Genomic DNA, 72,089 nt, shown 5'->3' with positions numbered 1-72,089 from the left:
CAATTTTATGCACATTTATATAAAAGATATTTGCTTAGGTAGTAATCATAAGAAGATTTAATATAAAACATCTCCCCCAGAGTCTGAGGCACATTGTTCCACAAATCCATACAAGTTCATGAGAGATTAGGTTATATATGTGGAGAGTACATGTGGTCAAAATATAAACTCATAACCCTTGGTTACTGAAAGACTTTATATAGGTCTATAGATGGCATTCTTTTCTGGCTCAAGGTTAAACTCCTGGGAGCTGTTTCCTCTCTCAAGTGGATATCTTTCTGTACTTATCCATGTCCATGTTTCTATGTGTGTGTTTTCAACTACATCTTCTGAATGTGATGTCAAATTTTTTTGTCATTCTAGTTTAGGATGTCAAATAACATAGTCAATTGGTTGTTGACTGGGGTGGTGACAAGGAGAGAGTAAAGAAAGCAAGGAAGATGGAAAAGGAAAAGAAAGGAGGAAGGAAGGAGAAAAAAAATCTCTTCCAACCCAAGAAAGGTAATGATTTTATTAGAAACCTCTGAATTAGAGCTCTTCTATCACTTTAGTTATTCTTCCCTTTTAAAGGTATCAGTAGAAAAAGTATTAACATACTGAGACATATCATTTGAATTTTTTTTTCTCTGTTAAAGGATTCCACTGAAGTTATAAAATAGCCTGGAGTGAATTTATCAGGTCTTTATTGTAGTATTGCGCTCAGAGGAACTTTCTTCTGATATGACTGACTTTTGGCAAATTCTGAGGAGAACATTTAAAAGTAAATAAATGTAACCCCTAGAATCAAGATAAGGCTGATATCATAGAGTTAGCAATATCAGCATGAGTTTTTCAATTTTCAGAATTTTCATTTGGTTGAAAATCAGGTTTTTAATTGATTGAAGGCTGGACAAAAGGAAAAGATGAAAAATAGAGGAGGATCTATACACTGTCTGGGAAATATTAGTGGGATACCCACTTGTTCCCTTCTTGATTGAGATGGGTGTTAATGAGCCTCACTGGGGTTAATACCTTAACTCCCACCAGAATTACTAGCTGGATACCTTGTCCAATTGAATACTATGAGTCACAGAATTTGAGAGGTTACTATAAGGTTCTGGGGTTTTTGATATTGTTTTTCAGAATTCCTAATTCTGGCATTTGTTATTAATGTCAGTTAGACAGGCTTCCTTTAGGTTCTAAAAAAGAGTAACTTACTAGGACAGCATAGAAAGAAGAGATGGTCCAGAATATCTTTCCAAAAGACTAACATCAACTTTCCCCAACCACACATAGAGATTCTACAGGAAGAATGTGCTTAAATTTAGTGCATAATGATAGAAACTTAATTGTTAGGAAATACTTCTGGAAAAGCAGGAGATTCCTACATTTTGTTTTCTATAAGTATTGCAATACGGGATCCACCTACCGGTGGCTGTTGGAGGTCTAACTCAAGCCTGTAGAATAGTTCTCTTCATGTGAGAGGATAATGATGATGATACAAGGAGATTGAGAGGCAGTTGCTGTTCTCTGATCTCTCTTCTCTTCCCTCTTGTCTCCAATTTATTTTATTCCCAGTCCACAAGGAACATCTATGCTCCTTTGCAACTCCTTCAAGTTTATGTTTCACAGATGGAGAGATTCTTGGGAAATTGACTTGCCCCTTCATGTAGGCATGGTCCTTAACATATAAGTCCTTTCTAGAATTCTCATCTGGTACAAGTGGTAACTCTTTCTCAAGCTATTTCCTTTTTGCTTGATCCCTAGTTATCTTTCTGTACCCATCTATTTATGTATTTGTCCACATTTATCTTCAGTTGTCTTCTGGGAGCATCACGATCTATTAGCATGTTCTCTTATTTAACATTTCTAATTGGGAAGACTAACCCTCCTCCTCCCAAGAGGAATTGATATAGGAGGAGGAGGAAGAAGAGAAAAAGGAGGAGAAATGGGAGAGAGAAGAAAAAGGAAAATAGGGGAAAGGGCATAAATGGGGGAGGAAAGAGATGGAAAGCCTAGAGTAAGAAACAGAGAGTAAAAGAAACAGAGAGACTGAAAGAGAGAAAGAGAGACAGAAACACAGACATACACATATAGAAAAAATAGATATACCCAAAAAGATAAAGTCAAACGATAATGGTGTTAGAGGTAGAATGGAACATAGAAATACTTACTCCTTAAGATGGTGAAGAGGACACATACATCTTCCTAAACTCTCCTTTTTCCTCAATCTATTTTAACAAAACTCAGACTCAGAATTAGTGCTTGATTGTCAGAACCCATGAATATTGGGAGTATAACACATTACCAATCTGAAGATAATCTCAAAATTCTCCAGAAAATGTCTGTTTTGCTCATGTGCAGGGATGGAATGGGGTTAGGCCAGGCACAGACCTCAGGCAGGCAGTGAGAGCATGGCAAAACAGCTCACACTGAGCAGACCGGAGTGGGGCGGGGTGTGGTCTCTGCTGGTGGAAAATCTGTAGGGAGAACTCTACCATCGTGTGAGGTAATTTGTCCTGACAGCAAGCCAGTAGATTACAAGAAAAGTTATAAACACAAAGGGAAAAGACTATAATCCCAAAATGCTAGAGGCTCTTGGGACATGGCCACACTCACCTAACATCCAGAATGTCTCGGCATGATCCAAGTATAACCGCAGTTACTGGTCCCAGCGCAGCTGCGGTTGTTGGTCCCAGTGCAGCCCTAGTAGCTGCATTTCCACTGCTGCTGATTTCAGCACAATTGCTAATCCCAGTACAGCCAGTGGCTTTCCCATTGTCCCTTCACTGCCATTTCCTGTCACCTATAGAGGTATCTTGAAAATACTCCACTGCCCCCCATAAGCAGACCTTAGTTCCCCCCCCCCAAATGAGCAAAAAGACAAAGCGGGCTCTAACTATAGATACCTTCTATACATAAAGAGAGCAGAATTCAAACCCTGAGGAGACTAAAAACAGTTTGTCTCTAAATGCAAAAGTGGATATAATCTGGTACCCATCACACAAGTCTCTCATAGAAGAAATTAAAAAGGATCTTAAAAGAGAAGCTAGAAGACAAATAAGGGAAGGAAAGGAAAGCTGTGCAATTGTCATGTTACTTATTAAAAAATAGAGTGGATAAAGAAATCAACTCCCTGAAAAACAGAATTTGCAAATTGGAAAAGATAAACAACTCCCAGGAAAACAGAATTTGTGAATTGGAAAAGGTAAACAATTCCAAGGAAAACAGAATTTGTGAACTGGAAAAAAAAATAATTCTTTAAAAAAATAGTGAAATGGAAAAAAAACTTCCATAGAACAAAACAACTCATTTAAAAACTCAATTGGACAAATACAAAAAAGAATAAAAAAGTAAATATAGAAAATATTTCATTAAAAATCAGATTTGAACAAATGGAAATGAATGACTCGAGGAGACACCAAGAATCAGTCAAGCAAAAGCAAAAAAAAAGAAAAAAGAAAAAAGAAAAAAAAAAAGGAAAAAAAAAAAAAAAAAAAAAAAAAAAAAAAAAGGAAAAAAAAAAAAGAAAAAAGAAAGAAAAAATAGAAAAAAAGTTAAATACCTACTTGGGAAAACAACAGACCTGAAAATAGATCTATGAGAGATAATCTAAAGATTATTTGACTCCCTGAAATACATGATGAAAAAAGAGCCTACATACTATTTTTCAGGAAATCATCAAAGAGAACTGCCCAGATGTTATAGAAACAGAAGGCAAAATAGACATCAAAAGAATTCATCAATCACCTACTAAAAGAGATCCCAAAATCAAAACTCCAAGAAATATCATGGCTAAATTCCAGAACTATGAGACCAAGGAAAAAATACCACAAGCAGCCAGAAAAAAAAAACAATTCAAATAACAAGAGCCACAATAAGGATCACTCAGGATATAGCAGCATTCACATTAAAGGATTGAAGGTCCTGGAATGTGATATTCTGAAAGGCAAAAGAACATGGTATATAGCCACGATTCACAGTGGTTCTCAAACTTTTGTTTTCAGTATCTTTATCCTTTTAAAAATTATTGAGGATCTATCCAAAGAGTTTTTGTTTATTTGGATTATATTTAGAGACCTTTACTATATTGGAAATAAAAACTATTTTTTAATTTGTAGACCCTCTAAAAGTGTTTCAGAGATCCCCAGGATTCTCTAGACCATACTTTGAGAACCAACAACATACCCAGACAAACTGAGCATTTTCTTCCCAGGAAGAAGATGGACATTCAATGAAATAGGTAAATTCCATTTATTTCTGATGAAAAAAAACAGAGCTAAACAAAAAGTTTGATCTCCAAATATAAAATATAGAATTCAAGAGGAGCATAAAAAGGTGAAAAAAATAAACTCTTGAGAATTGTATTTCTGTTATGGCTATACGTAAAAAGTACATATATAATTTGGTTTTACTATTATAATATAAAAAAGGAACTAGAGGTGGAAAGGAAATTGTACCAGAAAAAGGGAAAAGTGGAAGTAAAATGACGCTAACTATGTCTCACAAAGAGGCAAAGGAAACCTATTATATCTGAGGGAATAAACAGAAGGGGATGAACATAGTGTGAATCTTACTCTCATCAGATTTGGCGCAAAGAGAAAATATTAGACATATTTGGTTTACATAGAAACTTCTCCCACCTCATTGAAAAGTGGGAGGGGAAAAGTGAAAAGGAAAGGGGTCAGCTAACTAGAAGGGAATATGGAAATAGTAAGGAAAAGGTTTAAGAAAAGGGGAGGTATTTCAAGGGAGAAGGAGGGATTCTAAAGAGGGAGGGCTGCATAAGGGGAGTGGTGCTCATAAGTCTAATACTGGGGAAGGGGATAAGGGTGAAAGGAAAGAGAAAAGCCTAATTTGTGCATAATAAAATGGCAGGAAATACAGAATTAGTAGTTTTAACCATAAATGTGAATGGGATAAACTCCCCCCAAAAGCAGACGTGGATAGCACACTGGATTAAAAACCAGAATCCTACAATATGTTGTTTACGAGAAACACAGTTGAAACTGGTCAATAGATATAGAGCAAAGGTAAAAGGCTGGAGCAGAATCTACTATGCTTTAGGTGAAGCCAAAAAAGCAGGGGTAGCTATCCTGATCTCAGATCAAGCAAAAGAAAAAAAAATCTAATTAAAACAGATAAGGAAGGGCCCTATATCTTGCTAAAGGGTAGCATAGATAATGAAACAATATCAATATTAAACACATGCACCAACCGGTATAGCATCTAAATTCCTAGAGGAGAAATTAAGAGAGCTGCAAGAAGAAATAGACGGCAAAATTGTACAATATTTCAGAGTCTGATTCTTTTTGTACAGCAAAATAATGGTTTGGTCATGTATACTTATTGTGTATCTAATTTATATTTTAATATATTTAACATCTACTGGTCATCCTGCCATCTGGGGGAGGGAGTGGGGGGGGAGTAAGAGGTGAAAAATTGGAACAAGAGGTTTGGCCATTGTTAATGCTGTAAAGTTACCCATGCATATAACTGTAAATAAAAGGCTATTAAATAAATAAATTAAAAAAAAAGAAATAGACAGCAAAATTATAATAGTGGGATATCTCAACCTTATACTCTCAGAATCAGATAAATTAAACTACAAAATAAATAAGAAAGAAGTTAAAGAGGTAAATAGAACACTAGGTTAAATATACTAGATCTTTGGAGAAAACTGAATGGAGACAGAAAAGGGTACACTTTCTTCTCAGCAGTTCATGGAACCTATACAAAAATTGACCATATATTAGTACATGAAGACCTCAAATTCAAATGTAGGAAGGCAGAAATAGTAAATGCATCTTTCTCAGATCACAAAGCAATACAAATTACATTCAATAAAAAGTCAAGGGAAAAATAGACCAAAAATGAATTAGAAACTAAATAATCTCATCCTAAAGAATGATTGGGTGAAACAGCAAAGCATGGACACAATTAATAATTTCACCCAAGAGAATGACAATAATGAGACACCATACCAAAATGTGTGGGATGCAGCCAAGGTGGTAATAAGGGGAAATTTTATATCTCTAGAGTCTTACTTCCATAAAATAGAGAAAGAGAAAATCAATGAATTAGGCTTGCAACTAAAAAAGCTAGAAAAAGAGCAAATTAAAAACTCCCAATCAAACATTAAGCTTGAAATTGTAAAAATAAAAGAAGATATCAATAAAATTGAAAGTAAAGAAGTATTGAATTAATAAATAAAACTAAGAGTTGGTTTTATGAAAAAACCAACAAAATAAATAAACCTTTGATTTTCCCCTTTCCTTTTTCTAAGAAAATTTACCAAGTTGTTAGTCTTAAAAATGAAAAAGGAGAACTCGCCACTAATGAAGAAAAAAATAGAGCAATAATTAGGAGTTACTTTGCCCAACTTTATGCCAATAAATTTGATAATTTAAATGAAATGGATGAATACTTTCAAAAATATAGGTTGCCCAGATTAACAGATGAAGAAGTAAATTGGTTAAATAGTCCTATTTTAGAAAAAGAAATTAAACAAGCTATGAATCAACTCCCTAAAAAAAGTCCCCAGGACCAGATGGATTTAAATGTAAATTCTACCAGATATTTAAAGAACAATTAACTCCAATGCTACATAAACTATTTGAAAAAATAGGGAATGAAGGAGTCCTACCAAAATCCTTCTATGACACAGACATGATACTGATACCTAAACCAGGTAGGACAAAAACAGAGAAAGAAAATTATAGACCAATCCCTAATGAATATCAACACAAAAATCTTAAATAAAATATTAGTAAAAAGATTACAGAATATCATCCACAGGAATACACCATGACCAAGTAGGATTTAAACCAGGAATGCAGGGCTGGTTCAATATTAGGAAAACTATTAGCATAATTGATTATATCAATAACCAAATTAACAAAAACTATATGACCCTCTCAATAGATGCAGAAAAAGCATTTGATAAAATCCAATACCCATTCCTATTAAAAACACTAGAGATTTAGGAATAAATGGACTTTTCCTTAAAATTGTAGAATCTATTTAAAACTATCAGTAAGTATCATATGTAATGGTGATAAACTGGAATCATTCCTATTAAAATCAGGAGTGAAACAAGATTGCCTTCTATCATCATTACTATTCAATATCATATTGGAAACACTAGCTTCAGCAATAAGAGATGAAAAAGAAATTAAAGGAATTAGAATAGATAAAGAAGACACCAAATTATCACTCTTTGCAGATGATATGATGGTATATTTAGAGAACCTCAAAAATTCCACTAAAAAGCTATTCGAAATAATCCACAATTTTATCAAAATTGCAGGATACAAAATAAATCATCAGCATTTTTATACATCACCAACAAATCCAACAGGAAGAGATACAAAGAGAAACTCCATTCCAAATAACTGTTGATAGCATAAAATATTTGGGAATCTATCTACCAAAGGAAAGTCAGAAATTATATGAGCAAAATTATAAAACACTTTCCTCACAAATAAAGTCAGATTTAAATACTTGGAAAAATATTAAGTGCTATTGGATAGACTGAGTGAATATAATAAAGATGACAATACTCCCTAAACTAATCTATTTATTTAGTGCTATACCAATCAGACTCCCAAGAAACTATTTTAATGATCTAGAAAAAAATAACAAAAAAATTCATATGGAAGAACAAAAGGTCGAGAATTTCAAGGGAATTAATGAAAAAAAAAATCAAATGAAGGTGGCCTAGCTGTACCTGATTTAAAACTATATTATAAAGCAGCAGTCACCAAAACCATTTGGTATTGGCTAAGAAATAAACTAGTTGATCATTAGAATAGGTTAAGTTCACAGAACAAAATAGTCAATAACTATAGCAATCTAGTGTTTGACAAACCCAAACACCCCAGCTTTTCAGATAAGAATTCATTATTTGACAAAAACTGCTGGGAAAATTGGAAATTAATATAGCAGAAATTAGGCATTGACCAATACTTAACACCATACACCAAAATAAGATCAAAATGGGTTCATGATCTAGGCATAAAGAATGAGATTATAAATAAATTAGAAGAACATAGGATCACTTACCTCTCAGACCTGTGGAGGAGAAAGGAATTTGTGATGAAAGAAGAACTAGAGGTTATTATTGACCACAAAATAGAAAATTTTAATTACATTAAATTAAAGCTTTTGTACAAATAAAACTAATGTGGACAGGATCAGAAGGGAAGCAATAAATTGAGAAAACATTTTTACAGCTAAATATTCTGATAAAGGCCTCATCTCTAAAATATATAAGAATCGACTCAAATTTATAAGAAATCAAATCATTCTCCAATTCTTCATATCCAAGGATATGAACAGACAGTTTTCAGATAAAGAAATTGAAATAATTTGTACCCATATGAAAAGGTGCTCCAAATCACTATTGATCAGAGAAATGCAAATTAGGACAACTCTGAGATACTACTGCACACCTGTCAGATTGCCTAAGATGACAAAATTGTAAGCAAACAATGGCAAAAAGAGTGTAAATGTTATGTTGTGGTCCATACTCATTTCCCAGTGTTCTTTCTCTGGGTGTAGCTGGTTCTGTTCATTACAGCTCAATTGTCATCTTGGGCATTTTAATCTCTTGAGGCCTCAGTTTCTTCATCTATAAAATATGGACACAGAAGTAAGTTATTTCTTTTTCTCAGTGTTTTTATTATAGTTTTTATATTAAAAAACATATATATGGATAATTTTTCAACATTGACCCTTACAAAAACTTCTCTTTCAACTTTTCCCCTCCTTCCCTACACCCCCTCCCCTAGATGGCAGGTAGCCCCACACATGTTAAATATGTTAAAGTAAAAAAAATATGTTAAAGTATATGTTAAATACAATATATGTATACATATTTATACAGTTATCTTGTTGCACAATGTTGAAAAATTATCCTACCTAAAGATTCATTGGGAAATTTTGACCTTAAGAATTATATTTGAGAATAATACTATTTTTCAAATATTTGACTTTTAGAAAACAAGACCTGATATTTGTTAAGAATTTATATTTTATAAAACATTTAATTCAGAAAAATTTTACTCTGTTTAAGGCACATTATTTCATTGGATTATCACAATTACCTCTGGAAGTAGAGAGTTTAATGCTTTTTCACATTTTATATATATAGAAATTGAGGTTCAGAGGCATAAAACCTGATATTCTAGTAGTTTGCTGCAGAGAGGCAATGGATCTCTACATCTATGCTACTATTTTACAAGCAAGTAGATCTTACCTACTTTAAAACATTTTAAGAAGTCATTTTTTTCCAAAGACAGTGAGAAGAAATATTATGCCTCTACTGAGAGTTGAATAGTAGAGATTCATGATGCTCCTATAGCTAATGATAGCATCCAGGAAATGTTCATAACTTTTTTTTAAGATTGAAAACTTTGTTAATTGGGATTGAATTTCTAGAATTTAGTCATTACATACACATGGATAGACACACATATATGTTTTGAGATTTTACAGCGTAAAGCTTAAAACTACACAACAATTTAAGACTTTGGGGCTTATATATATGTGTGTGTTTGTGTGTATGTATGTATAAATGCCTATAAATACATACATAGACACATTTTTAAAAGCTCTTAAATGCATTTAGCCATATATATGTATATGGAAACACACATACAAATACATACATAGAAAAGAGACAAACCAACAGAAAGGTAGAAGGAGAGAGGGTAAGGAAATAGAGAGAGGGAGAAGGGAGAGACAGGAGTGAGAAAGAAGAAAAAGGAAGGAGAAGGAAAGTAGACATAGAAGAGAAAAAGAAAGGAAATCCATATTGGAAGAAGTACAGTTATGATTTTAAGAACATGGGATTGACTGACATTCAAAGTATTAAAGGGAAGGAAAGATACCGACGATATGAAATGCATTTTCAACCTTATTATGACAAAAACAACAGAAATAACTGAGGGAAGATCAGTAACTTCCAAACAATCTACTTATTTGTTCAATTATACAGAATCTTTTTGAGAAACATCTATATATTAATTGAAGACATCCCTAATATAGGGAACCACAGGCTTTCACAAGTTATATTCAACAGTAGATCACATTTTTACCATTTCACAATCACTGAAATATCTAGAAAATATATGATCTCATTTGCCTTATTATTTATGGATTATAAAAAAGTGTTTGATTTAAGAGAACATATGTTCCATTATGTGATCTTTTTTATAACAAAATATCTCACATTCATAAATTAAGATTAATCAGGCTTCCTTGAGAAATGCACACAAAACAAAGGCAGGATAAGTTTTGCAAGGATGGGTACTAACTAATAAGTTAGCAGGATTAAAAAATGCTTCATGTAGGCAATGAGACTCCATGTCATATGTAAGTATGACTAGTCGTCCAACCTTCATAAATGAGAGAAATGCTGAATAGAATATGCCTTATTTACCAAATAGCTTTATTTACCAAATTAAAGGGGAGAAATCAAGGAGCACAGTGGACAGAGCATTGAATCACAGCTACAAAGCATAATCTTATTTCAGTCACTTAAATTTTTCTCTGTATCTTCAAGTATACAATGAGTATAACAGTGGCCCTTACCTCTAAAGAGCAATGAGAATCAATGAGATAATATTAGATCTTCTTTGCAAATGATAAAATACTATATAAATGCTATAATAATTATTATTTCCTAATCTCTAAAGTCTCCTCAAGCTTTACAATTCAGTGAACACAAGTTTGAAGAGCCCTCTAACCCATAACTGCTTTCTCTGTTTTCCCCCCTCACTCTTAAATTTATTGGTGGTTAGGCAGACAAAAGTGGCCCCTACAGCAAATAAAATCTAAGAGCAGTAACTCTCTGTTAATACAAAAGTGTTTTTCAAAGTTGTTTTCTTCATAGCAGAGATGACATGAAGCACTTGTCCTTATTGCCAGTGCTTGAAATCAGAGAATGAAAGGAAGTGGTTATGGTTTATCTCCAAGCACAGCAGGATGGTTTTGAATTATCTGAAAAAGCTCATGTGATATTTTGCCACCTCACTTCATCCTACTTCCTTTCAAGCACTGACTGAGAATTGTTACATCTGAATTTCTTTGGTTAATTTGATCTTGGTTTACAAATATAAATCATCCGGTCTCTTCAGTATGCCAGGGATTTCCTATACTAACATGCCCATACCAGGACTTTTGTGTGTACTATTAAGATAGTCTCCAGGAATCATATTATTTTTTTGTGTGTTCCTATGTCTAAGTTGTCTGTTACTTAGGGCCAGTCTTTTGGAGAAGGAGTCCAATGAAAACCTACTCCTGCTCAATAAATTGCACTGATTCCCTGCTATCCATTTAAAATCTCCTAGTTGTCATTTAAAGTTTTTCACAGCATCATTCTTTCATTTCTCTAGCCGTCAGAGCCCAAACTTATTAGCTATGAGGACACAATGGGATATTGAGTTTATTGGCTTGAAATGGTTGGAATGAAATCCAAGTTACTTATTCTATTTGAGAGACCAAACATTTTAAAGAAATAATCTGTCCATTTTTTTTTTTTTTAGAGACACAGTTTGGGTATCATTTTTTTAATTCAGAAAATAAATGTCATGTTTCTTTTCCAAAAGTTTCTAGCTCTTGAAATGCTTTCATTTGCATAACCAATGAGTTTGCTTTTAATTTAGTAATCTCAATGCAAAAATTCTCAATCTGATGAGAAATAATTGGAACTTAAGAAAAAAGGAATAAAAAAACTCTCATCTTCTTATTTAACTCACCATTTTTTTTACCATGAGCTAAAATCTCTGGTTGCAGATTCTTACTGGCTGTATGATCCTGAATAGGTCACTTAATGTATATTTTCTTACTATATGAAATGGGGATAATTTTAGTACCTAAATCCCAGGGTTGTTGTGAGAATAAAATGAAATATTTGAAAAGTGCTTTGTAAACCTTAAAATAGTATGTGAATATTAAACTTTTTATTATCATTATTATTAACAATAATATGATAAATATCTTCTGGTTCATTTATTTAAAAAAAGCAAGGTTTTTAGGAACAAAAAGGAGATGTGTTGGATAGAGCACTGGTCCTAGAATTAAGAGGACCTGAGTTCAAATTCAGTTTAATACTTTATATTCATTAGTTGTGTGACCTTGGACTAGTATTCAATCATAGTAGTTCTCCAAAAAAAAAAAAGATAATAAACAGAATGTTTTAAGAGACTGAGTTTATGATGTGTTAATTTTCAAGAACAGCTAAATGGCATTTTTGATAGAAGTATGGGAAATCAAATTCAGCTTCAGACACATATTAACTGTTTTATCCTGGTCAAGTCACTCAAATCCTCCTTTTCTCAGTTTCCTCATATACAAAATGAGAGTGCTAATAATAGCACCTACTCCCCAGAGTCATTTGAACATCAATTGAAATAATAATTATAAAGCCATTAGCTCAAAACTTAGCACATAGTAAGCACTATACAAATGCTAGCTATGCTATTATAATTTTGTAAAGAAGACAGATGAATATGCATGTAAAAGAGGCAACAACAGTATGTTGTTCGTGATCCTCTAATAAGCAGCAACTGTTTACATAGTGCTATAAAGTTTGCAAAGCGCTGTACATATTTCATCTGATTCTCATAATAATCCTGCAAAGCAGGTGTTATTCACTACAATTCAAAAAAGTTGTGGTAAAGGAATAAATATGTACTAGTATAACTGATTGAAACTAGCACCATTATTCTGTGAAAAGCAACCCTCTGATTTGACCCTCATTCAAAGTAAGGCTCAAGGTAATTTATTAGATTGCACAATAACCTTAATGTTATTAAGCTGGTTTCCAATTGAAGATCTCAAAAGAGTGAAATGAAAAAAAATTTTTTTTTGGTTCATAAAAATGATTGCTTTCTTGCTGGTGTCATCAGCTAGTTATATTTCAGAATAAATGTGTTGATTAAGTTAAAAATGCATAAATAGGAAATAAAATATGTAAATTTCCTTTGTTTCTCTTAAGTTAGATTTTTTTCTTTTGAAAAGAAGAAAACATCCTTCACAGAAATATGAGTTGACACTATAGTCTAATCACAGTTTATCATGTAAATGCATATTTACAGTATTTTAAAAATGTGGATTATGTAAATCATTTTAGGGACATACAAAAATATGGATTATTTACCAGCTAGAAAATTATGTATTTAGAAATATTTTGAAATGCTTATTCTTTAACTGATGGACCATAAGTATTCATTCATAGCTGGTGCAGTTGATCGCTCCAATGTATGCTGTATTTAGACAGAATATACAAGGAAAGTTCTTATGCAGAGCAATTATGAGTGTGGAATAGCAGCCAATTCAAAGTTAAACAGAACCATTGTTTCACATTTTGTTCTCAGCTTCCTTTGAAATTATCAGTTCTATTCTGGGCAACAATTTCAGGGTCTGGGTTTTTTATATTTTCCTTTAGAACATGAAAAATTGTCTTTTTAATTTTTTTTCACAATTGCCTCAAAAATTTGAGAAAGAATTAAGCAGCTGCATCCTAAATAGCCAAACCCAAGTTCAGAGCCTTTTAAGTGATGCAATATTTAGGTTGATCTTTTGTCTAAACCCTATAAATCAGGGGTTCTTTATGTCTGTAATAGACCTTTTTTGGCAGTCTGATGAACACTGCAACTTTTCAGAATGCTGTTTTTTATTCTTAAAATAAAATACATAGGATTACAAGGAGAACAAATTGTATAGGAATATAGTTATTAAAATGTTGGGGGGAAAGTTCATATAAATGCCAAGTTAAGAACCTGTGCTAAAGATACTCGTATGTGTGCTCAACCCATTTAATTTGGTTCTGTGCCTAACTAAGCCCTGCTATTTTTTAATTTTTAAAGGTAAATTTTTTCAACAGTCAATCATAACGTTCATCAAAGAAAATAAACTAAAGCTTAATTGAACAATTGAAAAATACAATTAAACATTACTGAAAAAGTACAGACATTGCTATTTTATTCAAAACCTTTTCCCTATTTACAGAGCAACATTTTGGGGCCTTCTTTTCATAGCTAAAACAAATCCCTTCCCAACTGCACTTTGTTACCCTAATTTCATAATTTTTCATGAAGTGCCTGGGGGTCAGGGAATTTAAGAACTAGTTACTTGAGGCTCACTCTTAAAAACAAAAAGTATTTTTTAGCTTCCTTGCTTATACCAACTACTATATAAAGGCCACTTAGTATAGATTGAATCAAAGGAAACCAACCAATCCCAAAGAATCAAGGGAGAAAAAGCATATATTTGATTTTTCCTAGACTAAGGTATAGTCTAAAGGCCTCAGAAAGGAATTCCTTGGAAGGCTGGTGATGAGGTATCCTGAAAATAGGAAAAAAGGATGGCCATCATTCCACCTAACCCTTACAGGAACTGTGTGATCTGCCAAGGAGCAGCACCACCACAAACAGGGAAGAAGTCCTATGCAGGTAGTCTGGGAGATCACAGAGAGATTCTCTAAATGAACCTCCCACATTATTCCCTCCTTCTAGTGAATAGAAAAGCAGGTTGGAGGAAGAGGAAGGAAGCAAAAAAAGCGTAACTGCTGCATAAAGACAATAAACATCCAGTGCATGCCTGTTTATATATTACAGCTATCACAAGCACACACATACATACACAGAGTCACTTGAATTTCAATTCAGGTGAATATAATTGATACTTATATAGTAGTTCCTTTGTGTCAACATATTGTGATAGCATTAGAAGGTTCAGAGTCTAAGTGTATTGTCATCTGCCTATTCCCTTTCCATTCTGACTTGCATTCCCTGAAACTATGAGTTTGTGCTAATAGAAAGAAGTAGGGGTTGACATATCAAATGCCAATGACAAATATATATACGTGTTATATATATATATATATATATATATATACAACCACTCATGAAACATGAGTGGTTATAAAAAGGATACAGCAATATGTATGCTAATAGCTTTTGAATGATGGTAGAATGAATTTATTTAATAATTATTTATTAAGCATAGCCTAATCTCATATTTCTATGGTTGATATTCTGGAGAAAAAGAAAAAAAACATATTTCTTGCTTTCTAGAAGCCTAAAGTTTGGTTGAGACAAGAAATATATCCATGAAAACATTAAATAAAAACAGAAGAATGTAATTAAGTGATAATAAGAGTGACAGAAATGAGATCAAAGAAGGGAGAGAGGCAAAATAACATAGAGAAGTAGGGGAGAAGGAGAAAATGGTAAAAGACTTCTGAGTGATTTGAGATAAGACAGAAGATAAGAGAAAGCTCTTGGTGAATGACTTTTTATTTTCCAGTGAAATATGAAATATGAAGTTTTTAGTTGAAAAGGTGAAGGGCTGAAGGAATCAAAAGAAATGAGAAGATGTAGAAAGGTTTGGAAAAAGCATTGTAATAAGTAAGATACTTAATTGATTAAGGAGGGATAAAAGGATTTCCTTTCTGCAGTGAATGTCCAGTTATACTCATGTAACATAACTTTATATGGAAGCTAGTCATCACGGTTTTATGATTTTCTCAAGTTCTGTTCTTATTCTAAGAATAAGAACAAAGGTGATAGATGACAGGATTATACAAGGTTGGGGCTTGGTAGAACATAAAAAAGGGGAAGAGACTTGAGACTATAGTGTCAAGTTGCACAGATTCTCCTTGGGGTCAAAATGGAGAAGGGAGGAGGCAGTAGCTAGTATAGGGATGATAATGGAAAAGAATTGAGGGATGGAATAATTAGAGATCATAGTAAGGATGGAGTATAAGCTTATTGGTTATAAGACATAGGAAACAATGGTCATTCCTAACCAAATCTAAGGGTTTTATTAAAAAAAAAATAACACAAAACCCCCAAAGATAATACAACCTCTGTTCCAAGATCTTCTAAAGAAGACTTGTTTCTACTACAGAAGGATTTAAAATTCAAAATGTTTTCTTAAGTTCAACAATTTTTTGACAAAATTTAGTTCCATTACAGACAATAAGTTTTGTTTCTCAGGAAGTCATATTGGTATTGTCTTTATGCTATATGAACTATCTGATGCTGAGATAGGATCATCAAGATCTTGGAACATAGCCAGTCCATCTGCATCCAAGTTAGGCTGGCTGCTGCTAAAGCCTGTTGAACTGGACTGGTACTTCAGATGAATAACAAGTAGTATTTTCTGAAAAATAGAAAATGTCTCCTTTGCTGTATACAAAAGATAATTGGAAACAAAATGGAAATGCTCTTTTACCCCTGTCACAAATTATAGAATCCTATGGATAGTTGTGGTCATAGTACAAAGATGAAATATAGTAAGGGAAAGTTCTAACAAGGGGATAAGTAACACTTCAATAAGTACACTCCACAAGCATAAAAATAGTGATATACGATTTACAAAGTGCTTTATAGATATTATTTAATTTTGGCCTCATAAAAACTCGTTATCCTGGTCTTATAGATGAAGGAGAAGTTAAGCAGATAACCCTCTGTCCTATAACTAGTAATTGACAAAGTAGGAAGGGACCAAGTTCATCTTAAAACAAATCTAGCTCCCCAACTAATATAGTGCATAACCATGTGAACTCTAGAAGATATATTTACTGGTAATGAGAACCATACATGTGATATCATAGTTCTGATCAAAGTGCTGATCTTAGCAATCAGCATCACGAAGCAGATGTAGTCTACAAAAATAAACTTTTATCATTTGTTTGAATTTGTTTGAAAACGTCCTCCTCTCTTGATTTCCCTTTATGTAACCCCAAAGTATTCCTACATAATAAAAGCACAAATAAAAATCCTCCAATCTTCTAAATCTTCTAAAAATAAAAGATCCTGGTATTATTGTTATTGTGGTCAGTAGTCCCTGCTCCAATACTTTTACTAAATCATTTTTTTGATTTTACTAAATCAGTTCTTTTACTAAATCATTGTTTTTTTTTTAAACTTTGGGTCTTTTAAAAATTATCAAAGAATCCCAAAAGTTTTTGTTCTGTGGGTTATATTTATCAATATATTCTGTATTGGAAATAAAAATGTCTTAGTATTCTTGTAAAAATGAGTTTAACCTCTTAGATCCCTTTGATCTCAGGGATACTTTAAGTAAAACACTTTGAATAGTTTTCTACTCAGCTATTCCATTTCCTTGTCCTCTGTTGATTACTCAGCCTTTGACTTTGGTTTTAGTGTGTTAACCTGCCTTATCTTCTAACTCTTCCATATTGTTTCTCTTTCAGTCAGTCAACTAGAATTAATTGAGCACTTAATATGTGACAGGCACTATGCTGTGTTCTGAGGATACAGAGAAAGACAATAAAACAAAACAAAAACAAAGAGCATACTCCCTGCTTTCAAGGATCTAAAAGTCTAACGGAGAGATTAGCATACAAATGACTAGGTTTAAGCAAGATATATACAGGCAAAATGTAATAAATTAATAAGGACATATTATAGAAGATGGGACTTGAAGCAATGCAGAGAATCCAGGAAATGAAGATGAAAGAATTCTAGGTATGTGGTATAACCAGCAAAATGCAAAAAAAAAAGGTCAGGAAATGGAATGTTTTATATGAGGAAGAGCAAGGAAATTGACATCATTGGATCACAGAATATATGGAAGGGTACAAGGCTGTAAAGGTAAAAAGGGGTCAGGTTATGAAGGCCTTTTCAAGTCATAAGATTGTATATTGGATGCTAAAGAGAAGTCATTAGAATTTGCTGAATAGGGTAGTGGGGTGGTCTACGTTTTAGGAAGATTAAGTCTGGGATTTGAGAGAAAGATAAAATGAAAAAGGAAAAGACTTGAAACAGGAACCAACTGGAAAGTTATTACAACAGCATTGGTATAAGGTGATAAGGGCCTGAACCACGATGGTCTCAGTGTCAGAAGAAAGAAGATGCTATACTTGTTAGGAAGGCTGAAACAACAGAACTTACTCTGTGATTAGATATGAGGAATGAGAGAGAGTGAGGAGTTAAGGATGACATAAGGTCTAGATGACTGGGAGGATGATAATAACCCTTAGAGAAATAGAGAAATTAGAAAGAGGCTGGGGAGGGGGGAAGAGAATGAACTCAGTTTTGGAGATATTTAATTTGGATGTCTACTGAAATCCAATTCAGGAGATCTAAAAGGCAGTTGTAGTTGTGAACATAGATAGGCACTATCTGAAAGTCATCTGCATGGAGAGCATAGTTGAAACTACAGGAGCTGATTAAATCAGCAAGTGAAAAAATACAAAACCAGACTGGAGACTTTGGGGACTTGTACTATTTTAAGACTATGTGGATGGAGATACACTAAAAGAGACAGAGAATGAATGATAAGAGAAGTAAGAGAAGTGAGAGAGATTGATCCCCTGAAAACCAAGAGAGTAGAGAATATTAAAATGAAGAGGGTAACTGACAGTGTCAAAGATCAAAGGCAGGACAAGAAAGACGAGGATTGAGAAAAGGCCAATAGATTTGAAAATTGAAAAATCATTAGTGACTTTGGAAAGAGTAGTCTTAATTGAAAACTGAGATCAAGATCCAGGCTCCAGTGAGTTAAAAAGAAAGTACTTAAATCAAACAAACAAAAAGCTAGTCTTTGCTACTCTAATGGAATTCTTTCAGCCCAGTCCAAGCTACTTAATCAACATTCTGACTCATTTGCAAAAAGAATGGTTATCTGAGTCAGATCCATCTGAGTACAGATGGATAATGTTTTAAGACAAAGTTGAACATTTGTCCATTTCTTGAATTAATGATAGAGAATTAGCTTGTTCATAAATATTCCTCAAATTTTAAAAATACAACATTTACAGCGAGAACATGGAAATTCCTAATTGTGTGATCTTGGGGAAAGGATTTTATCTTTCAGTCTCCCAGATTTGCAAGTTTCAGAGCAATAGCTCATCCATTAGGCAGCTGGGTAATTCAATGGGTAGAGTGTCAGATGTAAAGTCAGGAAGATGAGTCTTCCTGAGTTTAAATCTGGTTTTACACATTTACTAACTGTGTGACCCCAGGCAAAAAAATGATTTGAAGCCTTTGTCCTTATTATCAGTGCTTGAAGTCAGAGAAAAAAAAGGAAGTAGTTATGGTTTATCTCTAAGCACAACAGGATGATTTTGAATTATCTGGAAAAACTTATGTGATATTTTGCCACCTTACTTCATCTGACCTCACTTTAGAAGCACTGGCTGAGAATTGTTGGATCTAAACTTCTTTGGTTTACCCTGTTTGGCTCAGTTTTCTTATTGATAAAATGAGCTGGAGAAGAAAACCCCAAATGGGTTCATGAAGAATTGGACGTGACTAACAAAAAACTTATCTGTTATTGGTAAATATTTCCTCTGTGAGAATTTCTTACAATAGAAATTACATAACTGTTTCAACTTCTCCACCTCCAACATTATATATATATATATATATATATATATATATATATAAGATTTTAACATATGCTGTTGGTTTTTGTCCTTTGTGCTTAAAGAGGACCAAAATGACAACATTATGTTGGAATAAAGGCGTAGTGTGTTTGACTCTGACTGATCAAACCAATAAGAAAGTTCTATCACAGGCTGGGAACTAATAGTCTACATGAACATTTAAAGTGGGCCAGTCTCTAACTTTGTGCATTTCATATTTCTTTTGAGCAACTATAATTTTTGCTCATAAAGTACAACATCTTCTTTGATGTGGATATGCTATTCTGAGTGGTACTGTGCCAGTATTTCCCATAGCTCATAATTGATGCCAAAGTTCTTTAAGGAGACCTTGAGAGTGTCTGTCAAGATCAAGAGACCTTGAGAGGGTATCCATGAATATAATTATCTCTCTGTCTCTCTCTCTCTCTAGATATCTATCCACAATTAAAAGGGTCATACATATTTCACATTAATAATTTTTTCATGACATAAGTTTTTTATTTTTGTTCTCAAGAAGAACTTTAATGCTAACAATCAAACATGAATGTAACTCTTTTAATCATAAAAGGAATTATATAGAAATATAAAAGACATAATCCTGGAAGAAGGTTGCTATAAGATTTGCTCCATAGTGTAGACTTGTTAAAAGCATGTTAGATGTGAGGTTAGAAAAACTTGTTTTCCAATACTAGAATATTAACTTGGACAAGTCACTTAACTTCTTGTGTGATGTTGAACAAGTCATTTAAACTTTTCAGGCCTCCAGTTTCATCAGCTGTGCAATGAAGGAGTTGTTCTACATGGTCTCTAAAACCGTTCCTTGCTTTAGAATCTATGACCTATAACATTATTTTGTCTTTTTAAAGAAAAAAAAAGTGCTGTCTGGATAGCTTAGAACCATCCACTTATAACCAATAGCAATGTATAAATCCTTGGAGTTCTTATGACAACTTGAGCAATTATCTTGAAGGCCTTGCTCGTTCTGTTCTTTTATGACCATGTCTGCACCATGACAAGAAACAGTAACAAGGAACAAACTCTAAGCACTTTCATGTACTATAGTTATTACTGCTTCTATAAAAACACTTTTATGGTAGTATCCTTCACTTACTTTCTTTGACTTACAGATAGCAGGAGTTACATTTCTTGGAACTTGGAAAACAAAAAGGCTGTGATAGGCAAGTAGCCAGTAACCATTTAGAGTTAAAGATACTAGACTGAGAATCCAACCCATGGGGGAAGGGAGTAGATTCACTTTTGGTTTACATCTGCAACTTCCATTAACATTAATGGAAGTTAAGTGTGCACATCCAAGGCTGAAGAGAACACCAAAGGGGAATTGTCTAACTACTAACCAGGGATTTGGAGAATAGGGAAAATTTTCTGCATGGGATATAAAAGATTTGAGCCATGAAACTCCCATTTGTATTAATGAGACTATAGTATAGTAGCCAAAAAATAAAGCATTTATAGCCATCAAGGGCATGCTTTGAAGTCATCTATCCAGGGCTCATATTCTAAAAACCCAACTCTTATTAAGGACACACCTTTTAGGTGGAGGTTTTTCCATGTAAACTCATGTTTTGTCATAGAGATATTCACATTTGTCTTAGCAACAGTCATAGATTCTCTTCTTCATGCTTCTCTATGATCCATGTTTACAAAATAGTCTGAAAGATCCGGGGGGAAAAGAAGTTTTCTATATATTGTGTTATTAGTATATTTCTGGGGCTAAATACAAGTATGCTAGCCAGTCTGAAATTGGAAACATGTTCATGAACATGTAGTGAGAAGTATACATAGCAAATTGGTGACAGTGTGACAGTAACCTAGAAATGATACCAAAATTGGAAGCCATTTGAATTTGTTAAATGGACAAATTCTAAAAGATTAAAAAAAATGGAACAAGAAAATGGAATTAGGTTTTAAAGATAAGAAACACTGTAGGTCAGAATATAGAGGGGAAAAATGGTTCGGTTTTAGAAGCTAGCATATGGCAATATGCCAGATATCCAAATAATAAGCAGAAAGAGGATATATATAAGAGTCTCAAATATCTGGTTGCATTTAGCAAGTTTTTCCCCCACCCAATCCTAGTTTTTCAGGTTAAAAAATTCTTTGTGTTGTACTATATAGCCTAATCTTATTTCATTTCCTCTGTGAAGATCGTGTATTTTTAAATCGACAAGAGTCAGGAATTCAGGTTAGGGGAAAATCGTCAGTCTTTATTCTCAGTGAAGAAGGATAGGAGGTGGAAGAGAATTGGCGATAGCAATGTGTGCAGCTGAGTCAAAAAGCTAGCTCGACCAGCAGCCACACAACCAGCAGCTCAGAGTCTCGAACCCAGGCCCAATCTCTCCCAGCTTCTCTTCCTGTCTCTCTCTCTGCCTCCACCCACCAAAATCGTCATTTCCTATACAACACATCAGGACTTGCAGGGAGAGTGGGCAGGGACCATTCTTTATCCAATCATGTATATTAATAGAGTATAGCCCAATTACTATTTAGCCTCACGTACTTGGGACCTCAGTGCATCAACTCAAACCTCAGCCCATTACAATCCTCCACTACAATGTCTTCCCATGGGTCACAAAATTTTTTGTCTTTCAGGGAAGTGAGACTGAAGTGCTCATTTTCATTTATAAAGTAATATCCTACTGTTAGGTGGGTTCCAAACACAATTCTTTGCGTTATCTTGATGTAATTAGCTTGACTGAAGCACAGATCTAGATAGAAGAAAGTGACATAATTTGGTATAGTCATGGAGATACATTAAGATAATCTTTCAGCATATATTGGAACTCTCTTAGGTTAGCCATTTCATTTGGTTATTTGAACAATAATGAATTTTTAAAAAATGTAATTTGCAATTCTTGAATTTCCCAAGTTACATTAAGTCCCTAAGTCCCAAGTCCCTAAAAAATGGAGTAAGTATCAAAATATGACAAAATATCAAAATCTTGATGGATCTTAAATACTGATTGAATAATAGATATCCAGTAAGATCATAGCCAGAGATTAATAAAATATTTTCAAAACATGAACTGAATGTTTTGAACTTTTTAAGTTATTCCATTAACATAATTTTATAAAAGTTTTTGTTTTTCCTTTATGGCTTCCTTACCCACAACTTTATTCTTAAAAATGATTGAACATAACTAGTTCCCTTTGTCTTTGTACACCTTTCGTTACATTCATTTAAAACCATTGTTCTGAAAAGAGGGCCATAACCTTCAACAAATTATCAAAGAGATCCATGACAAATGAAAAGTTAAGGATCTGTAATTTTTTTTATTATTTAATTTCTTTCCACTGAAATAAATAACAAATAAAAAACCTTGAAAACTAGATATGGTATATTAGAAAGCTTCTAGTCACAATATTTATTTTTAAGTCTCACTTTGATATTCTGAGGAAATTTCTTTATCTGCCTGATCTTATTTCCTTCTTTGTAAAATAAGGATTGAAAATTATGTATTATCTAACTTAACAAAGTTATGGATGGAAGTGACATATAAACATTAAATATGACCTTATGTATAAGTCAATGCAGACATAGAAATGTGACTTAAATCATGCATAGGTATAAGATATATATGCATATGTTTACAAATAGATATGTAAACCATGGGATCTTTCAAAAGGTAGGAATGTCATGTCACTGAAATAAAAGAATTATCTGGGAGAAAAAAACACTCCTGGGGTTTGGACATATGCATATTATTAGTAGGGTTGAACACTATTATTTACTCTGATTTTGAGAATTTAGTCCAATATTAAGAATAAATTATTGTCTTCAACTCTAATTTTTAGCTCAAATTCTATATGCTTGCTTCATGTCTTTTTTACAGTATTTGTTGTTGTTCAGTCATTCCTGATTCTTCTTAACTACATTTGAGATTTTCTTTGCAAAGATATTGGAATAATTTGCCATTTCCTTTTCTAACTCATTTTATAGGTGAGGAAACTGAGTCAAGCAGAGTTAAGTAATTTGTTCAGGGTCACATAACTAGTAAGCATCTGTGACAAGACTTGAACTCAGATATTCCTGATTCCAGGCCTGACACTATTGTCAACTGCATTATTTAGATGCCTTTACATATCTGATTACAGGTCAATTAGTTATTGTATTCTATTAATTTTTATTTTATTAAATATTTTTCCAATTATATGTAAAACAGTCTTTTCCCCACAAAAATAATTTATTTTTCGAAGTACATTTAAAGGTAGTTTTCAACTATGTGTTCCAAATTTTTCTCCCTCTCTCTCTTACTTCTCCCTGTCCCAAGACAGAAAGCAATCGATATAGGTTAAATACTAATCAGCTCTAGTGGGCATTGTTGAGAAGATCTAAGTCCACTAGAGTTAATCATTACATAATCATGATGTTACTGTGTACAATGTTTTCTTGATTCTGCTCACTTCATTCAACATCAGTTCATGTAAGTCTTTATGAGCTTTTCTGAAATCAGCATGCTCATCATTTCTTATAGAACAATAACATTCCATTCCATTCATATACCATAACTTATTCAGCCATCTCCATACTGAGGGACATGCATTTAATTTCCAATTCCACTATAAAAAGATCTGTTAAAAAACATTTTTGTACATGAAGTCTTTTTCCTTCTTTTATGATCACTCTGAGATAACAAATCCAGTAGTGACACTGCTGGATCAAGGGACATACACAGTTTTTATAGCCCTTTGGGCAAAGTTCAAAATTGTCCTCCAGAATGGTTGGATCACTTTACACCTCCACCAACAATGAATCCATGTCTTAGTTTTTCCATATCTTCTCCAACATTTATCATTACTTTTACTGTCATCTTAGTCAATCTGAGAGGCATGAGGTGGTACCTGAGTTATCTTAATTTGCATGGCTCTTATTAGTAATGACTTAGACCATCTTTCACACAACTAGAAATGGCTTTAATTTCTTCATATGAAAATTATTTGAACAACAGTCATTTTTAAATTGAATTTTAAACTCTTTCCCTTATTCTCTCTTTGGGTAAGTAATAACAATTTGATGTCAATTACACATGTGAAATTGTGTGAAACATTTCCATATTACTTACGTTGTGAAAGAAAACAAACAGAAAATAAAACAAAAATAAAATAGAAAATAATATTTCACTCTGCTTTCAGAGTTCATCAATTTTACCTATAGAGATGGATAGTACTTTTCATCATAGGGCCTTTGGATTTATCTGGGATCATTGTACTGATCAGAATAGCTAAGTCTTTCAGAGTCAATAATCCTTACAATACTGCTCTTATTGTGTACAATTTTCTGTTCTCTTCATTTTGCATTAGTACATATAAATCTCAGATTTTTCTGAAACCACCATGATCATCATGTTTATAGCACAATAGTATTCCATAACTACCATTTTTTTCATATTTTGCCCAGCATTTATTAATTCCTTTTCTGTCACTTTAGACAATGTGATAGATATAAGGTAGTAACTCAGAATTATTTTAATTTGTATTTTTCTAATCACTAGTGATTTGATACATTTTTCATATGACTATTGATAACTTTGATTTCTTCCTCTGAAAACAATGTATTCATATCATAATATATAATCTTTGTGATATATTGTTGTGATTGCCTTGATATTATTTTTATTAAATTTTTTGTATCAATATTCATTAAGGCAATTAGTCATTTTTTTTCTGCTTTTCCCTTTCTTGGTTTAGGAATCAAAAAAAAATTGGTTCAAAAAATTAATTTGGTGTGGCTCCTGCTTTAATTATTGTGATGTTTAGGCTAGCTTTCTGGAAGTCCTCAGGAAGAGCCTTGATCTCAGCAGGATAGAAACCATGAGAATGGACAAGAACAGTGTCCAAAGTCTTTATTTTCTCTGCCTCACAGTCTGTGTCTGTCATAGTCTGACCTAGTCTCCTCCAGCAATCTGCCAGTCTGACTTCTGAGTCTGACTTTGTCCCCAGTTTAAATACACTATTACAATTACATCATTGCAGTATACTGAATATGTGTGAACTAGAGAACCATTACATCACTATGCTAAGTATTAAGTATATATGTGAACTAGAGAACAATCATCTCATCAATTCCACTAAGTTAACACCTTGTTTCAAGTATACTTGTTTCAAGTATATTTCTCCACAGTTCAGCCCTCTACAACTTATTTTTTCAGAAAGTTTATATGGTATTGGGAAGAACTGTTCCTTAAATGTTTGATAGAATTTACTTATATATCTATTTGGTTCTGAGGATTATTTTCTTAGGCAGCTCATTGATGGCTTGTTAAGACACTTTTTCTAAAACAGAGCTATTTAATTATTCTATTTCTTCAGCTTTTTTCTGAATCAACTTTTTTATAAATATTTATCCGATTGTGAATTTTACTGGCATATAATTTGATAAAATAACTCCTAGCAATTGCTTTAATTTCATTTTTATTCATCCTTTTTTTTTGAAAAATTTTTTTTCAAAAATAAAATTAACCAATCTTTTATTATTTTTTGCTTCCCCCATAAAATCAGCTCCCAATTTTATTATCCAATGCTTTTTTTTCAATTTTATTAATCTGTATTTGATTTTCAGAATCTTTATTTTGGCATTTAATTAGGAGTTTTTAATTTGTTGTTATGTGAATAGCTAGGTGGCACAATGGGTAGAGTGTGGAGCCTGTAGCCAGGAAAACTCATCTGCCTGAAGTCAAATCTGGCTTCAGATACTTTCTAACTGTATGAGCTGGTTAAGACACTTAACCTTGTGCACCTTAGGTCCTCCTTTGTAAAATGAGCTGGAGAAGGAAAGAGAAAATTCTTATAGTATTTTTGCTTAAAAAAAACCCCAAATTGGAATCGTGAAACATTGGATAGGACTGAAAAATGACTGGACATTGAATAATTTGTTCTTTTTATAGTTCTTTTTTAGTTGCATGCCCTATTTATTGACTTGCACTTTGTCTCTTTTATTAGTGTACCCAATAAGAGATATAAAATCTCCCCTTGCTACTGCTTTGTCTGCATCCTAAAAATTTGAAAATATTTCATTGTCCTCTTTCTATATTTTGTTCTTTGACCCATTCATTCTTTAAAGTTAGATTTTAAAAAATTCTAATTAACTTTTAATTTTGTTTCTTTTCCCTTTATTGAATCTAATTTTATTGTATCATGGTGTTTAAAAAGATGCATGTGACTGATTTTCTGCACTTGGTTGTGAGTTTTTATACTGTTATAGATGGTCAGTTTTTGTGAAAATGCTAGGAATTTTCATAGCTATGAAAAAGGTATGTTTCTTTCTATTCCCATGCAGATTTATTTCCAAATGTTTATTATATCTAACTTTTCTAAGATTCTATTCATCTCCTTATTTTTATTTACTTTAAGATTAGAAATAGTTCTGAGAAGGAAAAGTTGTGTTTGCTTAGCATTATAGTTTTATTATCCATTTTCTCCTGTAAGTCATTTCACTCTTCCTTTAAGAATATGGATGCTCTTTGATAAAATCCAACATCCATTCCTATTAAAAACACTTGAGAATATAGGAACAAATGGACTTTTCCTTAAAATAATCAGTAGCATCTATTTAAAACCATCAGTAAGCATCATATGTAATGGGGATAAACTGAAACCATTCCAATAAGATCAGGAGTGAAACAAGGTTGGATAAGATCAGAAGTGAAACAAGGTTGGCCACTATCACCATTACTATTCAGTATTGTATTAGAAATGCTAGCTTTGGAAATAAGAGTCAAGAAAGAGATGAAAGGAATTAGAGTAGGTAATGAGGAAACCAAATTATCACTCTTTGCTGATGATATGATGGTATTAGAGAACCCTAGAGATTCTATTAAAAAGCTATTAGAAATAATCTACACCTTTAGCAAAGTTGCAGGATACAAAATAAACACACATAAGTCACTGGCATTCTTATATATCACTAACAAAATCCAACAATTAGAGTTACAAAGAGAAATTCCATTTAAAGTAACTACTGATGATATAAAATATTTAGGAATCTATCTGTCTAGGGAAAATCAGGAACTATATGAGCAAAACTACAAAACACTTTTCACACAAAGTCAGAGCTAACCAATTGGAAAAATATTAAATTCGCTCTTGGATAGAGCGAGCAAATATAATAAAGATGACAATACTACCTAACCTAATATATTTATTTAGTGCAAAAAACTATTTTAATGACCTAGAAAAAATAACAACAAAGTTCATATGGAAGAACAAAAGATCAAGAATTTCAGGGGAACTAATGAAAAAAAAATCAAATGAAGGTTGCCTAGCTGTATCTGATCTAAAATTATATTATAAAGCAGCAGTCACCAAAACCATTTGGTATTGGTTAAGAAATAGACTAGTTGATCAGTGGAATAGGTTAGGTTCAAAGGACAAAACAGTCAATAACTTTAATAATCTAGTGTTTGACAAACCCAAAGACCCCAGCTTTTGGGATAATAACTCCCTGTTTGATAAAAACTGCTGGGAAAATTGGCAGAAACTAGGCATTGATATATAGTTAACACCATACACCAAGATAAGATCAAAATGGGTTCATGACCTAGGCATAAAGAATGAGATTATAAATAAATTAGAAGAACATACGATAGTTTACCTCTCAGATCTGTGGAAGGAATTTATGACCAAAGAAGAATAAGAGATCATTATTGATCACAAAATAGAAAATTTTGATTATATCAAATTGAAAGTTTTTGTACAAACAAAACTAATGCAGAGAAGATTAGAAGGGAAGCAATAAACTGGGAAAACATTTTTATAGTCAAAGGTTCTGATAAAAGCCTCATTTCTAAAATATATAGAGAATTGACTCTAATTTGTAAGAAATCAAGCCATTCTCTAATTGATAAATGGTCATAGGATATGAACACACAATTTTAAGATGATGAAATTGAAACTATTTCTACCCATATGAAAAAGTGCTCCAAGTCATTATTAATCAGAAAAATGCAAATTAAGACAACTCTGAGATACAACTACCTTTCAAATTGGCTAGAATGACAGGGAAAGATAATATGCAATGTTGGAGTGGATGTGGGAAAACAGGGACACTGATAAATTGTTGGTGGAACTGTGAATACATCCAGCCATTCTGGAGAGCGATTTGGAACTATGCTCAAAAAATTTTCAAACTGTGCATACTTTTTGATCCAGCAGTGTTACTCCTGGGCTTATATCCCAAAGAGATCTTAAAGAAGGGAAAGAGATCTGTATGTGCAAGAATTTTTGTGGCAGCCCTCTTTGTAGAGTCCAGAAATTGGAAACAGAGTGGATGCCCATTAATTGGAGAATGGCTGAATAAGTTGTTGTATATGAATATTATGGAATATTATTGTTCTGTAAGAAATGACCAGCAGGATGATTTCAGAAAGGCCTGGAGAGACTTACATGAACTGATGCTGAGTGAAATGAGCAGGACCAGGAGATCATTATATACTTCAACAACAATACTATATGATAATCATTTCTGATGGACGTGGTCCTTTTCAACAAGATGAACCAAATCACTTCCAAGAGAGCAGTAATGAATTGAACCAGCTACACCCAGTGAAAAAACTCTGGGAGATGACTATGAACCACTACAAAGAATTCCCAATCCTTCTGTTTTTGTCCGTCTGCATTTTTGATTTCCTTCACAAGTTAATTGTACACTATTTCAAAGTCCGATACTTTTTGTACAGCAAAATAACTATATGGATATGTATACATATATTGTATTTAACTTATAACTTATACATTATATGTATTGGTCAACCTGCCATCTGGGGGAAGGGGTGGGGGGAAGGAGGGGAAAAATTGGAAGATTTGGATCTTTATGTTAATATTGGGCTCTGTATTTATTGTGGGACATAGAAGGTGCCTGTCTCAAATTTCAGGCTTTGTTGCATCACTGTGTTCAGAGCTTGTTCACAGTTTTTTAATTATTTATGCTTTTAAAAGTGATGTGATACTATTGATCAGGGAAATGCAAATTAAGACAACTCTGAGATACCACCACATACCTGTCAGATTGGCTAAGATGACAGGAAAAGATAATGAATGTTGGAAGGGATGTGGGAAAACTGGGACACTGATGCATTGTTGATGGAGTTGTGAACAAATCCAACCATTCTGGAGAGCAATTTAGAATTATGCCCCAAAAGTTATCAAACTGTGCATATCCTTTGATGCAGCAGTGTTACTACTGGGCTTATATCCCAAATAGATATTAAAGAAGGGAAAGGGACCTGCATGTGCCAAAATGTTTGTGGCAGCCCTTTTTGTAGTGGCTAGAAACTGGAAAATGAATGGATGCCCATCAATTGGAGAATGGTTGGATAAATTGTGATATATGAATATTATGGACTATTATTGTTCTGTAAGAAATGATCAGCAGGATGAATACAGAGAGGCTTGGAGAGATTTACATGAAATGATGCTGAGTGAGATGAGGAGAACCAGGAGATCATTATACACTTCAACAACAATATTGTATGAGGATGTATTCTGATGGAAGTGGATTTCTTTGACAAAAAGAAGATCTAATTCAGTTCCAATTGATCAATGATGGACAGAATCAGCTACACCCAGAGAAGGAACACTGGGAAACAAATGGGGACTACTTGCACTTTTGTTTTTCTTCCCAGGTTATTTTTACCTTCTGAATCCAATTCTTCTTGTGCAACAAGAGAACTATATGGATCCGCACACATGTATTATATCTAGGATATACTTTAACATATTTAACATGTATAAGACTGCCGTCATCTAGGGTAGAGGGGAGAGGGAGGAAAGGGTAAAATTGGAACAGAAATGAGTGCAAGGGACAATGTTGTAAAACATTACCCATGCATATGATCTGTCAATAAGAAGCTATAATTAAAAAACAAAGTGATGTGATATAAAGAGTGTCATCACTGCTTCTTGATCTGCATCCTAGTCCTTAATTAACTCTGTTTTATAGATAAGTAATGCTCAACTGACCATTTTCAGCCACATCAAAACAAACATTTCTATTCCTTGGCAACTTCTAAACGAAACTGGTATTTCATTTTAACTGTGTGGTTATTTGTTAATATCTTACAGGGTAGAAGCGCAAACTATTAGTAAGAAAATAATGAGTTGCATACCTTGGGTTTGGTGTTCAAATAATAATCAAACCAATGCCCTTATTTGAAGACAAGAATAATCTGTTAACATAGTTTTCTGGATGAAATCAACACTAAACCTATGCTTTTTTCATTTATACTTTCATTTTTTTATTAATAGCTTTTTATTTACACGTTATGCATGGTTAATTTTTCAGTATTGACAGTTGCAAAACCTTTTGTTTCAATTTTTCCCCTCCTTCCCTCCACTCCCTCCCCCAGATGGCAAGTAGACCAGTACATGTTAAATATGTTAAAGTATATGTTAAATATAATATATAAACATATACTTTAATGATCATTGACTTCAATCAAAAAATGGACACTGGGGAGGACGCACTCTCACCCCATATCTAATAATTGAAACTATGACTCAGTAGTAAAAAGTTGAAAAACAAAGACTTTCAGAGTAATTAAAAGGTTTATGCCTACAAATCAGGAATATTATCTTAAAAATTAGATTTAGAATGCATTAGACAAAATCTAATGTCACAATTACATGTGTAAATAGAATGAAGGTGATTATATTTTCATAGGGAGGAGATATCTCATTACTGATTTTATGTTAATTTTCGAATTAGCTATGCAAAATAAGATTGAATAAAAATGAGAAAATATATATCATTGAATTAAAAACAGTTCTATCTTGAACTATTTAAACAAGTTACAGTAAAAATGAGAAACAGGGGCAGCTAGGTGGTGCAGTAGATAGAGCACCAGCCCTGAAGTTAGGAGGACCTGAGTTCAAATCTAATCTCAGACACTTAACACTTCCTAGCTTTCATAGCTGTGGAACAACCCTGGGCAAGTCACTTAACCCCAATCGCCTCAGCAAAAAAAAAAAAAAAAAAAAAAAAAAAAAAAAAAAAAAAAAATCAATCTGGGGGCAGCTAGATGGTACAGTGGATAGAGCACTAGCCTTGAAGTCAGAAGGACCAGATTTCAAATCTAGTTTCAGACAGGTATAACACTTCCTAGCTGGTTGACCTTGGGCAAGTCACTTAACCCCAAGTGCTACAACAAAGAATGAGAAAGAGAGAGAGAGAGATATGGAGGAACCAAAATTGACAATGATTATAACAATTCCGTAAGAAATTTACCCCATGTAAATCAATTGTTACAATGAGGAAAGCAAAAGTACCTAAAATTAAATCATTTGTTTAATATTTGACCAACTTGACAGGTAGAGCTAGATAGAAACAAAAAGCATTGCTTTAAAATATAATGTAAAGTTATTTGTAAAATATTATAGAAAAGGATGATGGAAGATTATGGGTGATATCACCATGTTAATACTAGTAGTACTTAGGTATTGTTCTTATTTGAGTACAATGTGATTAAGAATAATTTTATTCCTTAGATTGGTAGTTTAGAAAAGTATTAAGTAGCAAAACACCATCTAAAATATTTGGGAACCTCTAAAGTTTCATGATTTGATAATGAACACAATTGTCTTTGAGTACCCTTCTCAATCCAGTATCCTTCTCAAATTCAATTTGCCTCATAAATAAAAGGATATACATTTTCCTTGCCCCTCTGTCCCACTAATTTCCAATTTATTTTTAAAGTTTATATCCTTCTTGTTACTTATTATTGAGGACAAGATATTTTTATGTTTGTGATTAGTTATGTTTACTAGAAACTTGAGGAAAAGTTTACTAGAACAATTGCAGAATTGTGAGACAAAAGTAGGGGATAGTCCTCCTGCTTATTAGTAACAAATCTTTTTTTTTTTTTTTTACATTTTTTATTATAGCTTTTTATCAAAAAATATGCATGTGTAATTTTTCAACATTGACTCCTGCAAAAACGTCTGTTCTAATTTTTCCCCTCTTTTCCTCCACCCCTTTCCCTAGATAGCAGGTAGTCCCATACGTGTAAAATATGTTGAATATTTAATACAATACATGTATACATATTTATATATATATAATGCATATTTATACAATTAGCTTAGTAGCAAACCTTTTATGCAGGCAACTCTTTTAAATTATCTGTGTATCAGAGAGATCAAAAGATGAGGATAACAATTTTAAAAAGTTATTATGTAGATAAATTTGCTTTTGAAATAGACACATTCAGATAGTCACATAAATGGATCTAAATACTTGCCCAGTGTTTCTTCTCTCTCCATTCTTCCTCTTCACCTCCTCTTTTTGAGACCTTACTGGTGAAAACATGGGGAAGTCAGATTTTCAAACAGTTCCCCTCTTTGGGGGAATTTTTGGAGAAGGGAAGGAAGGGACATATGTACCTGAAAATGTATTTTTTTAAATTATAACTTTTTATTGACAGAACATATGCATGGGTAATTTTTTTTACAATATTATTCCTTGCACTCATTTCTGTTCCGACTTTTCCCTCCCCTCCTTCTACCCCCTCCCCTAGATGGCAGGCAGTCTTACACAGATTAAATATGTTATAATATATCCTAGATACAATATATGTGTGCAGATCCGTACACTTTCTTGTTGAACAAGAAGAATTGGATTCAGAAGGTAAAAACAACCTGGGAAGAAAAACAAAAATGCAAGTAGTCCACATTCATTTCCCAGTGTTCCTCCTCTGGGTGTAGCTGATTCTGTCCATCATTGATCAACTGGAACTGATTCTTGGTTACAGTAATATTGAACTATTATTTTTTTTCCAGGAAATTATCTTTTTTTTTATTTAATAGCCTTTTATTTACAGGATATATACATGGGTAACTTTACAGCATTAACAATTGCCAAACCTCTTGTTCCAATTTTTCACCTCTTACCCTCCCACCCCCTCCCCTAGATGGCAGGATGACCAGTAGATGTTAAATATATTAAAATATAACTTAGATACACAATAAGTATACATGACCAAAACATTATTTTGCTGTACAAAAAGAATCAGACTCTGAATTATTGTACAATTAGCTTGTGAAGGAAATCAAAAATGCAGGTGTGCAAAAATATAGGGATTGGGAATTCAATGTAATGGTTTTTAGTCATCTCCCAGAGTTCTTTTTCTGGGCATAGCTAGTTCAGTTCATTACTGCTCCATTAGAAATGATTTGGTTGATCTCGTTGCTGAGGATGGCCTGATCCATCAGAACTGGTCATCATCTAGTATTGTTGTTGAAGTATATAATGATCTCCTGGTCCTGCTCATTTCACTCAGCATCAGTTCGTGTAAGTCTCTCCAGGCCTTTCTGAAATCATCCTGTTGGTCATTTCTTACAGAACAGTAATATTCCATAATTTTCATATACCACAATTTATTCAGCCATTCTCCAACTGATGGACATCCATTCAGTTTCCAGTTTCTAGCCACTACAAAAAGGGCTGCCACAAACATTCGTGCACATACAGGTCCCTTTCCCTTCTTTATAATCTCTTTGGGATATAATCCCAGTAGTAACACTGCTGGATCAAAGGGTATGCACAGTTTGATAACTTTTTGAGCATAGTTCCAAACTACTCTCCAAAATGGTTGGATTCGTTCACAACTCCACCAACAATGCATCAATGTCCCAGTTTTCCCGCATCCCCTCCAACAATCATCATTATTTTTTCCTGTCATCTTAGCCAATCTGACAGGTGTGTAGTGGTATCTTAGAGTTGTCTTAATTTGCATTTCTCTGATTAATAATGACTTGGAGCATCTTTTCATATGACTAGAAATAGTTTCAATTTCTTCATCTGAGAATTGTCTGTTCATATCCTTTGACCATTTTTCAATTAGAATGGCTTGATTTTTTATAAATTAGAGTTAATTCTCTATATATTTTGGAAATGAGGCCTTTATCAGAACCTTTGACTGTAAAAATATTTTCCCAGTTTATTGCTTCCCTTCTAATCTTGTCTGCATTAGTTTTGTTTGTACAAAAACTTTATATTGAACTATTATTAACTATCATTAATATGAAATCTCTTTTGCCTTCTGTATCCCGTGCCCAGGTTTTAAAGAATAGGTAATCTAATAGCATTCTACTTTGGACACTGGAGAGAGAACTTAAACTTCCAACTACATCAAAAATTGTAATATTTTTGGAGGGAACTTTTTAAAATAAAAATTCATTGTCATTTGTAGAGAAAATTGCTCTGATAGTACAACAATCAAGTAACTAGTTCCCAGGGCAAAATGTATTCACAGTATAGTGTGTATAGGAGTAAGAGTTTAATATAATTCATGTCTTATTAGCATGAACAAAAGCCTATAAATGTCCTTTCTTTTGGTTCTCATAAATTAAAAATAAAAGTACATAACATTTAGGAAAAGAAGTTGAGAGATCCTATTTGTAAATTGAAAAATGAACATGACTATACTGAAGTGTAGCAGGGGTCCTCAAACTTTTTAAATAGGGGACCAGTTCACTGGCCCTCAGACTGTTGGAGAGCCGGACTATAGTAAAAACAAAAACTTTGTTTTGTGAGCCTTTAAATAAAGAAACTTCATAGCCCTGGGTGAGGGGGATAAACGTCCTCAGCTGCCGTATCTGGCCCTCGGGTCGTAGTTTGAGGACCCCTGTTAGAGTATGAAATCAGATTTCAAATAAACACACATATGTGTATGTTATGCATGTGTGTACATATGTGTGTATATACAGGGACATGCACACAAGTAGGTGGCACACTGAATATAGAGTCAAATGAAGACTCATCCTCCTGAGTTCTAATATTATCTCAGACACTTGTGTGACCCTGGGAAAGTTACTTAACCCTCTTTGCCTCAGTTTCCTTATCTATAAACTGAGCTGAAAAAGAAAATAGCATACCGCTTTAATGTCTTTGCCAAGAAAATGTCAAATGGGGTCACGAAGAGTTGGAAATGACTGAAGTAGCTGAATAAGAACAAAGAGACATTCATACACATACATACTTAGGTATACATATATTTGTGTATATGTGTGTTTATCATTTGTGTATACATATGTAGTTGTATATTCCATATACATACATACATATGAGCATGTACACATTCTGGGTATCTGAGTATGTGCCACTGAAGTGCCTTGAGTAATACAGTTCTTATAATGAACTAATAGATTTCCAGGTCCAGCTAACACAAAAGTTCAGCCTCCAACAAATTAAAGCTAATCAAGTACAAAAAGTCTTAAATTGGTACATTTAGATTCCACTGACAGAAGCATTAGAAAATTTCAATAGTTGTTCATTCTCTTTTCCTCTGTCCTACACATTATTTGGGCGTGTGTGTGAGTTGTTGGGAAGAGAATTGGAGCTGAAGTATTTTACTCTTTAGGGACTTCATGCTTTACCACCCATGCATATGGAGTTGCTAATGACAGAGGGGCTAGCCATCAGGGAATGCAATTCTGTGTAGACATTTTCTCCAAAATGGATTATTTCAGCCTCGTTGGTCACAGATTCTGTAGTTTTCCAGTGATTCATCTTACTATTAATAATGTCAGAGAATTTTAGGCCCTTGAATTAAATAATGATAAATAGGAGCCACTGAGTGCGCTAGGCTGAGGCAGTGCTGTTTATTTCAGTGTGAAACACTGTCAGGCCTGATAAATCGGATCCCTGAAATAGTTTATAAAGTACTGAATTGATGTGGTGGTTGGTGAGGGAGAGAATTAATGTTACAAAATAGGCCTGCAACCCAGATTTGATGAAAGCTGAGGAAAGCCTTTTATATAAATTCTGTGTCTGTGTAGGAAATGACTGCAATGAGAGGTGAAAGATCTACACAGGGAAATAATGTGCTTCTCTAATCTCTGTGGGCTCCAGGTCAGTGAGAGAAGAGCTTGGCTGAGGCTGGCAGCACAGGAGCTCTGATTGCTGAGGTGCATTAGAGCTCTGCAGATTGAAGGGGTGGTTGTTGGCTGATCATTTTTAAGAGAAAGGACCAGAAGAAAAATGGAAGCCTGGTTAAGGATGTACTAGAGGCTTTGAAGTTCGACGTGGCAGTGTTCATGGGGCCACTCTGCAGGTGGGAAATTAGTGAGGCCAAATGAGACTTCATATTAGGTGTCTTTCATTTCTCCCATTGATTCAATTCCCTACTCTTCAGTCACTGCACATCAGGGCATGTACTCAGCAACACCAAAGAAAACCTAGTTTGCTTTTAATAGTAGCTTACCTGCACTTGAGGTAATGTTATGATGCAATTCTCTCAGTGAAACTTTTAAACAAAAAGCAAAAAGTAAATTTTCATTACAAAACAAAACAAAGCAAAACAGCACAACTATACTTTATTGGTATCATTTGTTTTTACATTACTTAGATTTCCTCTTCCATTTTTCCTCCTGTCTTCTCCAAAAAGCAATTTATTATAAAAGTAATTAATAAAAAATAAAACAGAAAAATATCAATATATTGAAAAAATTTGATATTATATGCAACATATCATACCTGTAGATACCCTACCCTCTATATCTCTGCAAAGGAGTACATAAAGGTGTCTTCTTATAGCTCTTCTTTGTGTTAAATTTGCTCTTTGTAATTTTGTTATTTTTATTTGCTTAATGGGTGTTTTCATGTCTTTTAAGTTGTAGTTATTTTTATATTGTTTTCTTAGTTCTGCTTATTTAATTTTATTGAGATTCTTACTTTTCATCACATTTGTTGTTTTTTAAAGCACAGCAATATTTCTTTTAATTAATATACCACAATTTATTTAGGCATTCCCAAGTCAAAATGGCCACATACTTTGCTTCCAGTATTTTGTCACAGTGAAAAGTGCTGTTATAAATATTTCAGAGCATGTGGATTGTTTCTTCATGCCAAGGACCTGTTTGGAATGTATGTCTATTAACAGAAAAGAAAATAAAATACTTAAATAACCTCATTTCAGAAAAAAGACATTGAATAATGAAATACCTAAGAAAAAAAATTCCGGGGGCAGATATATTTACAAATGAATTCTACCAAACACTCAAAGAACAATTACACAACACTTTACTCAAAGTCAGATTTAAACAATTATAAAAATATCAGTTGCTCATGTGTAGGCAGAGCCAACATAATAAAAGTGATAATTCCACCTAAGTTAATTTCCTTATTCAGTGCCATGCCCTTCATGTTATCAAAAATTTACCTTTTAGAGCTAAAAGCAAAAAACAACAAAAAAAAAACCTAATAAAATCATCTGGAAGAACAGAGTGCCAAGAATATCAAGAAAATTTATGAAAAAAAAATGCAGAGAAAGCTGACCTAATTGTATCAGCTCTAGAACCAAATTATATAGTGGTAATCATAAAAAACTATTTGGTATTGATTAAGAAATAGAGTGGTGAATCAGTGAATTAAGTTAGATACACAAGACAGCAAATGACTATAATATTCTACTATTCAATAAACCCAAAGACTCCAGTTTTGGGGATAAGAACTCACTATTTGACAAAAACTGCTAGAAAAAACTGGAAAATAATATGACAAATACTATATATAGTCCAGCAACTCACAGTATATAATAAGATAAGTTCAAAATGGGTACATAATTTGAACATAAAGGGCGATATGATAAGAAAATTAGAGCAAAGAATAGTTTACCTGTCAGATCTATGGAGAAGGGAAGAATTTAGGACCAAATAAGAGATAAAGACTATCTTTAAATACAAAATGGATCATTTAAATTTCATTAAATTAAAAAGTTTTACACAAATGAAATCCATGCAACCAAAATTAGAAGGAAATCAGAAAGCTGGGAAACAGCTTTTTACCCCATGATTATGATAAGGCATTATTTTCTCAAAGATATAAAGAACTGAGTCAAATTTATAAGAATACAAGTCATTCCCAAATTGATAAAAGCTCAAAAGATTTGAATAGGCAATTTTCAGATAAAGAAATTAAGGCTATCTATATTCCCATGGAAAAAATGCTCTATAACATTATTTATTTGAGAAATGCAAATTAAAACAACTGTGAGGTACCACCAGACACCTCTCAGAATAGCTAAGATGACAGAAAAAGATAATGATAAATGCTGGAGGAGATTTGGAAAACTGAGACATTCATGCATTGTTATTAGAGTTATAAAATGACCCAATCATTCTGAAAAGGTCTTTGGAACTATGTCCAAAGGACCATAACAGTGTGCATACCACTTTGATTTAGTAGTGCCTCAACTGGTACTATCTCCCAAATAAATCATAAAAAGGGGGGAAAAGACCCACATATACAAAAATGTTTGAAGCTGCTTTATGGTAGCAAAGAATTGGAAAATAAGTAGCTGCTCATCAACTGGGGAAAGGCTGAATAAGTTATAGTATATGAAAGTAAAGGGATATTATTGTTTTATAAAAGTGATTAATAGGCTGATTTTAGAAAGGCCTGGAAAGATTGACATGAACTGATGCTGAACAAAAGAAGCAGAATCAGAGATGTACAATGGTACACAGCAATAGCAATAGCAAGTTTGTTGTCATTAACTATGACACTTGGTTCTTTTCAGTGGTTAAGTGATCCAAGGCAATCCCCAAAATCTTTGGATAGAAAAAGTCATCTATATTCAGAGAGAGAATTATGAAGACTATAAATCAACACATGCTATGTTCACTTTTTTTCTTTTTCTTCTGTTTTATTTTTCTCTCATGGCTTTCTCCTTTTGTTCTGATTTTTCTCTCCCAACATGATTCTTAAGGAAATATATATAAAAAGAATGTACATGTATAGCCAAAAAATTGTGTTTACATGTAACTGGAGAATATAAAAATTAAAAAGGAACATATGATGTAATTAGGATGTAATTATCCTTTGATCCAAAGATCTTATTGTTGACTTCAAGAATAGTGATGATAAAAAAAATCTGCAAAATATTTATGACTGCATTATTATGTAATATCAAAGAACTAGGAACAAAGTAGGAGACTATTGATTGTGGAATGATTAAACAACATGAATGTAATGTGATATTAAGACCCTGTAAGAAATAATGTCTATGATCAATACAGAGAAGCACGGAAAGATATATAATTATGTTGAGGAAAAACTATATATGTCTACTGCCTAGAACAATGTCAATGAAAAGAATAAAGAACAAAATTAATAAAGCTGAACATTGCTTAATCCTATTGACTAAGCTTGACCTGGAGGAGAAAAGACACCTATTAACATTTTGTGCAGAGACTGGAGATACTACTACAGAGATACAACAAAACATATGGTGTTTGATGTTGTTACTCTTGATTAGATTTAGTTTATTTCTTTTCTCCTTTTATATTCTTTGTTATAATGGGAGGCTTTCTGGGGAGGCAGAGAGATGTGTTGATAAATGAATGTGAAAACAAAATATATTCATAATATATTTTAATTGTACTTTTTGTGTCAACATCTATTGCAGAGGAAAAAGAAGTCGAAAAGTTGAAACATTATATGTATAATTACATATGGTCATCCACATTATTTACATATATATATATATATATATATATATATATATATACTGATATTCAGGTAATTTTAATGCAAAGATTGGCCTAGGAGAGAAGGAATTAAAAATATTTGTGGCATTATGATTCAGAAAGGAATAAGGAACGGGAAAAGGTAAATTTGTAATCTTCCAGTTAAGTTTCATACTGGGGGAATGGGGGAATTTTTTTGAGATAAGAACTGGGAGGTGCTGAACATGGCAACAAATAACAGAGGTTTTTTTTTTTTTAAGTAACAAGGACTAATTTAGGTACAACATCACAATTTCAGATATGTTTCCAGAAGAAAACAAAAATGAAAAGAGTCGTTGGATTAAATAAAATATTCACTGATTATATCCATGCTGAAGGTAACACAATTTCCATGACATTTAGGGATCTCACCTCAAGATATATGAAGGAAGGGAAAAAGCCTAAGATGTGGAGGAAATTTCAGATTTTATTGTTACATGTACAGAAAACATAAACAATTAATTCAAAGTCATACATATAACATTTTATGCGAATAATCTATACATGCAGTGAGAACATGTTTGGTGAAGGTTTTAAAAGGAAATAAAGTTTTGAAGTAATAGTTGGCATATACACATATAATAGCATGATTTAATAAAGATACAGAAAATAAAAGATCCATTAGGTTTTATGTTTGTTAATTTAAAAAAAAATTGATGTACAGAGCAAAGTGCTTTCTTATATACCTTCTCTAACAAAATATCTCCCATGAACATGTACAGAATTCCTTTAAAGATGTATCAACAAATATGTTTTTATTCAATAGATCTCTGGTGACTAAGATGAAATGTGATATGAATTGTCACCATTATAGAAGATGTCCAAAATTGAGTCCAAGTCTAAGAGGAATTTTCTTTATATAGCAAAGATAGTGAGTTCTCTAGATGCTTTTTTTTGGGGGGGGGGAAGAAGAGTAATAGAATTGATTGTATTAAGTCTTGAAATATTGCAGAGACCTCAGAATGAGAAACATGCTCTCTTATAGGAATGTTTATGTCCATACTAGGATATGCAGTTGGATGGGTCACTGAGATATTTTCTCCAAATCTTGGACAGAAGTTGCACATACACATGTGTAGGACAAAACATTAAATAGGTGAGGAATAGATTGGACATTTAATATAAAGTTACAAAAGTCTTTTGATGGATGAATCCAAGCTTGTACCAGAAATCAGAGTTTATCTTTTAAATACTATTATTCTCCTGGTTATTTTATACATCCACAAGTTGTGGAATTCTAGATTCTCTGAGGAATTGAAGGTAAGACCTTAATGAGCGCTTAACGGGCAATAGACAGGCATTTGGTATTTGTAAGCTATCTGCCCATATAATGAAAGTCTTGGCACAGGAGAAGTAGGATAATGATATTAAGGAAAAAATATACCTCTTTCCCCTTTTCTCTTTCTTGCTGTCCCTTACCCCAATTTTGTCTAGTTGCTGTTGTTAATGATTTTATTTATTCATGTCTGATTCTTTGTATCAACATCTGACAAAGATATTTGAGTTGTTGGCATATCCTTTTCCATCTCATTTTGTAGATGGGGAAGCTGAAAGCAAACTGACTAAGTGGCTTGCCTATGGTCAGATATCTAGGAGGTGTCTCAAGTTGATTTTGAATTCAGGAAGATGAGTCTTTTTTACTTCCAGCCCAATAATCTGTCTATTGCACCACCTAACTGTCCCATCTATCTAGAGATCTAGCTAATTGGTGATTCCTTATTTGGCCAAATATCGATTGATCTGATCTAAAAGTGAAGATTCAAGCAATGATTACTGTGTTAATCAAAGAGCCAAAGCTGGTGACAACTACAGGAACAGAAAAAATCTTGGATATCATATTGCCTATTTCATATGCTATCGATTTCATATACTTTTATTGGTGGATAGATACAGAGATAAGACTGAAGGAAGAATAACAGAATGAGTTCAGTTTTTGGGAATGTGTGGAAAATAAAATTAGTATTGGAGTACAACAGACTACTATAAAGTCTGTTATGCTCAGATTTCCTGGTCAATATAAGCCAGTCCTTTCATGTTCAAAAATTAATTTGTCTTCCCTCTAGTAAGAATATAGAAGAAAATTCCTAAACAAGAGACTGAAGCTAGCAAGTAAAAAAATGATTTACTTACCCAGAGGTATCATTTAGGAATGGAATACATGGAAATTTCTTCCATTCTATTTTACAATCAGTACAGATTCCCTTAATCTCTGAAGGAGAAAGGGTCTGATTACAAGTGCCATTTTCAAGTGTGAAGAATGGAATGAGCTAGACTGAACCATCTTCTGTCTGTTCTGATTGCTCTTCTGTGGACTGTCTTACCTGAGAAACATTTTACATATGCAATTCAGAGTGCAATGGTAAGTTACCAGGAAGCATCCACCTCATATCTTAGGACTTTAGAGCACTTGGATCAGAGATCTTCCTTTTGCACCAGGAGAATTCTAGGGGTCTCTAATTTGGAAGGGATCTTATATAACTATGGCCTAACAAATAAATTAAGAATTAAATATGAAAGCAAATAGAGGATTGTTAAATATAATACACTTGGGAGATAAGACCCACAAACCAGTGGAAAGCACAAAGATTAATTTCTTTTATCAACTCCCCTAAAGCTCATATAAAAATTGTAAAATCTTTAATGATATTGCATAGCAAAGAGATTGGCAGCAGGTGATATTTTCATTAAGAGTTTAGGGTAAATGCGTCGATTCAACTCAACAGGTAGAATATCTATGGTGTATCCATTACTACTTGCGACTCTGAGAAAGATATAAAGAAATACATTGCATGTATTAGCCAGAAGTTTAGGGACAGAAAAGAACAAGTGTTCCTTCACACAAGAAAAGAACATCATGGTTCCCACTTTTGCCCCAAAGAGTAGAGCAATACTTCTCTTTAAGTTGTTGAAGGTTATCTATTTCTCTTATTTTTGAACTATCTTCAATGTAAACACATCTTTTTCAAATCTCACTTTTGCTACAAAAATCAAGATAAGCCTACTGTACAGTTCTGCCAGAGAAAATAAAGGATCCATTGAAAGAAATATTCCTGAGATAAAAAGGGCAAGATTTAGCAAATTATTGGCCATTTAGGTTTAGGAAAAATGAAGATTCAGAGGTTAAGAGTCTCAGAAGTTGGAAGAATGATAGTGCTTTAAAAAGAATCTCGAAGTTTGTAAGGGAAGGGAGTTTTGGAAGAAAGATAATGAAATATTTTAAGGAATTTAAAGAAAAATAGGTATGTGAGGGTATCCAGTACTACTGCCCAGTGTGGATGATAGATTGAGAGGAGAGCTCAATTATTATTTTGTTTCTATTTTCTCTGCCAAGGAGAATAGCCTTTGGCTTGGAAATAACTTACATATTTCCTAGGGAAATTGTAAATGCACTGCTAGAGGTTCTATATAAACATCTAGAAAAGGAAGAGCCTGCATGGATTTATTCAGCAACAACCAAAGTGATGTCAGACTAACATTATTTCTATTTTGACAGAATTATGAAATTGGTAGATCTTGGGAATGCTATTAATAGAACTTAACTTTGTTGATTCCTTTTAGGATTCAGTTTTACAGGTAGTTTTCTATATTCTATCTATATCCATTTACCACCTGCTGTGAGCCTTCCCTTAAAACAAAGAAAAGCACTTAAAAATCAAACAACACAGCAATTACTTCTGATAACACATGAAACATTTTGTTTTTATAGTCCCTATTCCCACCTCTCCAATAAAAGGAAGATGGCAAATTTTGCTTTTCCCAGGCTAAGATTGGTCATTATAATTAGAGAAAGCTATGGTTTCATTTTACTACTATTATTGTAGTCACATAGCCATATCTAAGTCTTCACTTTTCATTCACTATTTCTCATGTTTCTTTGAATTCTTCATATTCTTCATTTCTTATTATGTAACAACATTACATTATGTTCACATATATAGTTTTTCCAACCATTTCCCAATGGATAGGAAATAACTTTGCTTCTACATTTTACTCCCACAAAAGTGATGCTCTAAACATTTGGTATATATGCTACATTCATTTCTATCAATTACAATTGAGCAGCTTTTTATTCTCTATGTTTAACCCTGAGATTTATGGGTCAAATAGCATGAAGAATTTAGTCAGTTTATCTGGAATATTTCCAGATTGTCATGTGGAATGGTTGGACCAATTCTTAATTTCATCAATAATATATTAATTTGTTTGTCTTCCCTAAATCCCTCCAATCTTTACGATTTCTGCCCAGTTACTGCTACCCTGATTTCTATTTGTCATCTGCTTGGATAAATGGATAAATAGCCTCTTTATTCTCTATTTGTATGATCTTTATAATAACCAACATTTGGTGGGAAGGACCTAAAACTTTGGTTTAATTACCTTATCTTCAAAAGTTAGCAGTGAGCAAGCAGCTTGAACCTAAGAGAAGGGAGGAAATTATCATTCTCCTTAATTAGTAATGGTTAAGGAGGCAGATAGTTCTCGTTCTAGTGCAAAATCCTGCTCAGAAAAGAAATAGCCTTGTACTTCCCTGCTTCTGCTCCCATATAAGCAGAAATCAAAGTTTTCCTTGGAAAGAGGTAGGAAAAATAATAGATTCATCTATTCACATGTTCACTGCAGAAGATAGAACTTGAGCTGAATCCTGAAGGAAACCAAAGAGAGACTTAAACATGGTGGTGAAGAGGGAGAGAAAGTCAATATAGGAGCTTGGAAACAGCAGGACAGTATGGCTGGATCATAGAATAAAGGGCAAGAAATAAAATTTAAGAGAACTGGAAAGGCAGAAAGCTTATGGTCTTATTAAGTTATACATACCTCTGAGAATTTGGTGACTTGCTTAGGGTCACATTATTTGTTGGAGGTGAATTTTGAATGAAGGTAGATCTTTCTTTTTTTCCAGGTCAGACTTTCTATTCTTCCCAACCCCCCATTCCAATCTGATTCTTCTAGCTGAGAAAACCATTTTTGTGTCTCAAGGAGAAAGACTCTGGTAATTTGTCTATACAGGTATTTCTCCTTCAACTAATAGCCAAAGCAGGTTGTTTGGGGATCTATTGATTTCAACCATTATAATGTGAGGGTATCCAAAAATTTCTAGAACCCTTTCACATTATATTAGTTGTATGACTGAGAAAATGCATGACCAAATGACAAGTCTTATTGCAATATGGATTTGATTACACCTTGAAATAACTCCCAACTCCTAAGACTAGTAATGCACACTTTAGGATCTACTATACCATATCCAGTTTTGAAATGTACTGTTCTGATAAGGGAAAAAGAAAGTATTACTCCAACATCTTATATTCTTTGATTTAAAATCAGTACTATAATATATTTTAAAAGAGTGGGGAAATAGTCAAGTGATGAGGTACGAAGCATGCTTAATTTGGAGTCAGAAAAACCTGAGTTCAAATATAGGCTTAGATATCTATTAACTGTGTTATCTTATCTGCCTCAGTATCTTTATTTGCAAAAAGGGACAATAAGAACACTTACTTCTTGAGAAAAATTGTGAAGATAAAATGAATTATTACTTGTATTACTTTAACAAGCTATACAAATACTAGGTATTATTATTATTAATATTACTTGTATTACTATATGAAATTTTTGCATACCAAAGGACTGTTAGGAGTCAATTCTAGGCCTGAAAGTAGAAATGCACATTGGGATAGACATTTGGCAAATGGGGGATGTAGGAAATATAGAAGGGGAATCATAAAATCCTGGAATTGGATCTGGCAAGGGGCTTAGTTGTCATTTAGTTCAACCCCCTAATTGTAGAGATGAGGAAACTGAGTTTTATAAAGGCAAATGATGTAATCTGCTCCAGGCCATACAAGTAAAAATACCAATCAGGATTTTCATAAACTTGAGTCTTTTGGTTCTAAATGTTGTACTTTAGAATGTTCATTACTACTGTCAACATTTCAGGAGTCCTTGCTGTGCATATCATGTTGTCCTGATAAAGACTCACAAAATCCAATAAAAATAGAAGAAAATCTCACCTTCCCAATGGCATTACAATCCAACTGAGAGATAGCATATATAAACAGGAAACACTTAGGACAATATTCAAATCCTTATATAAATAAACCCAAGATAATGTAATTAGGGCTAGGTCTAAGGAAGGCTTCCTAGAGGGGGACAATGAAGTCCTGGTCTTATTCAGTGAAAAGAAGAATTAGAAGAAAATAAATCTCATTATGGAATTGAAGTCTAAAGGATCTGAATGGAATTATAACATTCTTTTGGTGTGAGAGAGCTTTATATAATAATAAAAATAGGTATTAAAATAATTGCCAGTATTTTATAGCTCTTTATTAGATACTTATAACGGTACAGATACTGATAAAATCTGCACCTTTCTTAAAAAATAAATGAAAAAACATTATCTGCCCTCAGGAAACTTACACTCTTGTAGGAGAGATATGTATATCAGTAAATAGATTCAAAATCATCTAAGACAGAAAGGCACAACAACTTTGGTAAATGGGAATTACATTCTGAGAAGTAATAAGGAATTTAATGATCCTGGATTTGCAGAGACAGGAAAAAAAAACGGAGTATTCTTGGTAGGTGATATCAGCATGTTGGTGCTGATTGGTTTGGGGTCTGGCCTAGAAATTCAATTCTGCTTTAGGGATGGAAGTATGTGAGGATTCTATGTATATACTATATATACTCTCTCTATATATATATTCTATATACTCTATAGGATTCCTTTCATTTTTCTAAGACTAACATCAGACTGCCCTAGCATAAGTAAAGAAAATCTGTAAACTAGCTATGGAACTGATCTGTTTTTCCAAGCATACTTATTAAGGACAGTAACAATATTGATTTGGCTGGAGTGGAAGGGTTATGTTTAGTAATGAGAGATAAGGTTAGAAACGTAAAATATTCATTTGGCTGAAGGACTTTTCTGCTGAAGTGAGAAATTTAAACTTGACAAGATAAGATAGAATGTAAGATCTTGAGTAGAGGATAGATGAAAATAGCATTTAAAAAAAAATCCCTCCTAAAATGAGGCAAGAAGAGACTAGAGACTCTGAAATACTAAAGGATGTTATAACAGTGTACTATAACCTAAACATGATAGGTATGTAGTCTTAAATAGGGATGGCGGCTGCTGAAGTGAAAGAAACGAAATTTAAAATTATTGTGTGGATGAATTAGCAGAATATCAATGTCTTTTTGGGAAAGGTGAATGAATGAATGAATGAGAGAAACAATTCAAAAGTGACCAAAAAAACCCCAAAAAAATACAGAGTATAGGCATTTTTATTATGAGATACTTAACAAAGAGCCAGGCCTAAGTTATCTGGAGAATGGCAGTATCAGTGATTGTTAAAATAAATTTGAGAAAGCCAGACTTTTTAGAGAAGTTGGAATGGAAGGAAAGTAGTAATGAGTTTAATTTTTAAGCAAGTTGTTTCAGTCCAAAGTAGGATTGGCAGAGATACTAGTGATTTTTGACCATTTTCTAAATGCCAAAAAAGAGAGGGAGAATCATTGGCTGTTTATATAATTTCTTTGTGAGCTGTCTGAAAAAAAGAATCTCTGTTCAAAACTCACATAGATTTCTACCATCTAGCTACTTTTGCCTGGTTTTGAATAGTACAAGTCAAATTTTGTTTAGATAGATCAAACTTTGAAAAGAATTTAGAAAATGATAAATCAGAAGATGATGTTCCTTATCCAGGGCAGATCTTTTTCCTCAAAAAAAAAAAAAAAAAGAAAGCAGACAATGACTATTTAGGCAAGAGGGAAAGGAGGGTTGGTTGAGTAATGGTATTTTTAATGCCTACAAATCTTAACTAAATCCCTACAATTTTCACAAATCCTATGACTTTTGCCAAAAGCAATTTACTTTTGGAAAAAATCCAATTTCTTCCTTATATATAAAATAACCTACAATATATTTAAAGGTTTATAATCATTGCTCTGTGAGTGAAAGGCAGTGCCTATGAATTAAGGTATAACAAGGTGGTTTAGATGTGGTGCATGTACTGGAACAGAAATTAAGTGCCTTTCTTTCCCTGTGCAGTGGGAGACTTGCAGATGTGATGTCCAAATTGGCAAAATGTAGATGAACCAGGCAGCCTGTGACTGAAAGTGTCTCCTATTTCTCTGTCACTTTATTTCTGCTAATATTCATAAAGTTCTTGCTCAAGTATTATGAAAAGATAAAATGCATTGGAACTCATTGCATGAAAATAGAGTACTAGGGATGGACGATGGGGAATATCTTAGGAACATGTGAAATTTCTCTGAAAAAAATTAACTATTTGTTTTGACTTTTGCTCCAAAGTGTGTGTGTGTGTGTGTGTGTGTGTGTGTGTGTGTATGTATGTGAATGTGTGTGTGACAAAACAAATTTGATTTTTTTATTTTTGAAATAAATTAAAAATAAAATATTAGATAACCATAGGTATGAAGAACGGGCATATGTTAAATTGATTTTAATTGATAGACCAACAGGCATATTTGAAAAAGCAGACTCTTCCCATTCTTCAGTCAGTGGCCACAGCTTCTTCCTGTTTGCGGATACCAACACAACCCTTCTGAAACCCCTGCATTCCTGAAGCTTTTTCTGAGGTAGAAAACTTTATGTATGCTTCTGGAGGCAGACTTTTCCTACCGAAACATATGAGGATGGTCAAGTTAAAAACAGAAAGTCCTTACCTGAAGGTTAGCATCTAGGTAATGAATTCAGATCCAGTTCTCAGTCCTGGGAGGTAGAATTCTGATATCTCAGTGATGATAATGGAAGGGAGGTAAGAAAGAGCAGAGGGCAATTAGAATCACACAGTCTTTAGTAATCCACAAATAAAATTTAGCTGTTAGTATTCTTTAAGTCAGTCATCCTCCATCCCAGTAACAATGAGGCATCAGAGTTTAACTACTAAGGAAATTGAACAATATCCATATTTACATCCTTATTCTAGGTGAAACCAGGTCACAAATAATAAAACTAAATGGTTGGATGACATGTTGTATTAATTGACACAAAAAGAGAAAATTGGCAGGATTAGTTTCACATGCCCAAAGAAAACAAAAAATAACATTTCATGAAACATTTTGTCATCTTTTCTGTCTTTGCTCATTATGAACATAAATTATTATACTATTATGAAGATAATTTCAGCTATTATAGGAGTAGGATTAATTGTCTTAACTCATAGTCAATCTATTTAAAGAAAGTGATACTTTAATAAGGTGAGAACTTGTTTCAATCCATCAATTAAAGACTTTATACTAAAAATCCTTGCACAGTTCCACTGATTTTTACCTAGGAAGCTTCTTCAGCCCACCTGAAGAAACATGGATATGTCTTAAAGGACACTTATGAAGTAACAAGCCATTTTGGACCTGAGGCATTGAAGTGAGTGTAAGCCATGACAAAAATTCTACAGGAGGATGTATTTCATAAGAAGGATGGGTGGGAAATATGGGAGATGCCTCTTCTTTACCTTTATTCTATATTTCCTCTGCCCTTCTATATCTCCATCTGAGACAGAAGAGGGATTCACAATGTTTGGATGAGTTTGGAATTCCTATTTTCTTTTAGTAGCTTAGCATCATCTGAAGGTACAGCAGTGGTCAGTGGGATTGTTCACACTGGGAAGTGAGAACAGTTTGGATCTTATCCTCGAGGACAAATTCATGGTTCCACAATGAACCCAGCCAAAAAAATGTTGTTATCCATAATAACATTTCATAAGTACACCATGAAAAGGAGCAAATGACTTGGGAGAACCAGGACCCATTTGCTCCATATGCTTTCTGGTCTTGTATATACTTTTCTTTGCACTCTGTATGTGCTAATGGGATTGTGTGTTACCAACTTTTGGAGTAATGTTTTTACTTATTGTATTTTCTAAAGTTAATTATATTTGGTTGATTTATTGATAACCAGATAATAAATGCAGAAAGCATGCCAGTGGCAACTGGTCTATAGCGCTAGAAAAGACATTTCAACCCCTCAAAACTCTAGGAGGAACTGTGAGAAGACCTTGCAACTTTCAAGGAAAGCAGCTGAGATGTCTCTAAGAGCATTTTTTTGTTACTGTATTAATGTTATTAAGTAGATTTTCAGTCACTTCTGATACTTTGTGATGCTATTTCAAGTTTTCTTGGCAAAGATATTAGAGTAATTGGGATTATATCCCAAAGAGATCTTAAAGGGACCCACATGTGCAAAAATGTTTGTGGTAGCCCTCTTTATAGTGGCAAGAAATTGGAAACTGAGTGGATGCTCATCAATTGGAGAATGGTTAAATAAATTATTGTATATGAATGCTATGGAATACTATTGTTCTGAAAGAAACAACCAGCAGGATGATGTCAGAGAGGCCTGGAGAGACCTACATGAACTGATGCTAAGTGAAATGAGCAGAACCAGGAGATCATTATACACAACAAGTCTATACAATGATCAATTCTGATAGATGTGGCTCTCTTCAACATTGAGATGATTCAAACCAGTTCCACTTGTGCAGTGATGAAGAGAGCCATCTACACCCAGAGAGAGAACCATGGGAACAGAGTATGGAACACAACATAGCATTCTCACTCTCTCTGTTGTCATTTGCTTGCATTTTGTTTTCTTTCTCAGTTTTTCTTTTTCTTCCTTCTTAATCTGATTTTTTTGGTGTAACAAGATGACTATAAATATGTGTACATATATTGGATTAACATGCATTTCAATATATTTAACATGTATTGAACTACCTGCCAACTAGGGGAGGGGAGAGGGAAGGAGGAAAAAATTTGGAACAAAAGGTTATGCATGGGTCAATGTTGGAAAAATTATCTATGCATATGCTTTGTAAATAAAGTTTTAATAATAAAAAAATTTAAAAAGGAAAAAAATACACTAGAGTAGTTTGCCATTTCCTTCTCCTACTCATTTTGTAAATGAGGAAATTGAGGGGAACAGGGTGAAGTGACTTGCCCTGGCTCATACAACCAATAGATGTTTGAACTGAATTTGACCTCAGGAAGATGTATTTTCCTGATTGCAAATGTGATGCATGACCCATTGCATCCCTTGGTTGTGTCCAAACTGTGTAGATACATGTGTTAAACTAGTATTATATTACTAGAGACAGCTAGGTAGTGTAGTAGATAAAATGCTGGACCTGGACTTAAAAAGATATCAGTTCAATTCTAACCAAAATCCCTTACTAGTTGTGTGATATTGGGCAAGCCACTTAACCTTTCAGCTTCCTCATCTATAAAATGAGGGTAATTAATGCCACCTACCTTTCAATGTTGTTGTGAAGATTAAGTGAGATAATATATTTATAAACTACTTTGAAAACTTTAAGGCATTTCATAAAGTTATACAGGTTCATTGTTATTTGGCCAGTAGATTTGTAGATATAGCTACTAACTTCTGAAATTGAGAGGTTTGGGGAAATATAGGAGGTTGCAGGGAGAGTAGAACGTCAGAGCACGAGTGATAGAAGAAAAGATCTGAATTTCTTTATTGGGCATGAGAAAACTCATGTGGAGATAAGTGTGAAAATCTTCCTATATGGCTGCATATATGAACAGGTTTGGGCAGAAGGTGAAGATACTCAATAAAATAATTCAGATTAACTCAACAATACTTAAGTGTGTATCACATGGAGAGAATGGTGTTAGGTAATTGGGGAGACCAATAAAAATAAGTACCCTTTTATTTGGAAAGCTTAAAAGTTGCTAGAGAAGAAAGATGAGAGACATAAACAAATTGAATAGAATATGAATAACTGCATAAAAAGATAAACTAAGTACTCTCTGACTTTCAAGGAAAGTGTTAGAAATATTTTAGCCTCTACACAATTTTTACATTTCTTTTGTGATATTCTTTGACAATATTTTTTTAATCTACCTATAAATTTTGTCCTGTTGTATTTCTATATAAATTCTAGAAGACCTAAGAAATACAATTTGATCAACGAACAATCAAGCAACAACCAATCAACAAGCATTTATTAACTGCCTATCACATGCTATACTATGATAAATGGTAGGGACATAAATGCAATAAATTGAACTATACTTTTTCATAAGGAGCTTCTAGATAGATTAAAAAAGGATATACTTATTTATACAAAAATACATTCAAAGAAAAAATTCAAAATAATTAAATACAAGGTAGTTTGAAAGTCAGTCAGTCAATAAATATTATGAGTCTGACATTGTGCTAAGCAGTAGGGAAAAGTAAAGTTAGAACAAATAGTTCCTGCTTTCCAGCAGGTCACAATCAGATAAGAGGATGGCCATCAGATAAAAGGAAAAGTCCCATGTAGAAAGTAGTGCCTCAGCTATATCTTGAAGAAAGAGGAGGATGTATGAAGCAAAAATGAGAAAGCAATGGGGGACAGTCAGTGGAAAAATACACAGATGGGAAATGAATTGTTGTATATGAGCAACAGAGAGAAGACCAGTTTTCCTGAAAGAGAATATTTAGGAGGGGAGAAATGTTTAGTTAAGCTGGAAACATGGGTTTGAGAAAGCTACTGAAGGATTTTAAAAGCTCCATAAAAATTTATATTTGTTTTTGGAATAAGAGTTCTTAATCTAGGGTCCATGAATTTGATTTAAAAATATTTTGATATCTATATTTAAAAATTATTTTCCCTTGTATTTTATTTTATGAATTTAAAAACATTTTTAAAAAAGAGTCTCTTGGCTTCAACAATTGATGACACAAAATTGGTTAAGAAGCCCTGATTTAGAGGTAACAGGAAAGTGGTGCTAATCATAAGGCCTTATTTTGGACTCTGGCTTTACTAATCAACCCCACACCTGTTAGTTTTCTGGAACCGTCTGTGGTTGTCAGGACATTGCTCTCCAACAATTTAAAACATGTTGATCTACTTTTCTTTGGAACTGATATTCCACATAGATAATTCATACTCCCTTTCCCTAGAACACCTGCTATGAGTTTTTCTCCGAAAATCATGTTCAATTTCAGGTTATATTTCAATGTAATTGTAATAGGGAGCATTATAATTTTAGAATATTTGTCATTACCCATTGGTACTAAAAGGAAAAGTTGAATCTGTTCCTTGGAAACTCTTTTATATCCTGCTCTGAACTGTCAGTCTATGAGGTAACATTGAAAAGTATATAATCTCCCCCTGGGTAAAAGTCCTCTTGATTCTGACGCTGTCTCTACGAGAAAGTCAAAACACCCAGAGCAAAGAACACTTGGGTCCAAATTTATCAAGGAGAAACAGCCATTAGGAACCAATCACAAGAAAATAATAGAGGAAAGTTTGTATAACTGTCAACTATCCCCTCCTCTTTTTCACTGCATGGAGCCATCTCATCATGTTGATTTTAATAATAAATTAAAAATCTATTTTAAATGGCTTAGTTGGGCAAACCACTTCACTTTAAGGTCACTTTTCAGGAAATGTTTAGATGAATATGATATAAAAATAAATATATTTCAGCTAAAAAGATTCTAATATTTGGCACATCCTTCCTTGCCTTCTTTTCCCCTGGCTGTCCAGATTCTATCCTCATAATCCTCACATCCTCAGCTTATTCCCATCACCATAGAAACACCTGCTGGTATGATCAGTTTTGATCAGTACCATGCTATCCCTCTGCTGGTTTCTGCCAGCCAAGCTGTTCACCACTTTAGCGTGCATTTTTACAGAGCAAAGGAAGGAAATGGGCAGAATGCAAAACAAAGCTTTTTCTGCAGTCCTATCATCTGATTTCTTCATTAGAGAAATTGGCTGGTTCACCCCTGGTGTCTATTTCCTGACTGCTTTATCAAGATGGTAAATGCTGTGGCTTCAGGTTTTGAAATAGTTCACATTTTATAATGTATATTTAGTTATGGAGGAGGGGACCTTCTATCAGTCTAGGCTTCCTTAATCTCTCCTATCTTTAAAGCTCCCATTGACTTTAGAGTTCTCTCAGCGTGCTGAAGAGGTACGCACTGCATGACAAAGAAAATATATTCCTTTAAAAAGTTTTGCTTTAAATGGTTGTTTTAAGCCTTCAACTAATTCCTTAAATGTCAGATTTCTTTATCTTTTTCCTAAGACCCATGTTAAAATTTTAATACAGTATTACTGCTACAAATCTGGCACACATATGTATACATGTATATAGATAGATAGATAGATATACAGAGAGAGGGAGGGAGGGAGGGATGAAGGGAAGGAGAGAGAGAGAGAGAGAGAGAGAGAGAGAGAGAGAGAGAGAGAGAGAGAGAGAGAAAGAGAAAGAGAGAGAGTTAGTTAAAGACAAAAAAGACAAAGGCCAGAATTACATGGATGAAATTGCCACATTTAAGGATGAGGGCTAACTGACTCTTTAAAGCATCTTTACAATTAATGCTAATTACTACAAAATTGATTTGGTTATAGTAATCAGTAGTGATTTCTGAGCAGATCACTTTGTTCTGGTAGATATCTGTCTGTTTTCCACATCACAAGATCTAGAAATGGAAAGTCCCTTGATAGCACTTAGTCCAATGCCCCATTTTACAAATGAGGAAACTGAGGTCCAGTGATGATGAGTGACTTTACTCTGTCATAAGGCATAGAGCCAGAATTTGTGGGTCAGGACCTCTGATTCCCAGATTTTGTGTTCATGTCAGTATTAACAGTAAGATACTGCAAGATCTTTCTGGGGTGAAATATCTGTGGCTTAGTTTTCTCTTTAAAATGTTCAGAGATAGATGTAGCTAGATGGAACAGTATATAGAGCACCAGCCCTGAAATCAGGAGGACCCGAGTTCAGATCTGGCCTCAGATAATTAATACTTCCTAGCTGGGTGACCCTAAGCAATTCACTTAACCCCAATTGCCTCAGGAAAAAAAAAAAAACATGTTCACAGATTTAGCATCAGTCATCACTTCCTCAATGTCTTTTGAAATTTGGGGAGAATTTAAACCACACAGAACTGAGGTCTTGATTACTTGGCATCTGAAAATGAGTAAAAGGGTGAAGGCAGAAAAGAGAAGGAAATGATTAACTTTCAAATTATGAGTAAATCCTATGAAGTGTTCCTTCTGATGTTATAAAGACAGTTATCTTTGACTATAGAGGTTTGTGGAGATCTTTATTTTTAATCAAAGGGTTCAATCAATCAAAAAGCATTTGTTTAAGCACTTAATGCCAGGATGTACTATGCTAGGCTCTGGGAATACAAAAAGGATTAAAAGTTTATGCCTTCAACTCTCTTTGTGGAGGCAAAAAAATTGGAAATTGAGGGGATAGCCATTGATTGCTGAATGTCTGAAGATGTGATCCATGATTGTGATGAAATACATTGTACTAAGAGAAATGACAACTAGAACAGTTTCAAAAAAACAAGGGGAGTGTTATATGAATTGATGCAAAGTGAAGTGAGCAGAATCAGGAGAACACTATTTATAATAGCAGCAATACTGTAATGGTGATCAACTATGAAAGAGTTCTCTGATCAAGACAGTGATCCAACACTGTTTCAAAGGACCCATGGTGAAAAATACTATCCAGCACCAAAGTGACAAAACTGATCATCTCTGAGTACAGATTGAAGCATAATTTTATTTTATTTTATTTGTGTTTTCTTTTACAACATAGTTAATATGGAAATAAAAGTCTGTTACCTTAAGGAACTCCCATCTTAATGGAAGAAGATAACATGAAAATAACTGGAAATATATAAAATATCTACAGAGTAAAGAGTTTGGATTTTTAATATTGAAAAGAACTTCTTAGAGTCTAATAATTTTTGCTGATATTTAACATAATGCTTAATGTTTGTAAAGCACTTTACAAATAGTATCCTATTTGATCCTCATAGTGAACCTATGGGTTAAGTGCTACAAGTATTATCACCATTTTATGGATGGGAAAGTTAAGATTGAGTGACTGATTGATGTGCTTAGTCACACAATTACCAAGAGTCATAGGTATGTTTTAAATCCAGGTCTTCTTAAATCTAGCACTCTTTGTATTGTGTAATATTGCCTTGAGCTAGATATGCACAGATGTGGAAGGGCCTAATCAAAGAAGTTATTGATATATTAGTACAAAATTTTTTGTTGGGGGAGAGAGGGAGAGTGGAGTGGGATAGCACATTGGGAGTAATCTGGTGTTTTTCAACTATATTAACAATTGAATTCTGAGCATCTGATTGGGTCATGCTTATAGTTAATCAGAGTAGCAGGTAAATGGTCAAAAATATTGGTTTACCTGTACCATTCTGCTCCAATTTTTTTCATTTGTAGTGGTAAAGCTAAATTAGGATTTCATATCATTCTTTGATGAGAATCATGTGATACTGGAGATCTAGTTACTAATGCTTCTACATGTAATTAGGCATCATGAATTACAAGATTGAATAGCTAAGGATGGTAGCCAGAGAGAAAGGTCATTTTGATATTATAAGATGGGACAGTATATAGTATACCAGATGTAGAATCAGGAAATTGTATTTCACAGACACTTACTAACTTGAATGATCCTGGTAAGCCATTAAGTTTCAGTCTCAGTTTCCTCATTTCTAAAATGGTGATAATGATAGTAACTACATCCCAGGTTATTGGGAGGATAAAAATGAAAGAATATTTTTAAAAGTACTTTGTGAACCTCAAAGTGTTATATAAAAATAATTACTATTATTATTGATGTGTTGTTGTTGTTGTTGCTATTGTTGAGTTATAAATCAATATCATTAAGTGATCCTCTGATGCTTCCAGTACTGAATATTTTTGAATTCCAGGTTATGAAAAACACTGTTAATAATCTGAGTCTGAAATCTTCCTCTGAAATGACAAAATAAATTCATTTTTCTTTAACCCAAAAACTTTTAAAAGGATAATGGGTTTCATTAACAATTGTTAGTATGCTAGTCTGTACTGGACTACTTATTGGTCTTTTACTCAATTCTATACCTTATGGAGGGTGCTTTATTTAGGCTTTAGTGCTTTGTTTTTTAAATTGTTATCACAAAATTGATTCAAATATATAATACCCTAAATGTATAATTTCAAAATAGAAGTTTGTAAATCAAGGATGATGTCAGAATCATAACTATTTGAAGAGATTGTCAAGTAGGGTGATTTATAGAACTAATGCTAGATATTGTCTTTTAAAATTAATATCTTCAGAAATAATTTTGATGAGTTTGATAATAGCTATATAAGAAAAGCTGTGATTGATCTTGAACTGTAGAGTAATGCACATTTTTCTGATTATAGCCTTTTATTTGAGGGGTGAATGCTTTATGAAGGTATTCACAGAGGGTTATTTCCTCCTTGATAATTTGTTCTACAAGCTTCACATTTCAGCTAAATTTCTGGCACGTAGTTGGCACTATTTGTTTTTCAGTCATTTTTTTTCAACCATATTTGAGATCTTTCTGATCATTTGGGATTTTCCTGGCAAAGATATTGGAGTGGTCTGCCATTTTCTTCTCCAGCTCATTTAAATGTGAGAAACAGGCAAACAAGTAACACAGTAAATATCTGATGCCAAATTTGAACTAATGAAAAGGCCCAGAATTCTGTCCATTTCCCTAGTCAGTATCTAGTTGGTACTTATTGATAGATTGGATGTTGCATCCAAGGACCTAGAGGAATCTGCACAAATATAAAAAAAAAATCAAAGCAACCCATCATATTGTAAATTATTTTTATTATTAAACCATGTTGCATATACTGGCACATATGAATCACTAAAATTGCAAAAGGACAACTTTTTAAAAGTATCTTATAAATAGTGCTCAATATTTTGGTGCAGTTATCTATCCAGATATTTCAGGTCACTGCCCTCCCATGTCATATCATTCTGCAAGGTTCTAATCCATTTCTTCCCAATAAAACTTTTATAGACTATCTACCAGACATGCTAGAGGCCTACATTGTTCTCTTAGTGCCTCAGAGATACTGCAAGTATCATAGAATTTGAGAGTGACAAGGGACCCTAGTGGCCACCTAGTGTAAAATACTTCATTTTCTCCATCAAATATATTCCATTAAATATTTCCATTTCAATATATTTCTGCCTCACTTCCTTTTGCAGTCATATGTGTCCTTGATTATACTGCTTATACAATTACTTGCATGCAAATTGTTTTTGATAACATGATAAAATTTACTTATAACCATGACATAGATTTCTATTTTCCTCTGAGTTATTTGTGAATTTAGTTTTGAAATTTTTTTGCTGGAATGATTTGCAGCAATATAGCCTCTTCAGGAAGCTATTAGTGTGAAGGAGATGGACTTTTATAGCAGTGAACAGTTTGAGAACATTGACTATACTTTCCAAATTCAATCCATTCCCATTTCCTTCTCTTCACAGTTCTGAGCCCAGCACTTTGTGAATGTAAGCTAAAGATTATTTCACTTTTTTTCCTATTTGTATCCCTACTGAGGTGATGCAGTGGATAGAGTGCTGGGTCTTAAGACAGGAAGATGAATCCCTCATGAAGATGGGTTCAAATCTGATTTCAGACAATTACTAGTTGTGTAACCTTAGCAAAGTCACTTAACTTTGTTTGCCTCAGTGTCCTCATCTGTAAAATGAACTGGAAAATGAAATGGCAGTCATTCTAGTATCTTTGCCAAGAAAAACCCAAATGGGGTCACAAATAGTCAAATACTACTGAAATGACTGGAAAAAGTCTTAATACATTGCCTTACACAGTCAGTACACAATGAATCCTTTTAAATTCATTCATTCATTAAACATTTGAAGGATTTGTCATATATTTACATATAGGCATATATGTACATGTATATATTTACATATATATAGATGGGCATAAAATGTTATGTAAGTTGACATCCTTTGGTATATAGCTAGACTAATTTGATTAATTACTTCTTCATATTTATAGCATAGCTTGGACAATATATGTTTTTCATCCACTAAATTTTCTAGAGTATTTGTTTAGATCAACTAAGTTATGTCTTTAGTTTTTCTGTAGATTTTAGTGAGGGAGCTTTGAATATAGTATTATAAAGCCCAACACTTTATAAGAAGTGATCAAAAAATTACACGATGATTGTCAATCAGTATTCTTGATGAAGAACCACTAGTGTTCTCTATGACCACCAAATAAGCTTAGTCAGTGACTTACAAGTCACAGCTTTTGACAGCAGATTTATTGCTATATGGTTCTAGACCTCAAAGAGGCAGTAGTTTTAGAAAAAGATAGATCTTCAGTAGAATCATACTGGGGGAGGCACTGGGAAACTAGCTGTCAGCATGAAGTGTCTTGAGAGCCAGGGAAGGAAAAGTTGTATAATGGATACATAAATGGAAATGTAATACAAAAAGTGAGATGAAGAAAGTTTCACAAGAAAAAAAATTAATTCCAAAAGAAAATTTTGCCTGATATTAGTATTGTTCATATTATCTACTGAGGCTGTCTTCTAAAGTGTATAGGTATGACCAACTCATACTCACTAGAACTGTTACTACCTCTTCATTCTTGCTTTTATGAAAAACAGTAAAACTTTTCTTAAGGGCTTATATATTCCTACTCTGAGCAAATTTGAGTTTAACTGATCTTGTTCTAGATCCCACTTGGAAAATAATGTAATACAATATGATACAATGAAATGTAATACAACTAAATTTTATTAAGCATGTTTGTTGAATATTGTAGGCATTGGGGGAAATGAAAAGAGTTGATATAAGACAGTCTTCTGCCTTCAAAGAATTTACAGCTTTGAAAAGAAAAAGTACAACTATAGATAACTACAGTATAGATTTTTTTAATATGAGAGAGTGAACTAAGGAATGGGCCCTCGAATGGGGAAGTTCACTACCAATTTAAGAAATGACTTTCTTGAGGAGGTAGCATTTGAGTTGGCCTTTAATAGATGTATAAAGAATTCACTTAAACTAAGAGAGAGAAAAAAGGAATTCCAGTATGGGGGGATAGTGAAGTTACAAAACTCACAAGAACTTAAGATGTGTTTGAGTATTTTAGTTTTGCTTTTGCAAATGTCCTATTATTTCCTTCCTCTTATTTCAGCCAAACTCTACAACAACGCTGTGTGCCTCGACTTCTCTCTCTCTTCTCAGCCTTGGAAGCCCCCCCCCCCTCTCTCTCTCTCTCTGTGTATGTGTGTGTGTGTGTGTGCAAAATAAGGTGAGAGTGGGAAAAGACCAAGTTGTAGAGGCCTTTGAATGATAGATCAAGACATTTATCTTTTATGTAGTTGGCAATAGGGAGTCAGTGAAAGATTTTGACATCAGAATGAAATATGTCTTTGAAAGATGTTTCTCTTCCCAGGGGGAAGATCTCCAAGGGGGATAAGTCTATAGCTTGGAGTTAAGGCACATGCCATTTATGGTATGTGTGTGTGTGTGTGTGTGTGTGTGGCTATATATGTAGTTATGCCAGTACTGAATTTTTTTATGAAATAAATTTGGAAACACAAGATAACCCTGCAACTGTTCCATGCTGTTGATATATGAACCCAGCTCCAGTGGTATTGCTGTTTATTGAATAAGCAACCTTGTTAACACCCTTTTCTTTTAATGGGAATTGATGGACATTTTTTCTTGAGATTTCTTGGAGATCTGATCACATCCTTAATGATTATTCCCTATCAGGTCCACTCTGATAAATAGGTGTTAAATGAAAAGGCAGCGCTTGAGGCTAAAGCTGCAAACTGAATTTCAAATATCTAATAAGATACTGAGAATTACCTTAAGCTTTCAAGTGTCACATACTGTAAAAATACAAATTAGACTGGAAATGCAGCCTAGGCATAATTAACACTGTGATGTGTTCAAATAATCAAACCATCCTCTGAGGAGTATATTGAAGGCGATTATTACAAGTGCTAGTTCCCTAATCATTATGTGACAACTATTTTTATGTCATTGATCTAGTCTGCCTTGTCTACTTTGTCAGTGTTGCTCAGTATCTTTTAAAAAGGTGATATTTCCCCACACACAGAGACAGCTCTTCCTACAGCTCCAATTGATGTCAACCTTTGCTCACAGTTATCATCTGCACACAGCCAGGCTTCATTTTAAATCAGAGGAGCGGGGAAAAATAAAACTGGATGGCTTTCAGTTCCAATCACGTCTTGTTTTACCTCGCTATAGCCAATAAGTTATCGGGAAATAATGGATTTTTATCTGTGAAAGTGAAAGAGCAGGTTTAAGATTTTCAAATTTAAAAATGTTCTCTTCCTGCATTTTATGTGGGAAGCAGAAGATTTCTTTGATGGAAAAAGGAAAGTTTCAATTTATTCTAATGTGAAAGTGTTCTTTCAGGAAGAAAAATCCAGGGCCCTTTTTACTGGAAAGGAAAATAAGATACTTGCACTAAACAGGGTATTGATGGGGAAGAATCAGGATAGATTCCTAATGTGCTCTTTTAAAAGGAATGGAACATCATCATCCCCTTTTTCATGTGTAGAGCACTTGACATTTACATGGTATACACTTCATGGGGCTCAAGATCCAAACTTCCACGATCTATGTGTCTTTTCGGGACATGAGAGAAGATTTTGGTTTTTTTTCAGGGTTACGAATCTGTGTTTAAGGCAGATGCAGAGAATAAAGACAATGCAGTACTTATCAGTCACTAGAATTCACAACCTCTACTGGTGAATCTTGTTTGAGTTAAGATTTCCCTTAGAAGACCATGAGTCACACAATGTAAAGAAAAAGAATAGATTTTCTCAAATACTTCTATGGACATTTAAAAAAAAGTCAGCCAACAAGCATTTCTTAAGTGTCTTCCACATTCCAAGCCTGCATCTCTTACTTCATGGTCAGACTTTTATAATAAACGTCTAGAATAATGTATCAGCAACTAAAGTGTCACAACCACTAGATTTGAAGTCAAGAGGCCCTGAGTTTTAAGTCTGACTCAAATGTTTGTGAACTGTGACCTTTAAAAAGTCATTTAACTTCTATATGCTTCAATTTCCTCATCACACACGCAAAATAAGGTGAGATTTGATAATAGATTTGATAATAGGTGAGATAACTAAATAAGATAATATTTGCAAAATAAATTAGTCCAGAACAGGGCTTTGGGGGATAGTTGTGGTTACAGGGCACAGGATGGACAGCAGCCCTGCCAAGGAGACTCTGAAGGAATGATTGGGGAGGAGAAGCCTGAAAGGAAGACATCGTAAAAGCCCAGGAAATCAGAAGTGTCCTGAAGCCAGGTCTGTGCTGGGAAGGGGGACGGAGAAAAGGTCACTAGGAAGTCCAGAGACAGGCTTCCAAGGCTGAGAAGAGAGAGAGAATTCGAGGCTCACAGTGTTGTTGTAGAGTTTGGCTGAAATAAGAGGAAGGAAATAATAGGACATAATAGGTGCTAGATTAATGTTTACTCTCTTCCCCCTTTCAATTCACCCTGCTGATAGATATCTGATTAATGTTCCAAAAGCCTTTGACCATGTTCCTCCCCAGATCTAAAAACAAAACAAAACAAAAAAAAAACTTCAAACCTTCAGTAGTTCTCCATTTTCCTTTAAATGAAGTTCAAATCTTTCAAAATGATTCTTTGAGAATTACAAGAAATACAAGATTTCAAACTTAAACAAAAACTTCAGGGACTGTCTATTCTGACCTATCTGCACCTACATAGGAATTGATCCCCTTTCTATTTTTTTTTTTTTTTTTGAGACTGAATCTTCCACTCTCCCTAGAATTAGAAGCACTCATTCACTCGCTTGAATAATCCTAGTGCTGATCAGTAAAGAATTTCAATCTGCTCCATTTATGACCTGGTCTGATTTACCTGTCCTTAAGCAATTTGGTGGATCCCTGCTTGCAATCCTAGTGTTGGACTTAATTCAGACAATCTATAAATTTCAATCCTACTGCAGCTCAGAACTCTCGGACTTAATGGATCTATCTGCCTTAGCTTCCCTGGTAACAGGGATCAGAGTTATAGGCCACCATGCCAGGTTAAATTTCTTAATAGGTCAATGAAAAGAATCAATCCCCTGACAAAATGTCAGAATTATCTGCTTTTATTACCAATAAATCTGATGGCCATGGAATTTGGGTGCCACATAACAAAATATTTTGCTGCTATATCTCCATGAACTTTGTTGTCATCTTCTTTTTGACCCCTGAAATGCCTAGATGGTAGAGTGGAAAAAGACCTCTAGCTTATAGACTTAGAGGACACAAGTTCTGATTCCACTTCTGTTACTTATTATAGTGAGGCAAGTCACTTAACATCTTGAAGCCTCAGTTTCCTTATTTATAAAAATATAGCTATTAGACTAGATGGCTTTTAAGTTTTCTCTTGTAGCTCTAAATTTATAATCCTATGCATATCCCCAGTACTTCTCTTCCCTTTTGAAATCCTTCCTCTCCTGATATCTTCTATGATAATTCTAAGTTAAAAGTGCTCCTTTCCTCTTTTCTTTCCTTTAACACAGTACCATTTCAGAATCGAAAGGAGTTCAATATAGATGGGAAAATCACCATATCAGCTGGTCTTTTTTAATATTCTGTCAACTTTTTTTGTATGTAGAAAGTCTCAGATTGTGTGTGTCTATGTGTGTATGTATGTATGCATGCATCATATTGACACTTCTGTGTACTTTGGATAATTTGTTTCAGTCTGTATTTCTGATCCAAATTTTCTAAAGTATTTTTTACATCTATTTCTACCATTATGTGAGTATCAAAGTATTGCTTTACTTTGAAGTGTCTTTCATAAATAGCAATTGATATTGGAGAATAGGTTAGATTTATTATTTCTATGATCATCTTGTGACAGATATTTATCATTTATCATACTGCAAGAAGAATTTCTGAAGAAATAGATAAGTAGGAGGGAGAGAACTTAAAACCCAAATATTTAAAAAATGAATGAATGATAAATTAAAAATAAAATGAAATTAGGAAATAGTTGATGAAATAAAATTATATTAAAACTACTTATCATGAGCATATTTAGAGTGTAAGATCCTTAAGGATAAGGACAATTTTACTTTTGTCTTTGTATCCACCAAAGTGTGGATATTAGCACATATTAGATGCTTAATAAATACTTACTGATTGATTGTTTCAAGATAATCAAATTGCCTATGAAGAGATTTTTCTTGTTGCATTTAGATGGATGAGAAAACCATGAGATCATGGATTTACAGATTTAGAATTATAGTATGCTATAGATATCTATATACTACATATATGTGTATATATATATGTGTGTGTATATATCTATATATCTCTATCTCTCTCTACCTATCTGTCTATATACTATAGAGAGATAGTAATAGAGGCTACAATATTACTTCATTTTATAGATGAGTGAACTGAGTCTGAGAAATTGTCCAAATTCTGTCATTTATCTAGTAAATGACTGAGACAATATATGAACTCATTTACTTTCTATAAATCCTCTTTCTACCTCCCCAAGGAGAATTCAAGAACTCTCTTTCTATTTAGATTCAACTCTCTACCTTATTCTGGTTTTGTTCATAGCAAGAATGTCAACATTGATGATTCAGTTCCTTTTATATATTTACTCACTGGACATGAATAGAGAACTCACATTTAGATTATCCAGAGTCAAAGTAAAATTTGTGGAAATTCTAAAAAGTGCAAGCATGATAATTTTGTGTTTTTCTTTCTATTTTGGGTTGCCATGATGAAAGAATGCCTCACTGAGTGGACAGGTGACTGCTGGAGATGTCACTCTATATTTAATCTAGCTTGGTCCTTAGAAAATAGATTCAGTCTCTTATCATACTCCATTCCATTTGCATATTGTACTTAGCTGACAAAGCCTTTGACACCGCTAGTCACCTCTATGTGACTCTGTGTGGAGTTTCTACTAGAAGTTTTTGGAGATTAAAAGATTTTAATCTTTTAAATTTTAAAGAGATTTAAATCTCTTATTTGATGTTCTTGGGAAAACATTGAAGACCAAACAACTTAATTAGAAATATCCAAGAGAAAAGGAGGCAGGGATAGCAACGGGTAAGTACTAGGGCAACTCATTGGCCCCTCACATTGGGAGCAGTGTATACTGTATTAAATCAGGGTAATTCTCTGATTTTCCTGCCATTACATTAAACATTCGAAAGTAGGAATGTAAAGAATCTGGGAGAGGATACAATTAGGGATGTCAGCAGGAAATCTCAATGACAATGTTTTTTTCAGATAATATCAGAAAATTGGAGTTCATAGTGGGTGGTACTTCTAAATCCAGTCTTCCTGGAAGGGAAGTATCAATCAGCTTGAAAACTGTGTAAAAATATTTTGGAGATACCCTGTTTCCCAAAGCAGGATACAACAAGCAAGTTATTTCCTAGGCTTAGCATAACAATAAATCTTTGTGCTCAGGATGATATCACCTTCTGGCAAAGTGTATTGCTTGAACCATTTCTAGATATTTCCTGAGGGATTTAACTCCTCTTATTTCTCAGAGCCTTCCATTAAATATTAATAATCCCTGTCCTTGTCACTGACAACTATTGCACTCCTATTCCAGTCACTAAACTGTCTCTATGTCCTCCAGGATGGCCATGACCCCCACCAAAAAAACCCCCCCAAAAAACAAAATTTTGAGACAATGACCATTTCCACAGTATCCAAGAACACCTGTATGTTAGCCATGAATGATATCTCAAGATCTAAGAATAATTGTGTTGTGAGCCAACCTCTTTCAAATATATAACTGGCCCCAGCATCAGCAGCATTAAATCCTCCTTTTTACAATAAAGGCTTCCACCTACAGATGCCATTTTCTTCTATCTGAAATTAATTAAACTTCAGTCTGTGTCCTAATTCTCCTGACTCTAGTCTGCTCTGTTTCAGCTCCTTCTACCGCAACTTAAAGGCTGCTTCCAGTCCAGTTGACACCTGAAATTTTCTAGGCTAGACTGGAAGATCAAAAAAAAAAAAAAAAAAAAAAAAAAAAAAAAAAAAAAAAAAGGCATAGGACAGAAATTAGATGTACCAGGTAGGAGAAAATACAGATAGGAAATAGCCTTTTGAATAGAGAACAAGGGTAGAAAAAGAGGAAGTATTTTTTTTTTTGTTTTATTTTCCCAAATAACAGGACTATACCACCTTACTAGATCTGAAAGTCCATGAGAGCATGGGCATGTCTCATCTAAATGAAATAACTTCCCTTAGCACATTGCTTTTTGAACATGGTAGATGCTGAATAAACCCATGTGAATGAATAGGTGAATGAGCTCCACTACTATTTCTACTATTAAGTTTCTAAGGCCCCAGTCTTCCCAAGGAATTTATTTTCCTTCTGAACTAGTTTACAGAGTACAATGGAATTTAAATTTTGCCCTGAATTGTTCTCTTCCATATGGTAAAGAACAGGTTCCTTATCTTGGGAATCTGTATCATTAATCTGTATCAGCAACAAGCATCTCTTCCAGTTATAAATCTCCAAGATCTATGTTTCCAGCTTCATTTGTGCCTGATTTGAGAGAACTCTTAAGGCAACAGGAGTCCTTTTGGTTATTGGTATATGTTCCATTGTTTGCCCATGTAAGAGCACTGGATTAAGAAATAGATTCTAGTTCTGGTTCTGTCATTACTTTGCCATGTAACCCTAGGTAGGGCATCTCACTTTAATAGACTTCAGTTTTTTTTTCATCCATAAACTTTAGAAGTTAAAATTAGCTGCTTTTAAAGTATCATAGTATCAGAGATTGAATTTTGCAAGGGATGTGAAGTTGGTCAGGGATACCAGCTAATCCTATTCGCTGGTACCCCACCCTTGGCTTCTATTGTCCTCAACTATGGGAAATCCCTCCCCAGTGACAGTTATGAACAGAACTGTCAGATTGGAGCCCACCATACTGAGGTTGTGCATCTTGGCAGGCAGGTCACAGGATAGTTCTGCAGGATGATGTGGCTGCAGCATATAGTCTTCAAGCTCCCAAAACAATAGTACTGGAAAAGGGTATGCTGTATTCAAGGGTGCTCAGAATGAAGAGAAGCAATAGGATCAGGAACAAAAGAGATGCCACAAGTAATTCCAGCTGTCCTGGAGGAGGGAATGGTAGTGGAGGACCCAGGAATCCTGGCAGCCCAGAGCCCCAGATAGCAGCTATATCTCTAAGCCATGCAGAATGTAGGACCATAGCTTCTGCTTCCATATCCACCTTTATACACACACATAAACACACACACACACACACACACACACACACACTTAAAAAAAGAAGAAACTTGGACAGAATGGGGTAAGGGGAGAGTATAAAGGTTGGGTTCCTCTCAAGAAGTAAATTTGAGTCAAGAAAAGAGGAGCCTGACTGGGCTGGGCTGGCTTGTTTTTCTGTAGCTGAAAGCCCTTCTTGCCCTTTCGGAAACAAGGTAGGGAGAAATGGCTAGTCTGGGGACTGGGTATATACCCCTTATGTGAAAAATTTATTAAATACTAATTTTCCCTGCTTTCTGCTTTATGGACCTAATTAATAACTGAGGTACCACTGTATAGTAATAGAGAAGTGAGAAATTACTTAGAACTAAGAAAACCTAAAAATTAGGCATTTTGACAGATTGATTTTAGTTTGTTTCTTTTCTTTGGTAAATAACCTCTAATTCTTTGACAGAGAGGTGAAACTCAACATTGTTTTAAAGGCAGCAAATTTTTTGTAGTCCCCTTCTTTACTACTTTATTACTAGACTTAGAATTGTTCCACTTGTAACAAAAACAAATAACAGATTAACAGATATTACCTTTTTGTCTTTTCCCAAGACTCATGATAAACTAATAAAGCTAGCACACAAAAAAAACCTCTATCAATGTACTACAGTACCTACTCTGCAATTTGTTGTCATAGAGCAATGCCTTCAGATGCACTGGAAGGTTTTTATTTTCTAGGATTACACAGGAAGGAGGGTATCAGAATCTGGACTTGAATCCAGTTCCTTCTAATTCTAAAGGCAGACATTTAGCCCCTCTGCCTCTATGCCTCATATGAATGATACATTTCCTTTCCTTCCTATCACTGGATGATATAGTGATCCTTCTACACTGTAGTATATTCAAATTAACTTTTCTATTCCTTAGATCACTGATTCCAAAGAGAATTCTTTATCATCCTCTCACTTGACTTGTTTCTACTTGTCATTCTTCCCAGTAATTGAGCCCCATACTATTAGGATTCACGAGTGACTAAATATATAATATGATTTTCAAAAATTGTTCAAATGAAAATGATTTTTAAAATTATTTGCATAAAGACTTCTAAGGTTTCAACCAGAAGCATTTTTCAGACTGTAACATTGTAATCCAACAAAGCAAAAATTTCACTCTATCTCCCAAACCCCAGTCCTAGAAAGTGAATGCCTCTTTAAGGCAGTGATATATTCCTTTGCTGCTATTAATTCTGTCCAATAATTCCTAAGATCATTTGCATCAAAAGGCAAGCACTAAATATATATTCATTAAAAATGTCATCATAGCAATCATAAACAACATTATCAACTGGACAAAAAGAAAGCCTAATACATAATAATACTTGGGTTAGTCTGTATACTTCTGTGCTTGAAGAATGCATGGTAATACTTGTGGCTTTTTCCTTGTTCCCTGTTTTTTATCAGAATTCACTCTTTCATACTTATTACTGTTCCCCTGGCTATCGGTGATGTCACACATTTTGGAATAGCATCCTATGAATATCTCATTTGCCCTATAAGTCTATAATACTATTACAACCCAGGATAGTTATTTTTCTTGCTGTGACAACCATGGAAATTGACTCTCTGATCACATTTCAATATCTGTTCTCTGCAGTGTGCAGATGCTATCTATAAAGCTCTTTTAACAAGGCAAATCTGAAGATAGCTGCCAGCAAAGTCTATTAGTGGCCATCTGGGGATTTGCTGAAAAAATTGGAGGCAATTCAAAAATCAATAGTTAATAATAAGCTTAATAACTGCAATATTTTGATCACACGTGTTTCATCTAAATGAGATGTTTTTTAGCCAAACTTATTCTGGTCTTTAGGGGGTGATGAATGTTATTTTATTAATATATCTATTAATTTCCACTTACGTAGTATTTTGTTCCCTACCCTGAAAGATATATACAGTATTGTTATCTCTATTTCAAAGATGAGAAAACTGAGGTTTGAGGAATTTGAGGAATCAACACATGATCATACAACCAGAATTCAAAGCAGATCTTGAGTATATAGGGTGGTTCCTTCAAAAAAAATCACTGTATTGGGAGTCAGAAGACTTGAATTGAGGAAATTTATTTAAGCTTTTTGGGTCCCATTCTCCTTCTAAATAAAGCACTGTTGTTGAATTAGGTGATATCTTAGGTCCTAACCTCTATTTATTGGGCTGGATTCTATAATATCAAGCTTTTAAGTCTGACTCTCCAGGTTTCAGGTACAACACTCATTCTGTTCTCCCACACTGCATTCCAAATAAAATTTGAAATTGCATTTTACATGATATCATGAATGGCCATAATTTTCTCGAGGTGACTATCCTGTATGGATAATACTTCTCTTCTTTTGAATAGACATCCATCTAAGACTATACTAAAAAAAAGAGAATAGGCCATTTTGCAGAGGTAGAAATTTAGAGAAAACAGAATGATTTATATCTTTGAAATTTATGATATAGTAGACAGATATTCTAAATGGTAATTAGGAGATCTTGATTCTAAGGTAGAAAACTTAGAGCTAATTGTGCATAGATTTCTTATTTGAGAAGATACAACTGAAATTCAAAGAGATGAACTGATTTGCCAATTACCAATCATGTAAGCAAGTAGATCTGGGATTCATATATAGGTTTTCTGACTTCAAATGCAGTCTTTACGATAAATGCAGTCTTCCTTCCATTATACCATGGATTGGATGATATCATCTTGAAAACCTTATCCAGATGTAACATTTTATGAAAATCCCTAGTGACAGAAAGAGAATGAAGACAGCCTAGTTCACAAAAGCCAAGGGAATTAGGACTAATGGATCACTTTTAAAGCTTAAAAGAGATGTAAAATAAAATAATAATAGCTAACATTTGTAGAGTATTTAAAGAAGTTTGGAAAGCATTTCACAAATATTATCTGATTGTATCCTCACTAACTCTTGGAGGTTGGTATTATTATTACCCTCATTTTACAGATGAGGAAACAGAAGCAGACAAAGTAATTTGCCCAGGGTCACACAGCTAATAAATGTATGAAATCAGATTTGAACTTAGACTTCCTGATTCCAGGTACAGACCTCTCTGTTCAATGTATCACCTAGTTGCCTTATAAATGTTTATGGCTTGCCATAGGTAGTGATTTTGCCTTACATTTTTGTTATTGTTTTTCCACAACTGCAAGAAAAATGACTTACATACAGAAGAAATTGCTCAGCAATATATTTATTGAACTTAGGGTATCTTGGCTCCAGAAGAAGAAGGTAAAAACATTTTGAGGAGGTGTCACTCTGTCCCTCATCTCAGAATAATCCCCCTGTCCTTACTGCCTTGTATTTCTTAGTACATAGAATATGTGAAGGAAGCTCCCAGTTATGGTACTGTAGTAATTTACTTTCTTTTCCACTTTTTTTTGCTAATTAGGCCATTTTGACTCTCTTGAATTTGAGATAGACGTAAAAGAGTTTGATTTTGGAATAAAATTTTTAAATGCCTCAAAGTACAAGTGAGGTGGAAAGAATCTTACTGCTTAGATGCTAAATGACTTCACAAGGTGATTGCTGGATGGGTGAAGTAAGGATTGCCATTGTCTCTGTGATGTCATTCTAAAACTCTAAGTCTGGGCAATAAGGGAAGAGACAGAAAAGTAGACAAAGGAGAGTAAGAAAGTCAAAGGAAAAGGAGAGACAGAAGGACAAAGAGAGTGTGAGAAATGAGATATGACAGTGAAAAACAAGAGTATACTCTCAAAAAGACCGAGAAAGCAGATTAGCAAAGATAGATAAAGACAAAGGAGAGACAAAGAAAGAGAAAATCGGAGTGAGAAGAAACAGAGATAGTCAGAGGAAAAAGTTAGAAAACAGAACAGAGATTCAGGCAGAAACTGAGAAGAAAAAGAGGCAGAAATACAGAAGATAGATGAGGTTGATGAGAAAGAGAGAAATAATTAGTGTACTGAGAGAGATACACAGAGGGAAACAAAGAGATGGAAACAGAAGAGAAAGAGACAGAGAAACAGAGAGAGACAGAAACATGAGAAAGAGAAAGGAAACAGGAGAGATAAAAAGAAAAATAAGATACAGAGAAACTGACATGACAGAGAAAAATGAAGACAGAAGAGAAAGAGACAGAAAGGCACAAAGAGAGACAGAAACATGAAAAAAAAGAAGACAGAGGAGAGAAAGACAGAAAGACAGAGACTAACAAGAGAGAGAAAGATGGAGACAGAGGAGTGACAGAAAAACAGAGAGATACAGACGCATGAGAAAGAGAAAGTTGGAGACAGGAGAGAGAGAAAGGAGCAGAAATACAAAGAGAGAGGGAGACAGAAACAGAAGCAGAAAGAGATAAAAAAGTCATATGTCAATAAATGAAAATTATAGTGAGAACTGAGACACGCAAGAGCTGAAGAAAAAAATGTTTAGTGAGAATCTACAACTTTTTCTTTTGTTAAGTACAGTGTTATAATCTGAGAATTGCTTAAGTTTAAATCCTGAGAAGTTTCTATTTAAATAATAAGAAAGGGGGAAAAATGAACCCAAAGCCCATTTTAGTTTATTGGAACATTCATATTATTTTCATTCTTCTACTGCTAGATGACTGAGGGCTATTTGAGGTTAAGAGAGTTAGGACACCATCTAGAGAGTCTCATTCCTTATATTTTGTGACAACAGACTACTGATATAAAAACAGCAAGAGGCAGCACCAAACTGTAAGCTTCTCTCTCCATTCAGAGAATTGAGAAGCAACATCATGCCCTTGAAGTTTGATAGCTACTTTTGCTCCAGACTCAACCAACCCCTTTTTACATTAAAGTAGGTTCTATGTAAAATGAATAAGATAAGTTGTCACTGTCTTACAAATACAATTCCTCCCCAAAGCTAAAACTTGATATGCCATCTATTTTAAACCTTAAAAAAAATTTAGATTCTGATGCTGTAATTTCTCTTTACCTGCATATTTCCTTCCATATCTGATTTCAGGGCAAAATGAAAACATTTCTCTAACCAAAGATGCATATTGGATGTTTGAAAATAGAATTCATCCTGGACTCTTAAAGCAGCTTTCTAGATCACTCCTC

The sequence above is a fragment of the Sarcophilus harrisii genome, chromosome 5, assembly GCF_902635505.1.
Source record: "Sarcophilus harrisii chromosome 5, mSarHar1.11, whole genome shotgun sequence".
Classification (NCBI taxonomy): Eukaryota; Metazoa; Chordata; class Mammalia; order Dasyuromorphia; family Dasyuridae; genus Sarcophilus; species Sarcophilus harrisii.
This window is presented reverse-complemented; position numbering follows the sequence as displayed.